Source organism: Gobius niger, assembly GCF_951799975.1.
Source record: "Gobius niger genome assembly, chromosome: 6".
In the NCBI taxonomy this organism is placed as follows: domain Eukaryota; kingdom Metazoa; phylum Chordata; class Actinopteri; order Gobiiformes; family Gobiidae; genus Gobius; species Gobius niger.
In genome coordinates, this window is record NC_136857.1 from 21,627,519 (window position 1) to 21,688,466 (window position 60,948).

Here is a 60,948-nt window from a genome sequence, read left to right on the forward strand (position 1 = left end):
CTTTGCAGGATATTGTGTTCGCAGACATGGAAAAAGAGCACTTGCAGAGCAAAAACCCGAAAGTACCAACAATGCTAAGAACAGTTCGCCTTGTGGATCATTATCGACCACCACTGGCATTTAAATCTTTTTTTTTTAATGGACAAAAAATAGGTAAAGAGACGTAGACAATGGAAAACGGCACCTTCAAAAAAGACTTCTGCTAACAGTATTCAAGCCTGGGCAGCTGTTTATTCGTCTCCTTTTACCCTTTTGAGATTAGCTAAGTGCGTTGGTTATGACAAAGGTGTGAAATAAAACACAACTTCCTTTGGCTAAAAACATATGCATAATATTAGAAAAATGGGGACGAAAAGTACAGAAGATAAATATTGAGCCCAAAAATTTCTGATTTACCTGTCAATTATTAAAACAATAAAAATAATGTCTGACTCGAGTTGAAAGCAATGATTCATTCCAGCCCCACTGCTCGGTGTCTGCGGCCACTGCCAAGATCAGGAGTTAATGAGGGGTTCAACAAGAGGGGTCTCTGGTCTGGAACTGGACCAGACTCAGGATCAATGTGGACCAGGAGCCAATCACAGATCAATACATCACACTGGAGTTTATTCTCAGCTTGTCCCATTGATTCAAAGGCATTCAACTTCACCTCTAACCAGGACAAAACCAGGACAAAACCAGGTCATAACCAGGACAAAACCAGGACAAAACCAGGACAGAACCAGGACAGAACCCGGACAAAACCAGGACAAAACCAGGTCATAACCAGGACAAAACCAGGTCATAACCAGGACAAAACCAAGACAAAACCAAGACAAAACCAAGACAAAACCAGGTCATAACCAGGTCATAACCAGGACAAAACCAAGACAAAACCAGGACAAAACCAGGACAAAACCAGGACAAAACCAGGTCATAACCAGGTCATAACCAGGACAAAACCAAGACAAAACCAGGACAAAACCAGGTCATAACCAGGTCATAACCAGGACAAAACCAAGACAAAACCAGGACAAAACCAGGACAAAACCAGGTCATAACCAGGTCATAACCAGGACAAAACCAAGACAAAACCAGGACAAAACCAGGTCATAACCAGGTCATAACCAGGTCATAACCAGGACAAAACCAAGACAAAACCAGGACAAAACCAGGTCATAACCAGGACAAAACCAGGACAAAACCAGGACAAAACCAGGACAAAACCAGGACAAAACCAGGAGAGAACCCGGACAAAACCAGGACACCAGGACAAAACCAGAACTATATCAACCTAAAATGTCTCATTGATTGAAAGACATTCAACTTCTCCTCTAACCAGGGCAAAACCAGAACAAAACCAGGACAAACCAAGGACAAAACCAGGTCAAAACCAGGACAAAACAGGACAAAACCAGGACAAAACCAGGACAAAGCCAGGACAAAACCAGAACAAAACCAGAACAAAACCAGAACAAAACCAGGACAAAACCAGAACAAAACCAGAACCAAACCAGGACAAAACCAGAACAAAACCAGGACAAAACCAGAACAAAACCAGAACCAAACCAGAACAAAACCAGAACAAAACCAGGACAAAACCAGGACAAAACCAGAACAAAACCAGAACCAAACCAGGACAAAACCAGAACAAAACCAGGACAAAACAGGACAAAACCAGGACAAAACCAGGACAAAACCAGAACAAAACCAGAACCAAACCAGGACCAAACCAGGACAAAACCAGGACAAAACCAGGACAAAACCAGAACAAAACCAGAACCAAACCAGGACCAAACCAGAACAAAACCAGGACAAAACAAGGACAAAACCAGAACAAAACCAGGACAAAACCAGGACAAAACCAGAACAAAACCAGAACCAAACCAGGACAAAACCAGGACAAAACCAGAACTATATCAACCTAAAATGGCCCATTGATTGAAAGACGTTCAACTTCACCTCTAACCAGGACAAAACCAGAACCAAACCAGGACGAAACCAGGACAAAACCAGGACAAAACCAGGACAAAACCAGAACAAAACCAGAACAAAACCAGGACAAAACAAGGACAAAACCAGAACAAAACAAGGACAAAACCAGGACAAAACCAGAACAAAACCAGGACAAAACCAGAACAAAACCAGAACAAAACCAGGACAAAACCAGAACAAAACCAGAACAAAACAAGGACAAAACCAGGACAAAACCAGAACAAAACCAGGACAAAACCAGGACAAAACCAGAACAAAACCAGAACAAAACCAGAACAAAACCAGGACAAAACCAGAACCAAACCAGAACAAAACCAGGACAAAACCAGGACAAAACCAGAACAAAACCAGAACCAAACCAGAACAAAACCAGAACAAAACCAGGACAAAACCAGAACAAAACCAGAACCAAACCAGGACAAAACCAGAACAAAACCAGGACAAAACCAGGACAAAACCAGAACCAAACCAGAACCAAACCAGGACAAAACCAGAACCAAACCAGGACGAAACCAGGACAAAACCAGGACAAAACCAGGACAAAACCAGAACAAAACCAGAACAAAACCAGGACAAAACAAGGACAAAACCAGAACAAAACAAGGACAAAACCAGGACAAAACAAGGACAAAACCAGGATAAAACCAGGACAAAACCAGGACAAAACCAGGACAAAACCAGAACAAAACCAGGACAAAACCAGGACAAAACCAGAACTATATCAACCTAAAATGGCCCATTGATTGAAAGACATTCAACTTCACCTCTAACCTGGGCAAAACCAGAACAAAACCAGGACGAAACCAGGACAAAACCAGAACCAAACCAGGACAAAACCAGGACAAAACCAGAACAAAACCAGGACAAAACCAGAACCAAACCAGGACGAAACCAGGACAAAACCAGGACAAAAGCAGGACCAAACCAGGACAAAAGCAGGACAAAAGCAGGACAAAACCAGGACAAAACCAGGACAAAACCAGGACAAAACCAGAACTATATCAACCTAAAATGTCCCATTGATTGAAAGACATTCAACTTCACCTCTAACCAGGACAAAACCAGGACAAAACCAGAACTATATCAACCTAAAATGTCCCATTGATTGAAAGACATTCAACTTCACCTCTAACCAGGACAAACCAGAACTAAACCAGGACAGAACCAGGACAAAACCAGGACAAAGCCAGGACTATGTCAACCTAAACTGCAGGACTAAACAAAGACCAGGCAGGACTATGACTAAACGGGGAGCAAGCCTAAAAAATACGATTGCCACACCAGATCTCAACAACCCTAAGCCCTGCCCTGGCTAAACGTGGACTAAACCACCAGTTAATCAGTTGTAAGCCAGGACCAGGTCATATGTATCGTGTTGACTCAGGGAAGTTCATTATAAAATCATGAAGACTTTCGTTCTGCTTTTGTGGGACCAATCCACACACAGCTCTCAGATCACATGACCAGATTGCATAAGAAGAGCACATCCTCTGACTGGGACCCAGAAGTCCCTGACTTCAGACTTCAGACTCTTAAATATTTTCACAACACAGTCTAATTTTAGGTGCACGTTTCTGTTACAAACACCAGGACTAAATCAGGGCTAAGTTGAGTCGTGTCACTGGCTCAGGCACATAATTGGTTCAGTGCGGACCCGATATAGGGACAGGTCTCAGGTCTGGGTCAGATCAGGTGTAGTCTCGGTTTGGTCACGGTGGAGTTTCATCTAAAGTCAGAAATTGACGGAAGCCACACTGCATTACATCACACCCAGTAAAAACGTTGGTAAAAAAGTTAAGTATTTGACATAGACTTTGGAAACTACTGAAAGAGTTAAATGTGCATGACTTTGTTTTGTTTTTTTTATAAAGAATTGTGCTTGTGTTCTATCTATTCGTTTTTATAATGATGTTCCTGTTTAGAACGACTGCAGTTTCAGATCCACCTGCAGTGTGTTTCAAACCACAAATGAAAATACTGTTAACCCAGCTCAAAAATGTTGGAGTAGAAAGTACAGAAACAAGCTCAAAGAAATGTAGTGCAGGAAAAAGTATTCATCATACAATGTACTTTAGTGTGAGTCTGCTTTGAGCTGGCTCCTTGTCCTGGATTGGTCTTGTCTCATATGTACTAGAATCTAATAAACGTTTTCCTTCAGAAGTTGTGCTGTCAGAGCTACATATTTTTGGAAAAAAAACTTTTCTGACAGGTATAGCGGTTAGATTTGCTATTTATGAATTGAATAAAGATGAATAACAGTCCTTAAGGACATTTTAAACATGTCCGGGGGCAATAACAGAAATCTGATAAATGGACCGATACAAGATTTAATGTTTGCAGAGGTCTATCCATCCATCCATCTACCTCCTCACTTCAGTCGAGGCAAAGAAATAGCAGCAGCAGCAGCAGCAGAAGAGAGGAGTGTGGAAGCATTACAGACTGAGGAGCACTATCTTTACACGCACTTTACTCACACATGCACGCAATCTGTACACACTATACAGGCCCAGGAACTGGCATTAGATACATAATACATTCATCAATATACGAGCGGAGACTCTATACATCCGTTCACTACAGCACTTTCTTACAGCTCATTCGCACTCTAGTTCTTGTAAGGGTTGAAAACTTTTTTGGGGAAAACATTGAATGGCTATTTTTGTGATGAAATGATTGTGAACTACAAAAAGTAAATATCAAGCATTGGCTTAAATGACTTGAATTGAGGAAATGTATCTTGTTTTGAGCGGTTTTCACTCATTTAGACACTTTTCCTGATCGGACCAAGTTTACTTTGCTTGTTTGAGGACATTTCAGACCAGTTCTAGGGTAAATCTCCCTTGAAATAAGAAAGTAAAATTGCCAATGAGATAAGACCAATTTTCTTACCCCAGAAAATTACCTGAAATAAGGACAAAATGTATCGAAACGAGTCAGAAACATCTCAGAACAAGTGAAATAATCTAGGACAAATGCCCAAGAACTTCTTAACTAGTCAAAACAACTAAAATTTGGATTATTATGCTCAAATTGAGATGTTTATACTGATCTAGTTAAATACTTTTTGCAGTGTGCGATTGATGATTGTCAGATTCCCATCTTTAAACCATGATTCTGCTCCCCCTGGACATATCTAGATGTGTCCAGGAGCAGTAACATTTGAGAGAACTGTGTACAGGACCGTCCTACAGCCTCCCCAACACTGCAGAATGTGACGTGTCCTGCCCGAACACTAGCCTGGCCGGTCAGAGTGGATACAGACCAAAGCGTCTAGTCTGCGACAAACTGGGTGATTGACACGCGAAAAACCCACGCACTACATCAACATGGCAGTGTATGGGAAAAGAAAAAAGCGAAAATGAACTAATAAAAATCATAAAGACAGACAAGACTTTGCCAGAATCAACAGGTGAAGCGCTAAAGTCTGTTAATCAGATGTGAGAGAAATGATAAAGTTCACTCAGAAGGATTCCAGATTTCTGAGAGTCTCCCACATTTGAGCGACACGTTACGAATACGTTTCTCTGACTGGATTGCCAACACTCTGATGTGCTGTTTCTGAACAGAAAGTAATGGCTACAGTGGGGAAGTTACACTGCCCGACCAATAAAAAAGTCCCCACCTGGATGTAACTAACTGTTCTGCTCTAGTGATGCTGGGTCAGGTCTCGGTTCAGCAACACTATGAGCCCAAAGAACGAGATCAGCTGACGACCTGAACATCCTGAATGACCAGGTTATTCCATCAAGGGATTCTTTCTTCTCTGACGGCACCGGCTTATTCCAAGATGACAATGCCAGGATTCATCGGGCTCACATTGTGAAAGGGTGGTTCAGGAGCATGAGACATCACTTTCACACATGGATCGGCCTCCATAGAGTCCAGATCTAAACCCCACTGAGACTCTATGAGATGTGCTGGAGAAGGCTTTGTGCAGTGATCACACTCTCCCATCATCAGTACAAGATCTTAGTGAAAAGTTAGTTAACATGAGATCATTTTACTTTGCAGAAGCGCATTGAAACTATGCCACAGCAGTAATCAAAGCTCAAAGCGTCCCGACAAAATATCACAGCGTGTAGAATGTGAAAGGGAATAGGAAGAAAAGGCGTTTGAGCCCCATTACATCTTCCCGGTGTGAACGTGTAACTCTGACAGGGGTTGCAAAGGCTGTAGGAGCAGAATAATAGCCACTCTCATCAAGTATACCAAAATAAACCAGATGTGAGAGTGGCCATTCGACGGTTCCCCTGAATGATGACGGGGACGGCAATTTTTTTTCCTCAAACGCCTCGTCACATTATCCCTCCGTCCTCCTTCCCATCCCGCCATGGCTTTTCTACAAAGTTTTACATTTAAAGCAGACTTGGACTTTTTCATGAACTGTCATCGCCAGCTCTACGTTTGTCCTTCTTTTAAACACAAACAACAAAATCTCCGTCCGCGCTCCCGTTTGTTAACCTTCTTCTTTTGTTGCCGACTCTGAAGTTCATGTTTATTTCATCTTCAGATCTGAGTTACGTCACGCGCTGCAACGATGAATTCTTTAAGACGCTCACGACAGACGAAATCCAAAAATTCTCAGTTGAAAATGTAGCAATTTCATTTTCCTCAGGCCTATGATTTCCTGTCAACATTTGTACTATCAGAAACAAACAAAAAACAAAAAAACAATGTGATCAACATTTGTGGAATTCAAATCATTTCCTCCTGAGAATTTCAAACGTTTAATGAAAAGTTAGTCTTTATTTTATACCCGGTGTGTCCGACTCTTTCCTGTGTTGTCTAATCCCTTTTTATAATTTCTTTAATGATGAAACTTCCATATTAATAAACATCAAAACACTTCCTTCTGTCACTAAATATTTAATCCTCGCTTCCTTTCCTCGTCTCCTTGCTCTGTCTCCTTCTCTCTTACATAATGTCCTACAAACATTCCTGAAATCTTTTGAAATCCTGATCATTTCAAACCAAAGCTTTGATTTTAGGCTTTGTTGACTCCTGACTCCGGCTCTTTCTAAGACATTTAGGCCTACATTTCAAAGCACAATAGTAAAGTTCAATGTTTTGTTGTTGTTTGTTGTTGTTTGTTGTTTGAATTATTTTCCAAATGAGATGTGACTTTCCTGTTGCCATTTTGAACATCTGAAGGTCTTAAAAATCCTTATTTCACAGACAATATTTGACATTTCTTGGTCCATAATTGAAATGTATAGTGACTCGCTGTGCAATGCAGTGTTTTACGAAAAATACAGGAGCAGTTTTTGTGACATCCCACATTTTAACAGTTCTGTTAAGTTGCTCCACTTTTCCGTCTGCAGTTTTTTTTACCTGAAAAACTTGCTCCCTTGTTTTCTCTGTCCGCATATCTTTCCGTGTTGCAGCACCTCCCCCCTCCCCTTTCATTCATTTCCATTTAAAGGTCGGATGTTTAATTTTAACTTTAGTACTTACATATTTTTTTCATTCCGAACTACTTTTCCTCCGCTACTTTTTGTTGTTTTGATAAAGTCTCTCCTTCCGAAACTCCACCCTGCTGCTCGCCTCCATCCTCACGGTCCCCGCCGCGCGCATCCTCGCTTCCTCCCTCGTCTCCCGGCTGTTCTATTCTCGGATAAAAGTAGAGCACACTTTGCACTTACCTTCACTCCTTCAGTCATTCTTTAATCTCTCCGCGCTTTTTTTTTTCTTCCTCGCTTCTTTTCATCCCAAATTGAACGCTGTAAACTCCGCGCGGACGCCCTCCCCCTTCGCCCTCGGACCCCGGGGAGTGTGCGCGCTGCTGTCCCCGGCCCTTTCGGTGATGGCTCGCCAGCTCCCGTGGGTTCGGACTTCGGAGCGGCAGGACCCCCGCGGTACCGGAGCGAACACGGCGGGCTGGAGGAGCGAGTTACAGCCGGAGGAGAGTGGCTCTGGGGCGGGCAGGAGCCGGAGTGCGCCGCGGAGAGAGCCCCGGAGCTGCGCGCTGATTGGTTTGATTCACCGCTTCGCTCGCTGCGGCCTCTCTCACTGTCATTACCGTCCATCCGCACTTTAATGGGATTTTTAATACGGGCACTACAGCTCCCATCATGCAACGGAGAGGACTTGGAAGTGGCACTAATGGGACTGGCTCAAATTTTGGGCAAAATCTAAGCTACACAAATGATGAATGAATGGACTAATCGTTGTGAAATTAGCCTATAGATACAGACGGCATCTCATCATAGAAGGGGGCGTGGCTTCGCCGAGGGGGAAAATAGAATCTTTAGAGACACAATTTTCCACTCTTTTTTGCCATTTTCTGGTGAAATATCAACTTATTTATCACATACAAATACAGTCAAGTGTAAATCGGGCCCATATGGATATTTTCTCACAGCAGATTGTGCAGTAGAAGTGGAAAAAACGGCAGTTGTAGCAAGCGCTAGCTAACCGTTAGCATTAGCTCGATGCTAACATGTAGCATCAAGTTAGCATTCTCCGTTATTCATGTATTTATGGGCTGTAGAACCACTTTGCTCCTCCCCATGTCTTTGTATCTTTATTTAGTAGAAACTATATTCATAATTCTGCATTTGTTACAGTAGTTTTTGAATAATTAGAGAACATTTTCATTTAAAAAAAAAATGTTTTCCCCTTAAAGCAGTACTAAGTAACGTGTTTACCTTAATAAATCCTTTTCGTAGTCCCTCTGGGGGTAATACAAGTGTTAATGGGATGATTGGAGGGTCTTTCATCTCTCCCTGGTGTCTCTGACCAGAAAACCATGTTTGCAACTTGACTGCCCCCGGTCCGGAGAAAGCAATACACACTAAAAGAACTGCGAAGAAGAAGCTAACAGGCTAACGGGCAAAGCTAACTGCGGGCTAACGTCACTTTAAACAGTATTTACAGCCAGGTTTGAGTGAAAAAAATATTTCCATTGTATAATTGGATGCACAGTAACCCTCTCTCCCTTCGCCTTTCCTGTCAGCGTAGTATTTACTCTCCAAGACAATTAATAAGTTAAAAAATTGTAACTTGCTACTACACCTGCAGTTGCGCTTATGGCCTCTAGGGGGAAGAGTTACTTAGTACTGCTTTCACTGTTTTCAAAAATGACCATATATGGGCGATTCCAGAGACGCCATCTGTATTACTCTGCTCGTGAGGGGTCTGTTATCGAGTTCTAAACCAATTGGCAAAGTTATTTTAAAATGGTATTCTATATTAGTAGTTACAGCTTTAAAAGTGTAGCTGCGTTAAATTACTTTGAGTTACTTTTGAGTTACTTTTGAGAAAATCAAACAGAAAATAATCATAATACCACAGAGCAAAGGTGCAGTCAATGATTTCCTTTTCTTTTGTAATCCCCATTCTCTCGTGTTTTGTTTTAACGACGCCACACACAACTGCAGATCTTATCTTGACTTGATTTGGTGCTGCATTTTATTTGGGGGGAGTTTGGCATTTTTTCGTTTGTACATCAATACAAACCATTTAAATGTAACTTTAGTTAGGCTACTTGAATTGTAATGACTCATATATTACCGTATTATGTTTAAAGTAGTACTAAGTAATAACACTTACCCCTAGAGGCCATAAGCGCAACTGCAGGTGTCGTAGCAAGTGTCGTAGCATTTTTCTTAACTTATTAGCTGTCCGTGAGAGTAAATACTTTGCTGACAGAAAAGGCAAAGGGAGAGAGGGATATTGTACATCCAATGACACAATGGAATTTGTTTTTTTCACTCAATGTTGGCTGTAAATACTGTTTAAAGTGGCGCTAGCCAGTAATTAGCTTTCTTAGCTTCTTCTGCGTGTTTTCATTAGTGTGTATTGGTGGCTCCGGTCCGGTGGCAGTCAAGTTGCAATTGTGGTTTTCTGGCCAGAGACACCAGGGAGAGATGAAAGACCCTCCAATCACCCCATTAACACTTGCATTACCCCAGGAGGGACTATGAAAAGGATTTATTAAGGTAAACAAGTTACTTAGTACTGCTTTAAGTAAGATGTTCTATTCCTCAGTTACTGGGAAAAGTAATGTGTTTCTGTAAATTCTGAATGTGATGTCGCTAAGCATTATGGGATTAGCAGAAATTGTAAACTAATGGAGATTAAAAGTTAAAATACTGGATTTATTGTTCTAATTAAAACACGTGGACACCACAGTGTGTTAGATGTATTTACCAGCAGTAACACGGGTTTTTCTCCACTTTTTATACTGTTTTTAGCTAATGTTAGTCAATGGAAATGTATGCTAACAGCTGCAAAGATGGGTTCAGCCCTATGTTCCCCGGTACCTATGTTCCCCCACTACTATTGATTAAGATTAGGCACCAGCCCACCATCCTTAAGGCTAGTGGCTAGGGCAGGGTCAGGGTTAAACTGATTGATATATTTATGACGTTTTACTCATGACTTGTGATCGGTTGATGTACCAACTCACCCACAAATAAAGAATCGCACCCGGGGAACATAGGTACGCACCCGTAAAGATGGTCGATCTCCATTGTAACTGTGGAATTTCCCGAACTCTATACGTTACCCCAAACACTGATGCCAACAGCGTGGATGCAGGGACACTCACTATGGGTCTGTCATTGACTGCATTCTAATATCAGGTAATGTCAGCCTCATTTTAGAAGTCTGTTTTATGAAGCTTTAGTTTTCAAGTGTGTAGCAAAGTAGTATGTAAATGTAGTATGTGCATTTTGATTCATGTGAATTTACAGAGTTAGTAAGTAAGTATTAAGTATTATTTGCTTAATGCTAATAAGCAAATAAGCTCATGTAAAAATCAGCATTACAGAAGGTCTGATCACACTGCAAACAAGACGTAACTTTGCACTGTCATGTTTTGCATATAAAATGTTTCATGGACTTTCACCCAAAGCATTGGACCAATACCGTCCCACACAAAAGGTTCTACCATACAATGTACGCAGACCAAACTTTGTGTTGCCTGATGGGACGCTGCCTGTGGCGGGGGCAGTGCGGAGGTCGTGTTTTGTTCTGGCTGTACAAATGCTTAACATCCTGGACTATGGCTGTGTCACTCAGCATGGGTCTATGGGGGAATTTAAGGGGTACCTGACAAGCAATTTCAGAAACGAACAGTTTGGGAATTTTCCATTTTGCTAGGACCTCCCTTTTTAATTTTTTAACTCTTCCAACGATCTTATGGCCACGGAATCCAACTTTGTATTTTAACACTTGTTTCCTTTATTGTATTTTTTGTTGTAATTAATAAAGAAATGTATGTATGAAGAAAAAAAAATGAAGTCAGCTGCAGATTTTGTATCAGAATTCGGTGTCCTAACCTCTCTCTCTCTCTCAGGAGGAGCATGTCTAGGGGCCAGGTCAAGGTTGCCAGGTATCACCGACCAAACTCTCTGAAACTGTGAGTTTGTTTATTTTTCTTTTCTTTTTCTTATTGTAGGGCCTGTATCTGTCTGCTTGTTTACCAGAATGCTGAAATAGAAATGTGTCAAAGATTTAGGCTGCTGGCCTGGTGCCAAGTGCCCCCACTGTGCTTTCTCAGTGACTAAACTGTATGCACGCCTCTTCTCTGTCATGCAGACCAAGAACGTACATCACCTGAACACAGCCTCCTCTCTCTGAGTGTGTGTCAGCGGAAGCCGAGGTGAACCCTTCCAGAGCGCAACGCTTCTGTCGCGCAGCGGTTGGACGCCACTCAAAAGTTTGACTCAGCAAACGCCCTCCATCATCTTTTTTTCCCCATTATCTTGTTATACTCCATATACTCACAGAGAAACCTTTAAAATGCACCAGAATAACACTACTGCAGCAGAGTGGTTATCGTGCCATGAACTTCTGATCTCTGTGGAGTGTGCGCCGTGCCCTTGTTGGCAGAGTGGTTGGCCTTTCCACTGGAGGTTTCTCATGAGTCCAACCTGTTAGTTCTGCTCTGGATGGATTGTAATTGTTTTTTAGTTGCACACGAGGGGCCAGTTACAAAATGTTGATTTAATGGTCCCTGGAGTCCACTGAGATGAGGTTGAGGTTAAGATCTGATTTAAATCCAGCCTGTCTTCAGTTACCGATCCCAAACTGCCTTTGTAAATTCAGACGGACTGAACTCCTCTCTTGACCTGAGCCGGAATGGCGAGCACATTGTTTCGTGTTTGTGTGTGTGTGTGTGTGTGTGTGTGTGTGTGTGTGTAAAGGTCGTGGGTCAAACGTGCCACAGTGTAACGCTGAATATTTTATAACCCATCTGTGTTCCTGAACTGCACCGATGACCAGCGATTATCGGGCATCCATAATTCAACCAGCTCACCTCGCACTCTCACTCTCTCGCCTCAAACTTTCATCACGGCGCCCTAAAGATCCCTTTCCCTCGGAGCAGAGCATTAGGGCGGTCGGTGGCTCAGAGTGTGGTCTGAAGAGTGAAAGCACTTCATCAGAGACACCGAGAGCGCAGTGCTCTCTGTTGAAACTTGTAGAAACCGCTTCAAAATGCTGCCTCCCTGTGCTCTGCTCCTGTTCCTGGGCCGTTCTGTGTGAGGTTTGCAGGCTGTGTTTCCAACTAGGTACTCTCAACCAGGAAGCTGGCTTAGAACTGGAGAAGGATCTTTAGGGACATTTAGGACATTTATGTAGAGGGAGGTATCCTTTATTTCACGACTGGAGAGCAACAGTGTAATGCCTCATTTGAAAGCTAATGGTCTACAAAACTGATTGTGTGTTATTGTCTCTTTTTTGTCATGTTTTTGTTGTTTTTTTAGTCGCGTTTTTGTCCGTTCTTGTTGCTTTTTCATTGCCTTTTCGTTGTATTTTCACGTGTTCACTTCAGTCACTTTTTTATTATATTATTGCGGCTTTTCTGGCTTTTCTTTTCTGTTTTTGTTGCTTCTTTGTTGCTTTTTTTCCCAAGTAGCTTTTAGATTTAGGTGATGCCAAACTGGAGAGAATGTGCTTGGTTCAAGTGAGGAGGGTGAAGAGCACCTATAGGGCCCTTGCATAAAGGAAGACAACACTGGTGCTCTAAAGGCGTCGACAGAAGCTCAAGTCCTGCATTATCACACGAGACATCAAAGACTAAGCTCAAATTACAATTTACGCTGTACAGGTGATATCTTAAGAGCTTTGAATATAATGAAGAAAAAAAAACTGACAGAGAATAGTAAAAGGGAAGCAGAGAGAGACAAGTACAAGGTTAGGGAGACACACGCTCACACCAGGAGGGAGCAACATTTTGGGGGGTAGAATCAGGGGGAGACCTGGTTAAGCCTCCGTTTAGGCTCGGTTTGGACCCGGTTTGGTGTTTGTTTTATCTCAGGCCTGATCCTCTGAAGCTGGAGCTGAATTATTAATGCGTTGAGTCTGTGTCGATCGATTTTCCACAAAAAGCTTTGACCTCAGTCTCCTCTCTGTCCCACCATGACAGGACCGTACTAGGACTAAACCAGGACTAAACTATGGCAGGACTGGATAAAGGATGGGCTGACGCAGGACACACACACACACACACACACACACACACACACACACACACACACACACACACACAGAAAAAAACTCTCAGCAGTGAAACTTGACAAATCCATCGGGTTCAAACCAAGACTTAATAAAGAACCAGGTCTAAACCAGGACTAAGCCAGGTTCTCTAAAACCTCGTGGTGCATTCTGGGAAACTGAGTCTTCTCCGTTCAGTCAATTATCTCCAACACAAAAGCATTATCAGATCACATTAAAGAGAAACCTGACTCCGTGTCCGTGAGAGTGCATGTGTGTGTGTGATATTTATAGCGGCAGGGCGCGGGGCAGAGCTGAGTGGACATTAAACAGGGAAGTCCCAGCCGCTTCAGAGGGACGTCCACAATATTAATATCTCGTACTTACGGGCAGGACCAATAATAAGAGCGCTGTAAACAAAAGCTACAGCGCACCGGAGTAAACTAGTGCTTGTGTTTAGAGTTAGTGTCTCACATGGCAATAACTCTACACCGCCACCAAAACATACTGTTATTTCCCGTCATTACCACCATGCATCTATCGCCAAATTCAGGTAGACTTCTGTTTGGGTTGCTCACACTTTTTTCTCTCATTAGCAGGTTCTTCTAATGCCAAGTTGATGTGAGTCAGTGGTGGGAGAATTTTTTGACTTCTTTCTATTTTTTTTAAAGAAACACTGGGTACATTTTGGATTACACTGTTGCCAGCAATAACGACCATCCAGACAAAGAGAGTGCTGTTTGTGCTGTGGGTAACCAAAGAATGGACTTGGATGAGGACCTTAGACCTCGACATCACCATGACAACGAGCTGGAAACGTCCCTGTTTTCAGTAAAGGACCCTCTCTTTGTGGAGGTTGCATGTTCTCCCCGTGTTCCCCGTGTTTCCCCTACTACTTAAAACATGCACAATAGGTTAACACTCCAGCCAGGTGTTCCTGATCTGGCTCCACACCAGTGTTAGTTTTGACAACATATTTTATTTTAGTTTTAGTCTTTGTCTTTTGACTAAAATGTCATTTCATTTTAGTCGAGATTTAGTCAAAAAAAACTTTTCAATTTTAGTCTAGCTTTAGTCGACTAAAATTGCATGTCAATTTAGTTGACTAGATTTAAGACTAATTTAGTCGACTTTGCATTGATAATATTCATTTTAATCATGTTTAATCAAGGTCCTCGACTTAATGGAGCTGCTCCACATGAATAAAGCTCAGAGCTGATCCTTTGGCAGTGAATTTACATGATATGAGGCTCTTTCAGACGGTCAATAGAAGTTTGGATGATTTAAGTCTCTTCATTTCATTTTTATTTAGTCTTATTTTAGTCGACTAAAATATCTGGACATTTTAGTCATAGTTTTAGTCTCATGAGAAACTTTTAATTTAGTTTTAGTCCAATTTTAGGTATCACTTTGACTAAAATTAAGACTAAATATTTTAGTCGACGAAATTAACACTGCTCCACACCTGGAGATGGGTCCCCGGGCGCCGGCCGACTTCGGCTGCCCCACTGCTCATAGGTCGCCCCAGCAGCATTGAATGAATGGGTCAAATGCTGAGAACTATGTATTTCCCCACGGGGATCAATAGATAGATAGAAACTTTACTGATCCCGAAGGAAGTTGCAATATTGTCAGCTGCTCACATTTACACAGCACAATAAATAAATTACTAAAATAAAAATAAAAAATACAGTTAAAAAAAACAGTACAAATTTAAAAGGACTATATAGTGCATAGAAATATAGTACACCTTTAACCTGAAAGTTACAGCCAGGTCTAGAGCGGCTCACATGCTTGTTTGGGCTTTTATAAGGTATTTTTCAATGAGAAAAATATCTGTAATAAAATAAATGCTTGTATTTTATTCTGTTTACTGGGTGAAAAAATGTTACATGGTGTGGGTTTAACTAAAAGTACAGCTACTGGAGCAATATTTAGCATATTTATTTAAGTAAAAGTACAAAAGTTTCTCCTTGCAAATGCACTTTTTAAGTAGGAATAAAAGTATTTCTGACAGATTTTTTTAAACAGTTTACATTGTGCAGCATTTTTATGAACAATTGTCTTCCACAGGACTAAGCAGGTCTGAAGGTTTAAACAGGTCTAAACCAGAACTAGACCAGGTCAAACAGCAGAAACTGACTGGTGTGTATTAGACTGTATTAATGTGATCCTTCTGAGTAGAACGACTTTACTGCAGCTTAGATTCTGTGGCTGTTTGTCATAAAGAAGTCAGTGTGAATTTCATTTTGAATTAGACCCATTAAGAATGTGCAGACAAGTCTTTGAACTAAGACCTCCTAACCGAAACACTAATGAGTGGAGGCCCGGTTTATACAGTATTCATCCCTCACACACTACGGCTCGTGTTTCTTTATAATGTGATCTGAGAATGCTTCTGTCAGGGAGCAGCCGGTGCAGTGGACACTGAAGAGGGCAGCGCTCAGCAGAATGCTATAGGTTTGTGTTGCATCCAAACACAACACTATGGTTCAGTTTGGCTCGAGTTTGTCCTGGTTTATTTTATTTAACTTGTATGTATGATTATGGGTAAGACAGACGCCCCTGTAGAGAGGAACAGTTTTGACTAACCACTCTGCCATTGTGCTGTCCAGCCGGTCTCTGTGGTCAGATGCTGAATGATTGAAGAGAACAGTTACCAGAGGCTCGAGGTTTAGCTTTCTCTCTAAGGCCACGTCACCATCTGCACCTGCACTCGCTGTGGCATTGTTTCAATTAGCTTCTGCAATGTCAAAAGATTCAGTGTTTTTCACCAAGACCTTGCATTGATGATGAGAGAGTGTGACCACTGCGTAAAACCTTCTCCAGCACATCACAAAGATTCTCAATGGGGTTAAGATCTGGACTCTGTGGTGGACAATCCATCTCATGCTCCCTGAACCACTTTTTAAGATAAGATAAGATAAGATAAGATAAGATAAACCTTTATTGATCTCACAAAGGAGAAATTCACTTGTTACAGTCGGCGTTACTTCACAGTCTTATTGTACAGTCTGACAGCAGTGGGGATGAAGGCTTTGCGGTAGCGCTCCGTCCTGCACTGAGGGTGTCACAATGTGAGCCCGATGAATTCTTGCATTGCCATCTTGGAATACGCCCTTGCCATCAGGAAAGAAGGAATACATTGATGGGATGATCGTCGGCTCATAAGGTTTCTGAACCATAGACTTTTAAACAGTTACTCCCAGGTGGCGACTCTTTTTTTGGTCAGTCACTATTTTAGGGACCAGATTTGGACTATGGTAAAATAACCAACTATCACGTTTTGTTTGTATAATAAACTACCGGGAGTGTGGTTGGAGTGGTCCTCAGGGCGCAGTGTTCGAGTGGTCGCAGGGGCCAGGGTCGGATGATGTTTAGGTGCAGATGAGGAAGAGGAGGTGGTGACAGCAGAGAGAGAGAGAGCAGAGGAAGCACAGCTTTGACCCAGCCTTTATTATTTAAGACTGATTAAATATTTACTCTGCACTCACACACAAACACTGACTCTGCTGAAGCTGCGGCACAGAGGAACGACCGGGCCAAAAATCATCGACAGGAGCAGAGAGAGTCGGAGATTATATGAAATTAAAACGACAAAAACAGCTCTCCTCACAAATTGATTGGATGTTGATGATCTTTAACAGACTTATTCTTTTTTTCTTTTTGACTTTATTGGCATGGTCCAACATCAGCAAAAAGCCTGTTGTTGCATAAATAAAAATACCATTATGATGCTTGTGAAAACGTGCTTGATTAACAGCATGAGTAGATCAGCATTTCTGCTTTGGCGCCGTGACCCACCATCACCACATAATGACCCACAACCCACAACAGAATTGTATTTGTTACATTGGATATAATGTAAAATATGAATATAATTGTTGAATATGCAGTTAACAAGCTTAAAAAGCTAATAATCATAATCCAATAACACTTGTTTCAACTCTCAGGTTCTGTTTCATTACAGTTTCAGTAGTAGCATCATTGAGAGAAATGTGTCTTGGGAATGGCTTCTGACCCAGTGAAAACGTTTTCAGGTCCCGAGCCACCAGTTGAGAACCACTGCTTTAGGTGACAGTGAATTATTGACAGAATTTGACTCATTTTTGCTAACCTCTGTCCAGTAATAAAGTTCCCTAACGACAGCCAGACACTGGCCTTTAGCCGGTTGGAGAGAGTTGAGGTCACGGCCGGAGAGCTGAGCAGCTTGTATCGATTCTGCGCCGTTCGGAGATAAGCAGCAAGAGCTTATGGGAAACAGAAAACCACATCCACTCTCACAGGGGTGAATCCTCTTTCTTCAAACTCGCCCCTGACTGCCAGATTATTTTGGTTCTAAATCAATCCTGAAAATAGTCAACCAACCACCGGCTTCGGTATCAGGCACATTTTTGCACAGGAACGTCTCTCAGTCAAACATGGTTCCTCATGGTTCACCTTTTTAAAAGAATCTTTCTTTCAGACCTTTAAAACAGCCTTTAACTCTGAACTCTCATGCTCTCCTGCCCGGGCTGTATATCTCCAGTTCCTGCTTTAGTCAATCCACCTCCCACATGTTGATCTGTCACCACGGGAACAATCGATCGCCTGTGACTGGTCCTCAGATACACAGGTAGATACAGGTGAGCGCTGACAGGTGCACAATAGAAAAACGTGCAACGCGAGGAGCGCCTGAACGCCTCATGACACAAGGAAACAGGCACAGGCAAAACAAACATTCACCAGTGTATAGTCAGACATGGGAAACAGGAGTTGAGGACGTATCCAAACTAAAGTTATATATTTAAAAGAAAACAGCAACACAGTGGAGCATTTCACCTACATTAATATCACCAGCTAGTTGATTATTGTTATCATGGTTGGTATCGCTGCCTGACCACCAATAACATCTGAACTCATCTCAAACTGAACAAAAAAAAATGTCGGTGACTCGGATTAAACGCGTGGACTTTTAGTGACTCGGTCTCCTCTAACCTCTCTCAAACGTGACTAAAGCTTGGAGTTCAGAGCGGATGAATTAGTGATGATGAGGCTTTTACAGACACAGGTTAGGTTTCTCCGACCGACAGGTGAGCAACAGGTGAGGCGCAGGTGAGGGTCGGGTGATGTGAGCGCGGGACATGGGAGCGCACCGGTACCAAGACCAAAGTACCACGAGTGCACGGGGAGAGGAAAGAAGACCCACCGGGGGCAGACAAGCGGAACCAAAGCGAAAAGAGAGTTTCCATCCACAGTGTGTCACCAAGGGCTTAGATTCTGCAGGGTTAACCTCTTAACTCCCACCTGAACGGATCCCATTTGCTCCAGTTTGGCTTTAACCCAATCAAAAAGCTTCTTGGGAAAAAACACCAAAATAGCCACAAAAAAATAAGAAAGCAAGGATGTAAATTCCACAAAAATGTGACAAAAATTCCACAAAAATGTGACAAAAATTCCACAAAAATGTGACAAAAATGTGCCAAAAAAAATGACAAAAATTAAACAAAATGTGACAAAAATGTGACAAAAATTCCACAAAAATGTGACAAAAACTCAACAAAAATGTGACAAAAACTCAACAAAAATATGACAAAAATTCAACAAAAATATGACAAAAATTCAACAAAAATGTGACAAAAATGTGACAAAAAAATGACAAAAATTCAACAAAAACTCAACAAAAATGTGACAAAAACTCAACAAAAATGTGACAAAAAAATGACAAAAATTCAACAAAAATGTGACAAAAACTCAACAAAAATGTGACAAAAACTCAACAAAAATGTGACAAAAATTCAACAAAAATGTGACAAAAAAATGACAAAAAATCAACAAAAATATGACAAAAATGTGACAAAAATGTGATAAAAATTCAACAGAAATGTGACAAAAATTAAACAAAATGTGACAAAAATGTGACAAAAATGTGACAAAAAAATGACAAAAATTCAACAAAATGTGACAAAAATGTGACAAAAATGTGACAAAAATTCAACAAAAATTCAACAAAAATGTGACAAAAACTCAACAAAAATGTGACAAAAACTCAACAAAAATATGACAAAAATTCAACAAAAATGTGACAAAAATGTGACAAAAATGTGCCAAAAACTCAACAAAAATGTGACCAAAATTCAACAAAAATGTGACGAAAATGAAAAGAAAGAAAGAAAAAAATACATACAAAAGGTGACACAACACAGCAACAACGCGAGGAAAAAGATCAGTTTTGTGGGTCTTAGCTTTCAAATGTGGTGGTAAGAGGTTAACACACTACTTTATTGTACAACACTACTCTGGTGTATTCCTATTCAAGTACTTTATTGTTTATTTTGAAATTAAGGTAATATATTTTTGGTGGTTCTTTGTCCAGTTGCACACACACGCCCTGCTCTCCAAATAGCTTCTTTTGTGAATCCTTTGATGGAAATATTTACATTTTAAACAATGTCTTTGCTGCTCGCAGGGTGCCAGCATTAGTGGAGGCAGGGCACTGTACTTAACAGTGTGTGCTGTATTGGTAACAGAATAATGTGTTATGTAAGATATCGTGACAGCCGGAGCCCGTTGTGTGGTTTTAAATAAGCGTCAGAAATTAGCCCTTATCAATAAGAAATGAGCGTATAGAAGGTGCAGCATATAAGGGGACATTAAATATTGAGTGTGCTGCCTCGCTGACCTGTTTACCCGTGGTCGAGTCGAGTGAGGTGACAGAGCAGGAGCCGTGTTGGCTTTAGCTTCACAAAAAGCAGGAAGATAAAAACTGCTACTATGAGCTTGAGGCGGGTACGGGGCACTGCCTGGATCAGTTGGAGTTGCACTTTAGGAGTTTGAGGGGAGAGTTTATCCCCCTCACCTCACAAAAGGAATTTCTCATGTTCAGCTCTCATGTCAGGCCGTTCTGTTCGGCATCTGCAGGTTCCCATGTGGCAGGCCACCGTTTTTCCATACTGATATATGTTCTTACCTGAGCTTAGACGAGTTGATGCGTAACTGTCTGGCCCTCAGCCATGCAAAACGACCATGGAAGTTGTTAGCATTTAGCCTCTCCCAGTATATTCCTATAGCTCCAAACGGGGTGAAGTTACAAGTGACCAAGCTCTTCCACGGGCACAAAGACCAGACAGGTGCATATCAACCCGTTTAAGCTCAGGTAAGAACATATCTCAGTATGGACAAGCGGTGGCCTATTCCTTTAAAAACATGCATAAGAGCCATGGGCATCAGGCTTATGCTTATGGATTAATCCCAATCAGACAAAATGAAACAAATATATAAATCTGAAGAACACCTCGGCTTTTAAATGTTTGTATGGTATATTTTCCTTTGTCTGGTGTCCAATTGTCGAGTCCCTTCATAGTTGAGCCGTAACATTCATGAGCCTTTACACAATCCAAGTATAGCTACACAAAATTAAACATGTCAATTTTGTAATTTTCTAAGGCGTAATACACCTTAGGAGCTCTTCGACGTCCGTGCAGTAATGTGTTCGATGTTTTTGCGTGAGCGCACGCATAAAGACCAGACAGGTACGCATCAACTCGTCTAAGCTCAGGTAAGAACATATCTCAGTTTGGAAGAATGGTGGTCTATTCCTTTAAAAAACAACTGTTTTTTGCTCCGTGGTATCTCAGGTGGAAGTCAGCGCTGCTCTTGGATCAAACCAGTTTTTATTTTAATTCTCACTTCTGTCACTGTCGCTGGGAAATAACTCTAGTTTTTAAGTGCTTCCTTGGATAATTCTTGTCCCTGTGCTAGAAAAAAGTCCAAAAAAAGCCATGCATTACTAAAGTTTATAGTTACCATATTTGGCATTCGCTCATGTAAACAGGTAGTGTCCAAAGTGAAGCAGGGAAGACCATCCCCAAAATAAAAGGCACTAATTTCGATTCTACCTCTATTTTCCATCGCTCACTAAAAGTTTAGGTGAAGATTTGTTTTTTTTGTTGTGTATACAAGATACTCTGTGGTGGCAAAAATAAATGTACTCTACAACAACAAAAGGTCAGGTACTCTCAGCTTTAAGACATCCCACTCATCACCAATGGAGGCTTATTTTGGATGTGATTGAAGAAAGGCGCTCCGAGTTTGGGTATTTAGATCAGATTCAGTCCTTTTTGGATGATTGCAATTGTTATAGCCATAGTAGAACAACTCAAAGTCTAGATCAGTGGTTCTCAACCTGGGGGTCGGGAGACAAATTTGGGGGGTCACCAGATCATTTGGATAAAACATACATATTTTCATTTGCATATAATGTAATGTTTAATTGTAGCATGTGTTTGCTATTTTACCAGAGTGCAATTATTTGTTCGTAGTTTTATGAATTTTATTTCAGCTGTTTGTTTTTTAAGAATTATGTAGGCTTATGTTCCTATTTCTCACGATGTGACCTGGGCCCCCCGCCCGTCACAAACCCCTTTACCTGTTATAATGGGGGTCGCGGCTCCAAGAGGTTGAGAACCACTGGTCTAGATCATATGTTTTTCTGACCAGTAAGAAAATAATTCACATTAACAGCTATTTCATCCATCCATCCATTTTCTTCCACTTGTCCGTTGCCGGGTCGTGGAGGCAGCTGTTGCACCAGCCCCTATGGCTCCTCCTGCAGGTGGTGGGTCCACAGAAGGACGGCCTCATGGTTCTAACTGGGCCTGTTGGGTCTCTCATACAGCTATTTCATATCTTTTAAAATGATGATGATCTAACATTAAGTTTTAAAGAAACTTTTTCACAGTCTCACGTGGGAGAGGGGGGCGGTAAGGTCTACCTCCTGAAGATCCTCAGAGGGTTCAGACTAACTCCAGGTCTGGAGCAGGTTTAACGAGGTGGACCTGATTAAAACAGGGTTAATGAGAGAAACGACGCAGAGCCAAAGATTAATTAAAGCCAGAAAGATTAAGAACACAATAGAAAATTATAATTCAAAACTGAGGCAGTGGCTTTGATTTGTTTTATCAAGCTTGTAGTAATGTCCAGTGACAAACCACGATCCAGCATCATAAATGTAACTTCTCGAGCAGAAGGATGTGGCCTGGCGGAGCGCCTCGAGATAAACCAACACAGACAACAGATGAAGGTTGTGACAGATTTATTCAGTTACAATAATTAGCGTCATAATCATCTTCATAAATAATATTCAGCTGATTCTTCACACAGATACAGTCATGTGACCCGTCATGTGACAGCGTTATATACAAATCAACAGTCCTCAAATAAAACACTTTTAAAACAGAGGCAAACAGCAGAAAGAGCCGCCTGCAGCAATGAGACCAAGCCCAGTCAATACAGTTTCATACAGTCCCCAGCCATTAGACCGACAGCCAGACTTTATCAACAGAACAGTGCACGATAAGTTCATATTTAATCTCATATCAGTTTAGTTAAAACTAGTCCAGATGTCTCCACCGCAGAAACACAAGGGCACTTTAGGTTCACTTCTCGTTGATAAAGCCCAATTTCATTCCTATTCCTATTCTTTTTTTTTTTTTTTTTGCTGCAGGTTAAAACCGTTTGAGAAGCAGTTTAAGACAAAAAAAAAACAGCAGCAGAAAAATACAGACTTTGACAAAAACAAACAAACAAACAATCCTCTTCAAGCAGTTCACGCCAAACAAGATGACGGGGAATCAGAGGATGATAGAAAAATGCAAGTAGCAGGTTGAGTTACAGCGGATATGTATTTTTTTGAACAAATCTTGCCCGACGATCCGCACGACTTTCTTGTTGTACGCTTTTAAGAGAAAGTCACTCTGGTACTCTTGATTTACTCCATAGACCGAGAACAGTGTGGGGGCGGGCTTTTGCGATGAAACGTTCAAAATGATGCCTGCTTTTGGATACATTTCCTGCAACTGTACAGCTGTTCTTGAATGATATAAAACACAACAACTACAGTATATTTTCTTGATATATTAATGTATATTTGCTCCTTTATGTGGATGTAAACTACAGCTGTCTCCTCCTCTCATATTGCAGAAAATGAGCAGGCGCATACTCCCATTTCTGAGCCTGTTGGACGCACAATACCAGACTGACTTTCTCTTTTCTCCGTATACTTTACAATGGAACGGTTCTTCTGACTTGCAAGACAATAAAAAAAACAATTACAGTAAGAGAGTTGGGTTATCGGCATCGATTAACTGGAAATCCTATGTCACATTTGAGAAATAATGGACAAATCTTGTTTTTTTTTCTCCCTTTCAATCAATTACACCACTGTTAACAATTTGCTAGCACTTCGCTGCTCATGACAGGACAGGATATTTGCAGTTAAAGCCACCGCTAGCCCATTGGAGATGTTGTTGTAGAGGTGTCAGTTGTGTTCAGATTGTGATGTTAGATGGACCATAAAGAATACCAAAGAGTCTGGTGTGAACGGTTTTGAAGCGATACATTCAGTTGCAGGCTCCGTTCGCACTTTTACTTTAACTGACTGACACTTTGAACCTCAGGTGATGCTCAAGCCGCTTCTACAAGGACAGACATTTTCCCTAAGGGGCCCTCCAGCTCACCGTCTTTGGATTGTGGGAGGAAGAGGAGAAGAACCCCACAGTGACTCTGGCAAGACATGCACACTCCACTCAAAGAGATCAAGAGTCCACCCGACACATCCTCATCGAGACACGAGACCGGTTAACCTCTCCGCTAAAGTGCACCGCCTCATCATGTTAGTGTAGACATATATTCAAATGATACTTTCCTATTTACACGTCTCCCTCTCTCTCAAAGTGTGTGGACGGAGCCTGAGTTTAGTCCAAGTGAAATCCAGTTCATTACAGTTTATAAAATATGACGACAAAGACTCATCCTGAGGTCGAACTAGTGCCGTCTTTGCTGACAAGCATCAGCTCCTGAGACAGAACCTCCAGGTCCTAAAGAAGAAGAGAAGATAAACTTCAGAGTCAGATTTTTCCAAAACACCCCCCCCTACCCGGAGTCTGTTTCATTAATTTCTCCAAAGACCTGAGTAAACTTCTCCACGTGCTGACTGTACCTTCTGCAGGTGCATGTTCTTGGTCAGCTGCTCCTCCAACATGTTCTGGAGCTTCTTGTTCATCTCTCGGAGGTTGTCGTCTCCCGGCTTGACCAGGTCTCTCAGCACAGCGCCCAGTTTACCCCTGTCCGCGTGGGCCGCGACGTGAGGCACTCCGGAGCCCGAACTCGACACGTCTGGGGGAAAGGGATGGAGAGAAAAACGGGGAGCTGGGTTAGTTTGTTTTGTTAAAGATGAAACTAACCTTAAATACTGAACTGGATAGTTTTCCAAAATCATTCAAACATACCTTGAAGCTACAGTGCGAGGAAAATGTGAGTACACCCTTTGGAATTCTTACATTTCTGCTTAAATTGGTCATAAAATGTGGTCTGATCTTTACTAAAACAGTACAAGTAGTTAACGGTGTGTGCTTAAACTAATACCACCCAAACATTTACATTTTTATCATATTTTTACTGGCCATAACATGTAAACATTCACAGGACAAGGAAGAATAAGTGAGTACACCCTTGACTCAATAGCGGTTGACCCTCGGATAACTTCATACAGACGTTTCCTTGGCTCACACCTGAACATCTTTAGCCAAGGGGTGTACTCACTTATTCCACGCTGTCCTGTGAATGTTTTGATTTTATGGCCAATTAAAATATGATAAAATGTAAATGTTTGGGTGTTATTAGTTCAAGCAGATACAGTATACTAATTCTTGTGATTTAAATAAAGATCAGACCACATTTTAAGACCAATTTAGGCAAATGTAAGAAATTCCAAAGGGTGTACGCACTTTTTCCTCCTACTGTACAGCAAGTGTTAGAGCTGTACCGCAACCTTTCTTTGAGAGACGGTCCTCAACCCAGAGAATAGGGATGAGAAAGGCTCAGGGAAGTTATAATGAGAGGTTATTATAGAAATCAAAGGTTTTTCCTGTGAGGATGTGAAGGCATTACACTGGAGTAATACAGGGAATGTGAAAGAAATGTAAGGATTTAATATAGAGCTGGGTCTGAGAGGCAGAGGAGGGAGGGTTTCTGAGAGAAAACCATCTAAGCGTGAAATTAACAGACTAAAGGAGACACATACATGCAGTGGACACATGTAAAGAGGTTGCGGCAAAACTGCAGATACCGTAGTTTGAGGCTACAAGTCGAAGTCATATTTTTAAGGTTTGAATTACCCCAACAATTTGAATATACCAGCTGCACCCACAGGTAGTAGCTCGCGTTAGTCTGTAATCATTATAGAACACATTTTGGAGTAAAAAACGTCAGCCACTGTCTCCAATCCGTGAGCATTAACTCTTTCCTTTTGTACATTTTCTGAGTTCCACGACTTCTGGTTGTGACGGCGTGAGGTGTATGAGGCGTAGACAGCAGCAGCCGGGCACAGCTCAGAATATTCTGTTTGTCTGATGTTATATTTATCTCTGGCGTTGAGTCCTGTTTTTAATAATAGCCGTGGATTATTACCTCCCACTCGGCGTCTTCATCGCCTCGGTTTGAAATGAGAAGTCTTCTGACACAGCCTAATCACGGCGTGGAACAGAGAGTGACGCGCGGAGGAGACTGTCAAATGTGCTCACGCGAGTTACAGTTTCTAGTGAACTCATCGAGATGTTATAGTCAGTTGTGTAAAAAAAAAAACAATAACAGTGACACACAGGAATATTAAGGCAGCATGAGTGGGTTAAGTGTCTTGGCCAAAGACACAGTGTCGGCGCACAATGCTAGTGGCAGTGATCAAAAGATGTCTCTACCAAGTGCGCTACTGCAGTCAGAGACAACTAACAACTGTACGACCAAAGAAAAACACACAGAGTTTACAGACCAAATTTCACCTTTTGTGAGTATCCGACAAAAAAGGCCTTCTAGTCTACCTTTTAAAATAATAAACATAAATGCAGTGCAGAGTGATGTCTCACCTCTGCGACTGTCCATGACGTACGTCTCGATAATCGCACTCTTTTTACAGATGTCTTCAGCCATCGATGAGCAGCTCACCTCCAGATGTTTCACCTGAAAAACAGAATTCAGACATCAGCACAAACTCACACCTCTGGACAGTTCAGCTTTCAATCAAAACTTATGTTTTTCTCACTAGTCACATGGTCATATGGATCTACAGCAGAATTTTTACACCGGATGACCTTCCTGTTGTAACAAGCTACACAGAGAGTGAGAAATGGGGGTTAAGTATCTCACCCAGGGACATGACAGCTCGGGATGGGTTCAAACCCTCCCTGACAAATGCCATTTAAAATGTAAAGACTAGTGTAATCCTATTCTAATCACCAAGAGGTAAAATTCTAATGTATCCAAATGTGATCATATAAATGGATAGATTCAAATTAGAATTACAACTCCAACACAGTCTGACTGCAGCTCGGAGTATTTTTTTTCCCACCTTTTGGAGGAAAGAAAAGGTAAAAACTTCACACGTTTTTGCTTGTAAAATCCTTTCCAATAGTACCTTCTCCTCCAGCATCCACTTCTCCTGCTGCACCTCGGCCAGCCTCTGGAACAGCTCTCCCACCTCGTCATCAGAGAGATCGGCCGGGCGCTGGGACTGAGGGCTGCCTCCTCCAGACTGCGACACATTCACAATTTACATAAACATTTACATGTGATATTCCATATTACACCTTCAGACACGTGTAGAGCGTTTATAACACACAAAAGGACACATTGAAACTACAGCACATTCAAGCGAACAACCAGCTACAGTCGAGTGTCGAGTCTGTAAAGCTAGTGAATTACTTATTTATGACTTGGTTATAAAAATGCCCTGTTTAGTGTTTTCTGTGACGTAGTTCTTGGGGAAACGGCAGAACTCGTGCCCCGTCTTGTTCACGTGGCGCTAAATAAAGCCAAAAAACATCCAATTTGACAAAAGCAGTTCAGATCTATTCACAGACTCTCTATCAATAGAACCACAAAGAGACGGGAGTAAATATAGACGCCGTTCTAAAAATAAAGCTCACACGTCCAGAACCGAGGCGAGGTGTGAGACCCAAACACGTGTACGCAAACGGCCGCACGTTTACATTACAACCAGGATATAGAACACTCGACTCTCAGTACAGCAAGAGCACTACTGCATGTTATTTCCAGCTATTCCGTCATCTGTCTCAGTGATCCAGAAGGTCTGTGGTAATTCAGTGGTAGATTGTAATGCCTTCTGTCTGGTTATTTGTATGTTAGCTTGCATTTAGCTTTGACTGTTCCGTGTCTTCTCGATTGGTCGGTTGAAGCCCGACCTTGCTCTGATTGCTCGGTTGCTCCTTCATCATGTCTTTGAAGGAGAAGGAGGACACGGAAGAGGAGTCTCCGGTCTGTTGGGTTCGACTGGGACTGTGGATCTCCGAGAGGTTCAGCTCCTCCAGACCTGGAAAATGACACACAAATGACACACTATAAGTCGCTCCGGAGTACAAGTCGCACCAGCCTTGGCAACTACCTGGGCATGGAGGCGTAACTGCACCGTTTACATGCCTCTCCCAGCAGCCCTTTGTTCAAGTTCTTATTTGTGAACTCGGTCCTCTCACTGTGGCCATCGCGCTTTTAACCCGCGATTAGCTTTTTTTCTTTTTTTCTTCATTGCAGTAAAAGTAACATCTGCTTTTCGTCAGTCCCTCACAAGGTTCTCACTCACTCCAAACTTTCTTTCTGCTCCTCCATTACTGTTTTCTTTTTTTTTTAGCTTTCAACGGCACAGGAGTAGCAGATACTGGAGCCTAGAGCGCCCTCTAGCCTCTGTCAGTATGAAAATAACAAACGGGAAATTATATTGTTTGATATATAAATCGCAACCCCAGCCAAACTATGAAAAAAAGTGTGAGCGTATTGGCAGATAGTTGCAGGGTCAGATTAGGATTTGATTTTATTTCGTCGCTAACGCCCAGCCCTGTAATGGCTGCCGTTACCTGCAGTTCTTGTTTTGGTGAGGATGTCCTGCAGTCTCTCCTGGAGTTTGTCTGCTCTTTTCCTCTCGAGCTGCAGCTGTCGCTTCAGGTCTTTCAACTGCAGACAAGAAATGTATTATTACTATTCCAATAACACAACAATAACAATACCCTGACATTTGCAAATATTCAGTCTTGGTCTAAATGGAGTCTAACTCAGGATAGAACTGTCTGGATTGAAATAGGTTTACGCAAACAAATCAAAACATCACTTTGAGTAACTTTCCTATACTAAGTGCTAGTTTAAACTCACCGCAGCACTTCCCTTCTTCTCCAGAATCCTCTGTCCATCCACAACGTCTTTGATCTCCTAAAAGTTATATACATCAATAAAAAACTTCTATATTTGTCTACTTGTGTCTGTATTCAGGTGTTAACTCTCATAGTGTCATTTTGTTTTGCATCATCCTGTCACCTGTCGGAGTTTGACAATCGTCTGGTTGAGTTCATCCCTTTGTTTCTCCATCTCCAGGAGCTGCTGCTGCACCTGCTCCAGGTCGGACTCTTTCGACTAAAAACACATGCAAAGATGGATAAATAATCAATACTTCCTGCAAGACATTAGAGTGCGGTCTTAACTGAAGGGGAAGATGATGTTTAAGCAAAATCTTTCATTCTCATTAGCCGCATTACAGGAATACGAAGCGAAGCATGATTTTTGCTTTTGACGACTGCAGCAATCGCACCCCTTTCCCCTTCTGCAGTTTGTAAGTCTCTCTGTCCCTCTGTGTGCCCCCTAATCTGGTCGTGTTAAATGATTATTAAATTAGAGTTGGTCTGTATTAATCCTGGAGCTGATTAATTATAGACAGTGGAGTTCCCTTTAGACTCAGATAAGGGCAGAACAGACGCCACCGCAGCTCATCTCTGGCTGTGGTTCAAAACTGGAAGGCAATGCACCGAGATGTTTGAGAAACTACTTCGCATTATCTTTATTACCGTATTTTCTATAAACTATAAGTCGCTCCGGAGAATAAGCCGCACCAGCAACTCCCTGGGCATGGAGGCGTAACTGCACCGTTGACAAGCCTCTTCCAGCATCACGTTGTTCCAGCACCCATTGACAAACTCGTTCCTCTAGCTGTGGCCATTTCGCTTTTAGCCTGCGATTAGCTTTTTTTGATTTCTTCATTGCAGTAAGAGTAACCTCCGCTTTTCGCCAGTCCCTCACAAGTTTCTCGCTCACTCCACATTTTCTTTCTGCTGCTCAAGTACCAGTTTTATATCTGCAGTGGTACAAGGAGTAGCAAATACTGGCACACAAGCCTAGAGTACCCTCTAGCGGCTGTCAGTGTGAAATCAACAAACATTGTGGGATATATTTTATATATAAGTCGCACCTGAGTATAAGTCGCACTATGAAAAAAGTGCACTTATAGTCCGGAAAATATGGTACTGTTATTTATTTGCTTGGGACGCATATCCACGTGCAGCATCCCGGATAATAGCAATCGTCATGCGATGCAAAAGAAAAGAAAACAGCTGCTAACTTCACCCATCTGCGCAGATACAATGTGCACTTCACAATCCGCAAAGATATTTTTGTGTTCTTTATCAGATTGCAGACAACAATTACCCATTTTAGGCAACAGTGGTTTAATTTGGGACTCTTTTCTTTGCTAAATGAATCATTGGTATTAAGCGGCTGTGGTCTTTATCTCCGCCCTGTGTTTATTGAATGGACATTATCTCTTTGAGGGGGAAGTGAGTGTGAAAAGTTAATTACACTCCGACTCTCATTAACAGCAGGTCACCAGTTTAACAGGGGTCTCGCTCCGCTGTCTGCAGACACACTCAAGGCACGTTGCACAAAGCGGACTGAGGAAGAAGGTTTAAGATTGCTTTAGTCCTAGTTCGGGGTATTGTTGAGACCATGTTGTGATTAAGTCTGTCGTTTCCATAGAGATAGAGTCTGTTTTTTTGATCAGAAGGTGTCTGATAAAAGCTGGCCGTGGTTCAAACTCACTCCCACATGGAACAACAGTCAACTCTTCATAAAACAGCATTCATCTGATCAACAAACGGCTTACATATATCAAATGGCTTTTCTGATGGCTGCATTTTGGGTCTTAATATGTAATAGAAAAGACTTGCCAATACAGGGTTTACACAGGCAGAAGCGAGTCGAATTGAATGCCCGAATACTACATTTTAATGCTACAAATGCAGAAAGAATCGGTGCATGTTTCATTTCTTAAGATTTGCAAACATTACATCAAACAGAGGAAAGAGAATTGGACACATTGGGAAACTCTTTTGAGCAAAGAAAATGTGGTAAATTGAATCTGTTTTAGACCATAATTTTTGTATTTTTATTAAACCTCTACAGTACAAAATGTTCTGCAATATCATAAATTTCCAATAAATTCAGATTTAATGCCAGTTTGAATCCAGTTTAATGCTTTTTAATGACATTTAAGGCTTTGATTTTGGCACAAATCATTTAATGCTTTGTGCCTTAAATGAAAACCCTGTAATATAGCATGTTGTTATTTATAATTTGCAGAGATTGTGGGGTGTTTGGAGTTACCTGCATCTGCTCAGAGTGGCCTTTCTGCAGTTTGTCGGTCTGTTCCTGATGTTCAAGAATCTTCTGCTCCAAGTTTTCCTATGAAACATATCAGTGGTTAAAAACAATAAAATATGAAGCACAACAGGTCTAAAGAGGACCAAACTATTTCTCTTCTTATTGTATCCCTATAGTCAACTGTTTCAGTGGCATCTGAAACTAATCTGCATGGAAAAACACCCAACTTTAAAATGGGGACACAGCCCGACTTTTAGTTCTGTTGACTGTGTGTTTGTTGGTATGATAATAGTGCGTTTGAACCTCAGCCTCTTTGAGTCTCCTCTCGAACCAGCCTTTGGTGCCCTCCATGGACAGGACTTGGTTCTGCAGCTCCTCCACCTTCAGCACCAGCCCCTCCAGCTCTTTGGTTTTAGCCTGGAAAAACAAGGAAGAGTCAATCCCAGGGAAGTACACAATAGACCAAGGTTCAATGCACGATATCAGGACTAATCAGAATGTTAAATGCCACAATAATAATATGGTAAGAACACATTTAAATCTAATATTGTGAAAAAGCAGTGTTTCCTCTGACATTTTGACTGCGTGACAATTAGGCCAGAGTACACAAACCAAAGTGAGGTTCTTAAAATGTCCAGTCATTATTCGGGGTGGTAGTGCAGTAGTACCTTCTCCTCTCTGAGCTGCTGCCGTATCTCCTCCTCAGACCTGTTCTTGTCTTCATGCAGTCCTCGGAGTTCTTTCTCATAGCGAGCTCTCACCGCTAAAACCTAAACAAGATCACATTGAACTACATTGTTTACAAATTTTAAAACAACCAGCAAAACAAGCCTCTTACTTTAAAGAAATAACCATCACTTTAATTCTACAGTATTTAAGTGTCCCACCTCCTTCTCATGCTGTAGTTTGAGGTCCGACAGCGCCTCCTTGTGGTCAGATTTCTCCTGGTTCAGCTGAATGGCCATTTCGTCCAACATGGATTTCCTTTTCTCAGCAGTCTGTAAATCAAATAAATATTAGCTCCACGTGGATTAGACCTATTATAGCACTATGTACCTTTTTGGCCTCATCGAGTTCCCGTAGGAGTTTGTCCTTCTCATGTCCCTCTTCTGTGAGCTGCTCGAGAAGCTTCCTGCTCGCAAAACTAGATTCCTAAAATACATGTAAAAAATAAGTAATGATTTACAGTATTAAACAAAAGATAAACAGTAAGGACTATTCTGTTCAATAAATTAAAAAAAATACTTATCTTGAGTCATTTACTTCCGAGATTTGCTTTTTGTACCTGTAACTGTGACTGTAGGTCGTCTTTCTGGGCCAGTAAACGCTCGCTCTCCACTCTTTTCTGCTGCAGCTCGCTCGACAGCACGTCCTGCTGTTCACGCAGCAGGTTCATCTCCTGGGTCTTTGCCGTCTGGATCTGATTATGAAGAGAAATGTCTTATCAATGTATCCACTGTGTCATTTCAACATAGACGTTAAGACTGACGCAGACTAGGAAACTGAAAAAAGCAGAACAGACGAGGGTCAGGAGAAGCTGTGACGGTCTTTTCCCTGTGCAGGGAAACTAAATGGTTTAAGTTAACTCTATGACTAGATGCTACCACATTTGATTAATAAAGTACGGGTTCTCTCAAATATCCATTTACCTGCTCTAGAGCACACAGGTGAGTCCTCAGACCACAGTATTCCTGAAACAGTCACTGCAGCTTAGTATTATTTATACTAGTATGTACATTTTAGAGGCCCCAAAAGTCTCCATCATGTCTTGTGATCAAGTCTCTAAAACTACAACACTAAGCTAATCAGATCACCATATTGTATCCTGAGTTTCATTACTAATCTAGGGCACTGTATTCATGTTGCTACCACTTCTAGAACTAGGCATTTTTTGTGTGACGCTTGTACAATGCGCTGTATTCATGGCGTTACCTGTTCCAGCGCAGCCAGGCTGGTTCTCAAAGCATCATTCTCTTGAAGCATGTGATCCACCTGCTCCTGACTCACCGCGCTCTGATTGGCCACCTGAGCCACAGGTGAGGGGCAGGTGAGGGGCAGGTATCGCACGCAGAGGCAAGAGGAGAGAGAGGAGCGGAAGCGGAGGCAGAGAGAGGAAGGAGAGGGGAAAAGCAGGTTTACAAAACATAGAGAACACCAAATGCACAAGTCTGAAGCAAGAATGAGTTGGCTGAAGGGATGCTCGGATGGCTTATTTTTTGGATCGGTAAAGTGCATTCCTCTGAGCCAAGACGTTCTGGCATTCACCACAGAAGCATACAATATGGTTTGGCATAGAGCAGGAAAAAAAGAAAATGTTTCACTATTGAACCTTTAGCAAAAGCCACGCCCCCTTAAGAAATGTATGGCTCAAGAAGCTCAAGAAGTGGAGTATAACCAATGGCCCCTGGCTGCCCTGCTTTTTGACCACAAACGTGGGGGCCGCCATTGCTCCGCCGTTGCTGTAGTACCTCCATATCGCCGCTAGGCCCCCATTGAAAAGCATTGGACTTTAGACACGTTAAAAACTACTTTAAAGCCTGGTTTCAATTGTTTCAACACTAGACTAGGCTAGATATTCCTCCTGAGATAACGCTGGGTTAATCACAATATATGAAACCAGGCTGGTTTTCGTAATATGATTTTTTGAAATCTCGTACTTAATGAGGCTCGGACTGTTAGCATTGGAGCAGCACGAGCTACACGTCACGCAAGGGCCGAGTCTACGGTGAAGATCCCGCCCGTATGTCCTTTTTAGGAACATGCTTCGTCAGAGCTGGGGAGGGGGAGTCTGTAAATCCTCCATCAATTCCCCCACAGCCGTGGTCATTCTGGTAAACGGGGAGGAGTGAGCATAAGACGTCCATTTTTTCTACAGTCTATGAGTATAACCCGTCTTTAAGGGGGGAAAGGGTATGTTAGTGACTCTTTTTGGTGCATTACCAGCATGATATCCTTCAGATCGAGGTAAGTGGGTTGCAATGTGCAGTGCAGGAATATATTAAAAAATATGCAATGAAAGGTGCACTACAACTATTGAGGCTAAAGCACCAGTGTGATAGGAAATCAGAAAATATCCCTAGAGCTTCCTTAAATTTGACCAGCACCGTCATGTAAACAAGCTATGCTCTTACACTACCGGGTAAGTTCTCTTCTTTTATTAGTCTAGAAAACATGACTGTTATTGTTAAGTTGCCTCGCTTGCACAACCTACAGAAACAGAGAGTGTACTTTTTAAATATGAAAGTTACGACTTCCTCATTCTCACAGCCTGTGACCACTCAGGCTTAAGCCCACAGTGTCCAACACCAAACCTTTCCGGTTAGTCTGGGGTAGGCGTAAGTCTCAGATTTAACATGAGACGTGTGAGCAGTGGCTGACAAACTGGAGACGACCTCTTACCACGGGGGTTGTGCTTAAAAAGTAAGACGAACGGTAAATAACTATTAGCTTGGCTCAAAGGTTAGCAGCCTGTTTTTTTCAGTTCGGCTTTGAAAGCCCCGCTCAATTCTTTCTTTGGGAGGATATCCGGAGGATGTCTTGTAGCAACGGTTGCTATGAGGTGTGATTGGACAGTGAGCGCTTTGGGGCGGGGTTTTGCGAAAGGTCAATTCTCAAGCTACAAGTTTTTAACCAATTTCAGCACCTGCTTTACCTGGATTCTACACTGTGATAGATCAGTTTATAATAAACACTTGAAGCGTTAAATCCTGTAACATTAACTTTTACCTAATCGCAGCTGTGATAATGTGATTGGTTTAGAGTTTGATTGGTAATTCAGTACCTGATCTCTGAGCGCATGCAGGGCCACCTCATGTTCCTTGTCTTTGCTCTGGAGCTGCTCTCTCAGCTCTGACACCAACTGGAACACGCACAACACATGTCAGTTATGAGATAAAGACACAATGAACCATGAACAAGTGCCGTCATGCTAATTATTGTTGCAGTTCTGTGCAGATCTCACCTGATTGGCTGAGAGGAAGTCTGTTTGTATCTTATGTATCCTGGAATTTAGAGCCTTCATTTCTTCTTCTTTCCTCTGGTTGATCTCATCTATCTTTGTCCTGAAAACATAATACATTTTACAATATAATCAACTTGAACTGAACTTGAACAAACAATACATTTTCCTAAAATTGCCATTTCTAACCTGCTGTCGTTGTACAGAGTCTCCTTCTCTCCCTGTAACCGCTGGAAACTGCACAAAAAATAATGGATGCAATGGATGTTTTAGAAATTCTGCATGACACAACGTTACATTAGCTGCCACTGCTTTTAGTGTTAGTTTTTTCATAAGAGAGTACTCTCAATTCATTGTGTTATAGCTCATACATACATTGGGCCTTCACTTTACACAAAAAATATCAAATAAATACCTCTCCTGTTTCTTCTTTAGTTTATCTGTGAGCTAAACGAAAAGAAAACAGAAAAAAAAGGTTTAGATTTAAAAGATAACACAATTCAAGCCAGAAAAAGTCATTTACCTTTGCAACTTCCTCCTGTAGTTTAGACGTTTCTGTGTGTTTGGACGACTGGATGAAAGGAAACAACATGGGATATATAAACACATATATTGTGCATGAAAAGGGTGTAAAGCAATGAATGTTAATAATCTTACTTCCACAGATTTGAGTTGTTCCCTGAGCAGCCTCTGAGCCTCTTTCTCTGTGTTTAGGGACAGCTCCAGCTCTGGAAAAAAGAGAGCAGCTTAAATAAACTACCACCAACATCACATAAGGCAGATTACTCTTGTTCGCATGTGGCCCAAATGGAAAATAAACTCACCACGAAGCCGTTTGTCTGTCTGTTCAAACTGGTCTGAAGTCTGGAAAATAAAAACACAGAGATAGTAGTTTGACGAGCTCTGCACTAGCTGTTTTTGTGATTGGCCAGCTCTCACCTGTTCTGGTCTGTGATTGGCTGTTGGCTCCTCCTCTTTAGTGGCATGACCGACTCCGTTTGTGTTTGATGCTTCTCCGTCGGCTGCTGTTCGGTTCTGTTCTCTGTCAAGTTGGTCTTGTAGAGCTGTATGTCAAAGAAAGAATGGCAGGTTCATAACAGATTATAAATGTCCTGTTTCTGAAACTGTCATTTCTTTAAAAAAGCTTCCAATATTGAGCTCACCTGTTATTTTCTTGTGCAGGGAGGCGTTCTCAGCTTGTAGTTGCAGCAGGTCATCGCTGCCTGTAGGTAGCGCCGTGGAAGATGCGGGGCTTGTGTCTGAGGGTCCGCTTCCTTCTTTCAGAGCCTTGTTCTCCTGTTCCAGCTGTTCGATCTGTGTGCACAGCTGGAATGACAAAAAAGACAACTCACTTTTTCTCACCCAGCATGATCACGCTAAATACAGCACATGCCTCATCATCTCTGACAAAAGTCAACCTAGCTCAGAGAGAAAATAGCGATGAAGCTCAAGGGTTGAACTAAACCAGAGCACAGTTTAGAGACAGTTTACAGCACCTTGGACAGCTCTGTCATCAGAGTGGAGTTCTGGAGTCTGAAGTCTTCCTCCTGACTGTGGAGTTTGGACTGGAGCATCTCATTCTCCCCCAGTAGAGCTTCTACCTCCTGCAATACACATAATAATAAATCATTTTAAAAGGTCCTAAATCATGCTTTATTCTGGCTTTTTAAAAGCAGAATTAAGTAACTCATGCCCCTAGAGGCCATAAGCACCACTGCAGGTGTAGTAGCATGTTGCGTTGTTTTTATTTACTCATTTCTTGTCCATAAGAACGACTACACCGACAGAAAAGACAAAGGGAGAGTGGGATATTGTACATTGTACCACAACCCAATTACACAATGGAGATCATTTCTGTCACTCAAACTTGGCTGTAAATACTCCTAAGTGGCGCTAGGCCGCAGTTAGCTTTGCCTGTTAGCCTGTTAGCTTCTTCTTTGTGATTCCATTAGTGTGTATTGCGCCTCCGAGTCGGAGCAGGGAAAGTTGCAAGTGTGGTTTTCTGGCCAGAGACACCAGGGGGCGATGAAAGACCCCCCCAATCATCCCATCAATACTTGTATTACCCCCAGAGGGACTACGGAAAGGATTTATGAAGGTATACACGTTATTTAGTTCTGCTTTAATCACCCTTGATATCGGCCTTGATATTTTTGTAGTGCAACTTAAAATAACAGGTGTCCAAATAATATGCCTATGTTTAAGCACCATGATGAATGCAGTTATACTTTATGTCAGCAGAGTCCCCACTATCTGTGTCACTAACTGAAAATACTTAAATAAAATAAACGTCCTTCAATTGCTGCTTCACTGAAATAAATCCTGATTATTACTTACAACAAATGATATCCATCTAACTAACTAATAATTACAAAAGGATTAAAATGGCTTAAAGTGATCGAAAATACATCTGGTAATGGTTTGCTTGTTGCTGTATGTGTCATTATACATGAACTGTGCTAATTTAGTGATTACTCAGGTGATCGGTTTCTCTGATCTTATAAACATAGACAAAGGAGGGATTGTATTAAATATGTAAAATTTGGGATTCAACAAAATATTTCATTCGTGGTATTCAAATAGTAGAATGTGCATTTTCATAAGAAATACCCCAGATATGCCCTGATCACAGTTAAAGACTACAGGGCAATAGGATCATGTGGTATTCATTAGTTATGATGTCATTCACTTTCCATGTATAAAGCCTGACATCGTGCACTATAGGTGACATTTCAGGTGACATTCAGATGCGTCAAACTCACCTGAGCCTTTTTGCTTTTGGTCACTGCCTGAAATCGAAAACAATAAAGCAGACATCAATATATGCATCATCAGAAAGAAAGAAAATCAGGACTTTTGTCCTACCTTCTGAGCTTTCACAAAGTCTTTCTCCAGAGCCGTACTTTTCTGTCGGAGACCGTTCAGCTCTGAAACACGAAATAAATTCAATTCAGTTTCTCTCAAATTACTGACAAGCGTCAAAACTAAAACTTACATGAACATAATCTATCTAATTCACATTAAAAATCAACTCCCAAAGTGTTTTCTGTCGTAGCATGCAGTAATGGTGTAACAGAGGCGTTGGTGGTCATATTTATGTGTTGCTTATATTTAACTCCCCATGGGTTCAGAGTCGAGCCCACAGACAGAACAGCAGCAGGCATTGGCATAAGCAAGGATCACACAGCGTCTCTGTGGGTGAGCAGCAAACTCCTCACATGCTGGAAGAGGGGTGTTACTGTACCTGCGGAGTTCTTCCTCAGATCATCTGAGAGCTGGTAATTCTGTGTCCTCAGCTCCAGCAGCTGTGCCTTAAAGACACAAAAAGCATAATCACAACTGAGAGTCTGAAACATTCAGAAAACCAACTGCAGACAGAGGTGGTGGATAGATGTAAAGCATGCAGTACTAGTGATGAGCGAAAAGAGCCGTGGTACCAACACATGCATCAAGCACAGAAAGCAACACCTCAGCCGAGTGTGTGTCATTAAAGAAAGTAAAGGGAGCGCCTATAATCGGGGCAAATGTGCTCGATTACTGCAAAAAGCAAAAGTTGGGTTTGTTTTTTACTCTTTTAAATCTTGTTCAGTAACTTCATTTTGGAATTGCTGCATCACTGATACTTTATTGTAGTCTCTCAATTATGTGTTTATTCTCATAATGTGAGTGCAGTTTCATGAATCTTCCAGATTTATCCCCCTCAGCTGGTTAAACAAGCTCATTCATGACAATCTGGTTCACATTTCTGAATGAGAATAAATGAGCCATATTTTTCAGGCTTAATTTTTCACCCCCAGATGCCGTTTATACCAACGCTGTGTGATGCAGCGTGACACAAACTCCTTTTGTTTAGTCAGCGTGCAAATTATAGTTTGTGAAAAGTGTAGGAGATTTATACACTTTTAACATCCAGTGCCACCCAAGAAAATATGCATCCAAGAATCCCAGAGAAACAAAAGTAACAGAATGTTGCCAATACTGAAGTAAATATAGACCAGGACCACATATGAATCGGACTCCAGCTCTTCAAATCAATTCCACATGTAGACCTTATCAATCAATTTTCAGGTAATGGTGTGGGGGAATTTGCACAACATTCTTTACAATTACTGAATTCCTCTACCCTGGCACTCACTTGCACTTCAGTCATCAGATACAAAATCACATATTTCAGATACCTAAAGTCCAGAGACATTACAGCTGAAATCCTTATCAACCTGCAAGCTTATGGGTCTAGGATATGAGTGCACAAACAGAGGATATAGAAGGAAGGACATGGAAATTGTTATTCTTGGGTAGCAACAACAGTCTTTAAATTGTTGTTGTTTTTTTCCTCACAGTAAAACATCTGAATCAAATCAAAATAAAACCATTCAGCTGTCCAATAATGCAAACTTAATTGGTGAAAATAGAGTTATAATAGGGTCAAAGGGCAAGTTTACTGCACTGTTATAAAGAAATTATGCAGTAAAACATGTCTCAGAAGAAAAAAAATATCTGCAACACCACACTTTAACATCAGAAATGTGGGTTTGTTCCATATGAGCAAGGCCCAGGCGGACTAACGTTGTAATGAGCTGGAGTCAAGGGGAAAATATTATATTTGAGAGACAGGACATAAACAGCAGTTAGCACATTAGCATTTTTTTAACGCGCATATGTAAACATAAGATATGAATTAGCAGTGTATTTTATTCACACAGCCCCCAAATGATGCGGTGGATGCTGTAATGGAGCAGTGCAGCAAACCCCGTGACTATCATCTGGGCAGAAGCTGGTGCGGACTGTTAGCCTCAGGACATACAAAATAAATAACGGCTAGCATAGGGGAGCTAACGAGGAAGAACGCGATGGTTATAATGATTTATTACACTAAAACAGCAAAGGGAACACCACGCAATGAATAAGACGCACATTTATAGATGTTGTCTATTTAATAAGACCACCAGTATAATGATCAAGCATGAATTTTAGTAATAAATCAGGTTTAAAATAAGCTAACCACAGAAATGGTTACCCTTCGCTTCATTTCACTACTGAAGGGGTTAGCACGGAGCTAACAGGCGTCTCACCTGACTTTCCGCTCTGACAACAGTTTCTAGAAAAGCGACAGTGACATGAAAGGTGATGTCAGATAAAGGGATTTCAGTGGAGATTGTTACCTGCATCCGGTGGAACTCCTCCTCGGATAAAGCCTGCGACAGAGCCATGTTTATGCGCGGAGCTAGCTCGCAGGCTAAAGCTAGCAGCGGAGAGCAGAGAGCGCAGAGAGCAGCAGCGGACAGACGTCTCACTCTGAGCGAGACTCAGAAACCCAGAGAGGAACAGTGATTAAACATTGAAGAAGGGCGGTGTAAGGTGTCGGTCCAAGTAGCCTGTGACGCAAACATGTTCAAGTCTTAATGTTGTTAATGTTGCCTAAATCTGGTTGTGAATAGAAAACTTACTATAGGTTTACAACTCAGCCTTAAAGATATTTTGTTTGGTATTCATCAAAAAAATCTCCCCCCAAATAAACTTTTTATTATGAATTTAATGTAATGGCCAAGCATCATATCCATCATATCATCGCAGATAGAACCATCTACGGAAACCTAAAAAAGAAAAATAATATGAAAAGTTACATAATGCACCTTTAAAGAGCTCAGTTTCAACTTATATAGTCAATGGTCAGGTGTACTCACTGGAGATGATTATGAGGGTGGTGACTAAACCAGGTCTACACCAACATTTATCCTGGACTAAGTCTATGGATGCTTTGAACAATCAATTTGTACAGATTTCAGAGTTGTCTCCAGTTGTCTTTGCTTCCTGATAAGAGTGAAATGTCACAGAACTGACGCATTGTGTCTGACGACTACTTTACCAGATTAGAGAAGTCACTTCCACCATCATTTCAACTCCATAAAGTACTTCTTTTTTTTTTAACACCGCAAGGCAAACACCTACTAAATGTAAACTGTACCTATGACTGGCAAAGGTTGTACTACGAAAGCCTGAAAATACTATGTCTGGACTCTAATTTTATTTAGACTATTCGGGTGTGACTGTATAATTTATAATATAACGAGTGATATGAGGATTATCATAATGCCTCTATGATGCTATGGAATGAGATGTGCTGAATTGTGACTGAATCATTATAAATTGCACTGTATATATTGCAGTGCAATATATATATATTGCATATTGCACTATGTCCCCCGACACTTTCTCCTTAATAATGCAGATGGAATTAACGTGAAATCAAACATCTTTTGTGGTAACAAAAATGTACAATGAGTTGCTTGAAACAAAGCTGTTCCAGGCAACAAAGACGCGTCACAGGAAGAAGCAGGAAGAAAAATACTTGCCTCATTGCAAGAACAAGAAATAAGAGAGTACAGATACAGTACAGGTTACTATCTGGTTACTATAATGTTTGACCACAAGAATGAAACTTAAGAGACCTTTACCACCAAAAACAAATACAAATACAAAATGCAAATATACTTTTTCATAAACATGTGTACATTTTTATTACTTCGTTACTTCAACTGATGAATAAATGAACTCATAAAAGATTACAGAAGCTGTATGTGAATATTTCTCATAGATAATACAGATATCTGAAAGGGAAGGTGGCTTGATCACCACTATATCAGCCACATACATGATTACAAATCACACCACTGAATCTGGATTCATATTTGGGTTTGTGTCCAGAGCAATCTGAACATGTGAATGTTTTGTTCCAGGTCGGTGGTTGCTCTCGTCTCGCTTAGATCAGGCAGGTTACTACACCAGTGATGTCTTGCCTGAGCCCATATGGAGCGAGGTGTTACCAATATACCTGCATTATTTATGTTTTACCAGTTTATGATGTGGACAGGTGAGTAGTTGTAGGCGAGGATGTGACAGACGTGTTGCTAAGCGACAGAAGTCTTCACACATTGGTCCAGTTTGGTGTTGTAATTCTGAGACTCCTCCGACTTTTCACAAGACTCGCGTCTTGAACATCTGCCACGAAAATGTAACACAAAACCATCATAATAATTTAATCCAGATGAGAGTCAGTCAGATTCCTCCAAATGGTTGTAACTCGTCAAAGAACATTTTTTTTCTTTTATTTTTTTTTCTTTGTCTTTATTAACACGGGTGACCAAATCAGGATGTTAAATAATGAAGACATCAGATTTGTGGACGGAAAAAAAGTTTCTGAAGTTGTTTCAAATTATGTGCGGCATTATAAAAGGGAGGACTTTTTAACACAAATTAAATGTATTTTTTATATTCCAGTGCATTTTAGAGGTTTATTTATATGGTTTATTTTACAAACAGTAACCTGACCAGAGTGAGGTCAGAGGTCACAGTGGTGGATGCAAACATTCTTTACAATCAGACGTACATTTTGTTCAACGGAATGAAACAAAACGTTCATCAAGGTAAAGATTGATTTGTTGAGGAGGACGCTCTCTTAGGGCATATTTCTTAGTGAATAAAGTGTTGCCCCTGCAGACCAGCCACTCAGTGATATGGGGTATTTTCTCACACAGAGATGGCATTCATCATGTGCCGCACTGCAGGCATCCTTGTAATTAGAATAAGGGTAGTAAATGGTACTCACTTGTTGAAGAGGACACACCATCCGCAATGTGGGTCTCCGGAGCCCAGACACTCAGAGCAGGACCCGTACTGCTCACAGGATTCCACAGGTAAACGGGTCACCTACAGAAATATGACAGCGTATGTAAAACAATCATCAGTGCTGTCATTTAGTATAGTGGTTCACAACGTTTTGTACTTGAAGCCCCCCGTGTGATGCTGTTGTCAGCATGTGCAACACATAAAGATAATCAACACATAAAATAATTGCCAATAAGCATTTACTTCAACAATTAAACTGAAATTAAACTTTTTTCAAAAAAATAACCCCGACCCCCAACCCCCCGTGAGAGTTTAACTTTCAACAACTTTTACACTGGAGACTGTCTGATACCTGCAGCTGTAAAGCTGTAACTTGGTTCTACACCTCATTCAGTATCTCACTGATGTCTGTATAAGTATGGACAAAGCAGGTGTCTATTTCCTCTACACAACATAATGTCTTATTTAAACTTGTCCCAACACATTTCTGTGATTTGTATCATCACATGCTGCTAATTTACAATTTACACCGAATTTATGGTGCCAAACCTTATTGTCGTTCCAGTTTTTATTTCCCCTGATAAAAATCCTCAATTTGAGGGAAACAAACTCTCCCAGAATTCTTTTCAGCGGATCAGACCCTGGGATAAATCTTGTTAATTTTTCATACATAGGTAAATTTGATATAGTATTATGTTATATTACATTATATTATACACATTATATATATTACATTACATTACATTATATCACCTGTGTGTCACTGAGCAGGTAAATGAAGTGATGGTCCGGGCTAAACCCCATGTCCTTCAGGATGGGCTTCCCTGCAACCACATTCACTGTCTCATACAGCTGTGCATTCTGGGAGTTTGACACTCCATCCACACGGATCTAAAATCAGGCAGGAAAATCAGTCAGTTCAATTAAGGCCTGTGCCGTATTAGACACACTCCTCTTTCTAGACGTGCAAATAGTTTCATTTTACAACCTGTTCCTTGCACTTTATTATTTGTTTTTGCTGCATCTCTTATTGCTTCTTTTATACACAGTTTCTTAATGTTTCTTTGTGTTTCCAAGGTTTTTAAGATGTGTTTTATAGCCCTGTGTTTTAATGTTTAGACTGCGCTTTGAACATTTGCACAAGTTTTCTCATGTGTTTTGGCAAATGCACTGAACTGTTTTTTCATCTGGAACAAATCAACTACATAGGTGTTACAAAACAAACAAAGCAAACGAGTACGATACAAAAAATATATACCAGCATTCTTATTAATACGGATAATATGGATTTTCATGATGCCAAGTCAATGTTTTTGGCAAAGCTGTGCTGGTTTGTCCAGTAAGTTAATGTATACGTATATCTTACTGACAGTGAGATAGCGCAGACCTCACTGGAATTTACTGTAAGTGTTTGCAAAACACCATATGATTGAAGCCACATTTGAGGACAACCAAGAACCAGTGCCTTGCCTTTTTTAACTGTCCCGTCCTTGTCCCCACAAAGACCACAGTGTCCTCCCCAACAGTGTACCCTGCCACAGCCCCCATGCCCTGGGTCCTGTCCTCATACAGGGGGTGTCCCTCGATCATTTTCACCCCCCCTAGAGGTTGATTCAGGACTAGCCCGCAGCAGTCGTCTCCAATCTGCAGGGGCTGAAAACAGTCAAGAAAAAGGTCAAAGTTTAGTTTAGAGGCTACAACTCGAACAATTCTGTGAAAGCAAGAACAAAACTTACAGATAAAATGTGTTGTGTGTCTGAAGGTTATGAGCAGCAGCACTTAAGTGAGTATCCTGTAAAGTATAATGGCACTTACTACATGTATACATGGTAACTCCTTGTTGAGCAGCCAGGGCAGAGACAGCTGCCCCTCCCCTCGGTAACAGGAGCGGATCCTCTCTCTCATGGCCAGGTTTATGTCATGGAGCGTGAAGAGGCACAGGACGGTCTCGTTGGAGGGGTTGAAAATGTTCCTCTGACCCTAAAACCAGACCAAGACCTGGGTTAGACGAACCAGATCGAATAATATCAACTCATTATTTCTACTTACCTGTGAAAACACCACAAACAGCACGTCATCGTCCTCTCTGAGCCCCAGCGCCTGTGCCAGTTTTCTCCCCGGCTTCTGTTTGAACGCGGCCTGCACCAGACGATACTCCACCCCGTCTTTGGTGCACCCCAGGGGGAACTCCATGTAGGAATTGAACTCTGTGTCATCGGAGCACATTCGGACAATTTTTGAGGTATAAAACTCCTCTCCCTCTGTGTTTTTTGGGGTGAGCTGCGTGTCGAGCTGGAGCGTGAGGAAGTAGACGTACGAGCGGCTGGAGAAGCCGTAGACATAGTAGATGTCGAAGGCGGGGTACAGGGAGAGGGTATCGGAGGGGATTCTGATCTCAGAGGAGACAAACTCGTCCTCATAGACCAGAGAGAACATGTCGACGCTCGTCACGTTGGACACAAGGTTGCGGCTTGAAAGCGAGGGGAATCTTCTGGTCTTCCCATTAACGGCCGCTCCGATGAACAGACGACTCCCGCTTTTAACCAGATCAGGCGTCGGGACCTCAACACCCACTATCACAGCTGGGAGAGAAATGGAAAGACTCAAAGTTTACTACGTCTAGAGAGGTGGAAGAGATTACAGTCATTCAACACGCTGTTGGGTTTCATAATGATGTAAAACAAGGAAGTATTTAAAACAAGACTAAAATCTTTTATATGGGTAAGAATTTCCAACTAGAACAGGCAAAAGTCATGTGATTAAAAACCATTCATATTTGCTGTCCCATCAGACAATGTTTCCTCCAAATCTTGACACTTTTTCTTAACAAAAAAAAAAAAGTGGTTTCCAATTCTTCCAAACAGCTTTATACATAACTCTAAAGCAATTATTTCCAGTTGCCCTCTATGGCATTTTGGAGTAGACGGTTCAATGACACTGACACAGAAGTTCTAAAAAAAACAAAATGGCTAAATTTCCCGTAAGCGAGTAAATCATTGCTAAATATTGATGCAAACAGCACAGGGTCATGTAAAAAAGAGAAACATGAACCTGCTGAGAAAACATTGTTGGCCCTAGTGACATTGTTAATGGATTTGGTTTAGATCCTCACAATGTACAACACACAGTTCAGCCACAACTATACAAAATACAATGTCATGTAAAGATCTCATCCAACGTGACTCTTTAAACTCTTTGAAAAATATGGATCCAACACAACATAGTTACAATACAGGTTTGCAGCTGATGCGATGCCCCAGGTACAAAAGAAGCAGTTTGTACCTGCCATCCCGTCTGCCTCGCGGGCTCCAGAGAGATAGTGCTCTTTGCGATGATGAGGTTCTCCGAGTTTAAAAAGATCGTCCAAACGAAGGAACTGGCACACGCCCTGCCAGATGGACCCACAGGCCACCAGCCTGTCTCCACTGTAGTCCACGAGAAGGAGTTTGTTCACGTTATCAGACCAGTCCAGCCTGAGAACGAGACAACTTGATCAAGAACAAAACTGATACAGGTCTACCAGAAGAGACAGGAGCTGGAAATTCTTCTGTCCATGAAAAGGATGGATTAGTTAAGATAAAGGATTAGATAAAGTCAGTGTCGAGCAGAGATGTTTGCAAGTCCTCATTGTTCAAATCCAAGTCCTGAATGTGTAAGTCTGAGTCATTAAAATGAAGTTTGAGTCGAAGTCAAGGCACTGTCCTCGTTACTGAGTCCAAGTCACAAGTTCATCCCATTTAAGAAGAGTTTCTCTCCAATGTTTGAGCCAAACCACAACTCCCCGAAAACAAGTACCAGGTCCAGAACTCGTGTGCTACATCTCTATTGTCTGGTTTATTTTGCCACTGAAGCCGCATGTATTTGCTGTGAGGAAAGAATGCACAGAGGAAATACAGGACACATCAAAATGCGTTACTTGAGGTCACACGCTCTGACGCTGGGAGGCGGGTAGCACTTGTTGTTGTCCTCCACGGGACCGGTCATGTGACTTCTCTGCAGCGTCAGGTTGGTGGAGAGTTTGAGGACCCGGTTGACCGCGCCGACATAAACCTCGCCGGTCCTGGAGTGGACCGTGAGGTGAGTGAAGGAGGTTTCCGAAGTGCTATACACAGTTCTGCCACCCTCCAAAGCGGAGGAGGAGAGAGGGACTGAAGAGGCACAGGGCAGGAGCAGCAGCAGGAGGAGGAGGATGGGGGCTGGGCTCAGGGCAGGCTTGAGGTGCATGGTGGAGCAGAGGAGGTGCAGCTAGGAGGAGATCAGTCAGTCAAGTCTGCAATGAACAAAAGAGAGTAAGAGACGGATGTGGTCGACAGATCAGACTGAAAACTAAATGTAAAAATACACATGCATGTGCTTGATGAGTCACATTTTAATGTATTTTTCTTTTTCCTGAGCATGTTAATAACAAACATCTTGCCTGCAGTGATAAAGTTGGATACTCCTGCACTGCAAGACAATCAAACTGTCATTGTCCCCAAATGGGCAAATGGCAATGCCTCTTCACAAACAAGCAAATCTTATGAACGAAAAAAAAAAACCAAGGCACTCTTCCGGCTATATAATAGTCTATACAGGCCTACATTAAAAACTAATTAATTCAAAATCATTTTAATTAGACTACTTTTTGATGGCTGATAATCGCACGCACATCAGCCATCAAAAAACACATTTCAGGGAGGCAAATCTCACATAACAGACTTGTCAGAAATGTTGCTAAGCCTTAATAATTAGACACAAAAAAATGTAGGTTATTCAGATTACGCATTGTTACGCATGCACTTTTACACACGTAGCCTAAAGATTGCTTAAACAATGATACGAACACGTCGTAATCGCAGATCACCTGAAGCCTGTAGAGGAACAGCTTTGAGTCGTATTTCGGCCTAAATCGGATCCGTGTCGGACCGGGAGAGGAGCAGTCCTGCAGCGGCCCACAGCCGACTCTCGCTTTCACCCGCTCACTGATGGGGCGCTATTGGACCATCTGATCGATTCTTTTGAGTTATTTGGAAGAGCCGATCGTACCACACAGGTGAGAGCCGTATTAAAAATGGCCTAAAAAAAATCAAAACATCATCAAAGTAAATGATGAGTAACTTACAAAAAAAAAATCAACTGGGGTTTTCCGTGATTCTAAAGATAATGTTTTTCTGCTTCATTTTCACCTCCGTTCATGACGTATCGTCTCTCTCATCGTATTGTTGTCCCTTTGGCAAAGAGTGAGCACATTAGGCCTTCACAACAAAAGGAAAAGTAGCTCATATCTTATGAATATCTTTAGAAACTGTGTCAGGGGATATTGCAAAGACACGGTATTATGTCTAAAAGACCAAAAACTAGAAAAGCTAAAACATATCTATTCTATCTATTCTTTGAATTAGAATCTCCTAATGCATTTCTAATATTAGCCTATGCAGAATGGGTAAACACAGCCCTAATGTTTCAGAGTGGACTAAACCAGCTCTGATGTTTTTAATAAGACCTACTGATTTGAGTTTATTTGTGTACTTCTTGTTTATTGTTGCACAAAATATCAATTATAGGTCATCATAGATAATGGTATATAAAACAAATAGTTTGAATACAGGAGTGTGAAAACCGCAGTCTCCTGTTTCCCTCTCAGCTCTGATGTCAGTGGGCAGTTAGTCTTTACTTCCTGATGAGAGTGAATTATTAACAGAACTGAAGCTGGGTCTGACTGTCAACAGACTAGAGGTCGAACTCACTTCCACTAGCACTTCTGCACGAACGGCTGCACCTATACTGCTACTATATATATACTACTGCTTTAAATAACAATATTATTCACTGCTTAAAGTCGGAGACAGCTCTGTGGGGTTTGTTTGATGACAGGTTAACCAGACATTTTACTGCTGCTGCATCCCTACTGCCTGGACTCATCTGGTCACTGCAAATGGAGACAGTTCAGTCTTAGGATTCGGAAAGTGAAGACTCAGGTATTTGTGTATATCTTTCTATCAAATACAAATATTGTCCTCGGTGTGGCCATGGATTCATTAAGACATTGTGAGAGGAAGTCGAAAACTGTTTGTCACTTGCTTCATTGTTGCAAGATAAGTGATTGTTGTGTTAATAGTGGTAAACAGGGAAAAGATAAAGGCTGAATTTAAATCTAGATTGTAACAACTTTTATTCCAACGATATCAGAAGGGTATAGGCCAAAACTAGTACCTATCATGGGGTTTTGTTGATTCAAGTTCTTAAAGAGGGGGTATTATGCTTTTTTCAATCACATAGCCCCAGTCTATAGCACACTACAATGATGACCAAACCTTCTGTTGGTTTGTAAATGCAGTAAATTAGAATAACTGCCTTGTATAAAATTGCTCTCTCAAAATGGCTGTAGTGAATGTCTTGAAATAGGCCTCTGTCTCTTTAAGAACCTCTGACCCTTTCTGACACGCCCCCTCCACACGCTGTCTGTGGCATCAGTGGGGAGGGGGTTCTGCTGAGGAGCAGTGGTTGGTTACTCGGCTGGTGACGAAAGCTCGGAGGCGTCTCCAGGAGGTGGGGGCGTTCCTAGGAGGACTCAGGCAAACCTATCCCTAAAATGGCTGCCATCAGAGTTTTTACAGATTACTCAAAAATACGTGAATGTGCCAAGGCAACACTTCAGGCATGTTTTTAATGAGGGAGTGACATAATAACATGATGTAAAGCTTGAAAAAGTCGATTTTGCATAATACCCCCCCCCCTTAATTAGTGCAAGTAACAAAAACAAACACATGGTGAGGCTAAACTGTCAAACATTTTTGAATCTGAAATGAAAGTTTATTGCCACACATGTCTCCTATAACAGTACGTAGCCATAATGATCTGAATGCCGTGTCTTGCTACAGGTGGATGCTGGAAACATGTCAAACTCCGAGTTGCTCTCGTCTCTGCTGCTCGCTGTGGACAGTGCGGACCAAAGCACAACAGAACAAGAGTTTACTGTGAGTTATGCAAATACTTCTACTGCACTGCCAGTGATCTGTGTTTTGCTTCCCTACATCCCAGTGGTGTGGCGGGCAGTACGTGGTTTGTCTGCTTTATGTGGATGCTTTTGACGCATTAGAGTCATGTTCAAAGTGAGTGGGTGAAAACCGATCAAAGAATTCACATGAGTCTAACTAAAAGTGAGGCTGGCTTACAGATAACTGGGTTTAATGCTATTCTCAAAACTAAACCACGGCCGAGTTCAGCTATGGTCTATTTATAGGGTTGTGAGTGTATGACGGCCACGCTTATGGTATTTCTAAGTATGTATAAAGTGGAAAGTGGTTACAGTTACCGCTGTTTCTTACCAAAGCTGCTGCTTTGGTAAGAACATTTTTGCAAATAAGTTCTGAAGCTTCTATAAACCACAGCAGGAAACTCTTCATACAATTCAGTTCAATCGACACGTGAGAAGCATAAGTGAGTGTGAGGAGATTCGAGAGAGTGTGCTGCTAATTTCAATTTTTCTTTTAAACACCGCCCATGTTGGAGAGTTCATCCAAGCACGTAGTGATTTGAAGGTGTTTTCTACAGCACTATCACCTCAGAAACAGGAGTGCCGAGACTTGGCTCATGACACAGTTTACTTGCACACACACACACACACACACACACACACACACACACACACCCTGTTGCTGGGAGCGGTCAACTCCCGGCTATGATAACTGCAGACTGGTGTGGTGTCCTTGGGCAATACACTTCACACACCTCGCCCATGAATGAATGGAGTGAGTGATGTAAAGGTTTTCAGAAGGGCCAATGAAAAGGGGCTGGGAAATATGACGATATTGAGAGATCGCCATGTTGTGAGTCTGTGTTTTTTTATGTTTACTGCAGCACTATGCACAAAAACAGACACTTCTCCACTCACTGCTTCTACTGGCTGGTCATGAAGCAATCATGAAGTGAAGTGTGAGCTTTCAGAATAAGTAGGCGGCTTTCGTTATGTCTAAAAGGCAATATATACCTGAATTGTGCTCAAACTGAAATCAGGATCTAGGCCAAAGACAATCATAATATCTTCGTTTCCATCAGACTATCCCAGGGCAGCTATGGTTCAAATCAGTACAGGCAGAATGTCATGTGATCAGTTGGTCCATTTCACTTCCTGTTTCTTCACCTGAGACCATTATCGTAAACCACTGTACTGCTTTCCTGAAACAACCATCACGATCCACAAAACTAACCAGTGAGAGTGGGGAAAGGTTTCACTGGAGGTTTCATAGAGAATCAAAAGAATAAATATGTTAATAATAGCCTTACATTTGCTATAGTTTAAAATGTGTTGTACTTATGTTTAATGGCTCAGTATGAATAACATTGTATAGAAAAGCTTAAAGGCTATTGTGAAAGGAAATGTGATATTTGTTTTGATTTTAACACAAATTTTAATCTAATATTTTGTTATTCCCAGATGCTGCGCTCTCAATCGGTGAGGTTGAAAAAATGTCAGAGCTCAGAAATTGGAGCTTTGAAAGAAAACATGAAGAAGAACAGATACAAGGACATACTGCCCTGTAAGTACAGCACAGCAAACTCCTTCCAAATGTGCTGTGTGGTGCAGTAAACTACTGTCTGTGAGTCATTTAGACCTGGTTAAGGTGATCATTTAAGATATTCTGTTTTTTAGACGATGATTCCAGAGTAGTCCTTACTCTCAGGACCTCAGAGTCTGATGAAGACTACATCAACGCCAGCAAAATTCAGGTTTACGCTTATGAAAATCACACACAAAAGACACCAATGACACTTTAATCCATGTTTGGTTAAAGACATGATTTTTGTTTGCTCGTTGTGGAATAAAACTATTCTAGTCCCTCCTGCTCTCACACAATTATACAATATATCACATTACCAGTTAATTCCCATCTCTCACCAGCAGAGGCCCCTCTTGTCAGTGTTATTGGCTGCTCTTGTAATGTCTGTGTCGGTCCTGTAGGGGCCGCTCTCTGATGTCTGTATCGCAGCTCAGGCTCCTCTTAAATCCACTCTGCGGGACTTCTGGAGGATGATCTGGGAATACCGGGTCAAGGTATGAATTTGTAATATTATAATAAGCGCAAATAAATCAAAAGAAGATTTGTGCTATGTTTAAACATCTGTTCTTGTCACATGTCGTGCTGCAGGTGATCGTGATGGCCTGCAGAGAGTTTGAAATGGCCAAGGTAAATACTTACATATATTTTCTCATGCACACATACTGCTTTAAAATGATATTACTTAAGTAGAAGTCAGAAGCACTCATCCAAATTTTTATTGAAATTCCTTGTAGATTCAGATTTTTTATTTAATGTAATTGTTAAAGAAAACATTGAATATAAACATAGGCACAATTTAGTTGTACATTTTGTAATTAAATATTTTAAAGCATAATGTATCATCCTATCATATGATGGTCAACTGTTTATTACGTGTTGTTTTGCTTTGCAGAAAAAGTGTGAGATCTACTGGGCGCCTCAGAACCAAACCAGTACATTTGGGCCCTTTACTGTTCACTGTGTGAGAACACTTAACTCTATTAGATTAACACGACTGCTAATCATCAAAAAAAAAAAATCTTCATTTAAAAAAAGTATTACGTCCTGTTCAAGTTTGTTCATGTGTGTCCAGCAGAGGGAGTCCAGCCCCACTGATGATATCATAGTCAGAGAACTAGAGGTCTCATACCAACAGGTAAATTACAGTGACAATTCACAACAAGCTGCTCATGAAGTGAATTTGAACCCGTTTAGTATCAGGGATCTACACAAGATCAATGAGGGGCTGCACCTATTTTATTACCCTAGCCAAAGAATGAAATGAAATCTTTGCTCCCTTGCAGTACATTGTGGTTGCAGATTGTCGTGGAAAAAAGAGACTGCCGTGTGCGGCGACTGCAGCTTATCATGAGTGATCATAAACCCAGAAGTAGCACTGATGTTAAAAATATTTAACATGTTGGAGGACGTAACAGGGCAGTCGGCACCCAGAAAGCTGTAAAACGTGCTTTTGTAGATATTACAGAATGCTTTAGAGACTTTAGGAGAAAGCTGCAGCCACAACTGATAATGTAGAATTATTAAAAAGCTTAATTTCTTCAGTTTGTAAATGGGAAAAGTATTTATAGCTATATGAAGTAGCTATAGGGCATATACCAGTGCAGACTTAGCACCCTTTTGCCTCTCCAGTCTCATATGTCACATGCAGTCTGTACGTGTCTAAATCCTGTGAGTGGGCACATGTCACATATAAGTGTTAAAGTGCACAGATCAGAGCACATGTGAGGCAAATATGAAATGTGTGGGCCGCCTGTACAGCCTGCTGTTGTGTGACATACTGTACATGTTGAGGCGGTCGCAGAATGTAGTCATATGTGGAGGGAGACTGTGGGCTCTGGCCATGATGAGACTGTGTAGGATGTCCGTGTTGTGACCCAGCTGTCTTTATGTTATTTGGATCGTATTTTTATGTTTCTTGTGTCAAAATTTGGATAAATATTTATGGCTTTCAAATGAAAAAATAGATAAAGTTCAAAAGGTGCAAGAAAACACAAACTTGTCTGTGGGTGGAGTTGAAGAATTGAATATGCTTTGCTTCACATCCCAGAAGCTTCCTCAGGATGCTTTGCCTCTCATCTCATACCAATCAACTCAGTCCAGATGACTACTGTATGAAACCCTCCACTTCTGATTGTTTTTTCTTAGGATGTGCGTGTGGTGACTCAGCTGCAGTTCATCTCGTGGCCGGATCATGACGTTCCATACAAGGCCTCAGGAGTCATAGACCTCCTCCACAGAGTCCAGGACCTTGACAAGTCCAGTCCAGACCTCGTCCGAAATCCACAGAACCGTCCTCCCAGACTTGTGCACTGCAGGTGAGACTGTCTTAGGCTTGGTCCTGGTTTGGGCCTGTAGAGTCAGTTGTATTTCGGTCTGATCCTGGGTCAGATCTTGTGCCTGTCTGTGGTGCGACTGTGGAGACAGATGGCTCGCTGACAGAAGGAGGTGAATATGGATCAGTTTCTCGCTGTTTGTAGAACAGTCACATCTGCCCTGTCTCAGACATTTACATACTCACATGCATTTAGATAGGACTAGAACATATTACAGACCTATTCACCTTATTCCTCCACTTCGGTTGTCTTGACACTTCCGGCAGAGCGTGAAGTCCGTTCAATACTGTGCCTCGCTTAAATCTGATGCACAGTGGATTGATTTGTGTAACTTGCACCAACATGTCAACACTGCACTGTTTCTCTGAGCCACCTGAAAACGGCTTTGTGTCCGTGTAGTAACTCATTTTCTCTTGATGTCTGCAGTCCTATGTAAACTAGGTTCCTATGTAAGCACCCATGTGAGCTTCCGGAATAGAGGGAATGTGAGTGATGTCATGTCAAGTCTGCATTGTTATTGTTAGATTTGATGCTCAGTGTGGACCGTTTAGAGCAGGGATGTCGAACTCGTTTGGGTTGAGGGCCGAAATTCAGTTCCCACGGCGGGTCACGGGACTGTGGCCTCATAAATAACAACATCTTACACTTATCGTGCTTCCTCAGCCTGTGTCACATGTTTCTCAAAGTGCTACATGAAGTCATTATTCATTCACTCCACACTCGATGGCAGTAAGTTACTATTGTAGCCACAGCCGCCCTGGGACAGACTGAGCATTTACCACATGGCTATATTATGCTGTTTATATCCTGATCTCTTATTATGTCAGTGCCCTCTGCTGGACACGTGTGGAATTCTTTCCCTTTTTTAATTTAATCTGCCCCCTAGTGGCTGGAGTGAGCAAACTAGTTATTCCGTTAAAAATCCATAACTCTTGCTTTATTTTTACATGCTCAGGAATTCATGCTCCTCAAAGGGCCACATTAAATCATTTGGGGCCTTGACCTTGACACATGTGGTTTAGAATGATCACAATCACAGGACACCAGAGACTCATGACTTATTTTTCACCTCAAATCATTCGTGCACAGACCTTATAACGTTTTTTGTCTTTTTGTGTGCATTGGGCCGCCCAGTCATTACAGAAATGTTCCATGAACCATAACAAGATATCCGCAATGTGACTCTTAAAAGGTTACAGATTTGTTGCCCTCCTACCTTTATGTTTAACTTTAAAGTTCAAAACCCCTTTCAACTATAAACTGAATCTAAGTCCAATGCCATTCAAATGAATGCAAACATAAACATGCTCGGGTGATAATGTATGCAAAGTATGCAAACGTATGAACAGTGATAGCAGGTCATGTGTTTTGTGCCAGTAGTTTTTTGCGGGTGTATGAGTGGTTAGAATGGCAGCTTTACTTTCCATTGATGCTTCATAATCAATTGTTTTTGGAGTTTCTGGTAGGTCTTCACTGTTGACGGACCCTCTCACCAGCAAACCTACAAAACAATTGATCCTGGAGCACCATGCTAACCTCCCATACAGCCGCTGGGTCACAAAAAAATCAAATGCACCTTTAAGTGGCAGTAGTAGTAATAGTAGTAACCTAGTTGCTATAAACCTAGTTACTATTTATTGATAATCAGTCATATTTACATTTGTGTCTCAGTGCTGGCTGTGGTCGAACCGGAGTCATCTGTGCTCTTGACCATGTCTACCAACTACTGACACACCAGGTAGGACAGTGGTTATCCTGCCTCCGGTCTCTCCATGTATAGGTTTTGGTATGGGCCTTTTGTCTTTTCTAATAATTTTTTTGTGTGTTTTTGGCAGAGGTTAACACCAGACTTCAGCATCTTGAGAATTGTTACGGAGCTGAGGCGGCAGAGACCCAGCGCAGTGCAAACCAAAGTAGGTTATACAAATTCAAACACTGTGTTCGAAATGGTCTATAAGTTTTAAATGTCACAGAAAAACAGAAGTCTGACTATTTCTGGCACTTTCACCTCCCCACACTTCTTCAATTTGGAGGCTCATCAAACACAAGATTTATTTGACGCTTTCGCCTGTGTTCTATTATATATAACAAACACCAATTTCAGGAATTAAAAACTGTCTACAAACCTTTGAATAGACCTCTACCAAGGCACTGTATCTCGCAATGGAACAGATTAAATTAGATTAGATTAAATATATCAAATGAAATTCACACTCAGTTAAAGTCATAAACTCATATATTTTATTTTGACAGGATCAGTACCGCTTCATCTACACGGCCACTTCCTGTTTGTTCAGATGGTTCCTCCAGAAGCACAGCTCTACTCATCTTTACTCCAACCCGTCACAGGTACTGCTAAACATACTGTACAACTACTACTGCTGCCTCTACTACTATTACTACTACTACTGCTGCTGCACCAACAAATACTACTGCAGTACTACTGACTGTTATAGACAAGTAAGGGCAGAACTAAAAAATATAGGTGTGCTAAAAATATAAACAATTATTTATCTTGACATGAATTTTGGCATTTCTAAATTGATAGAATGTTTTCTTATTAGAAATGATGATAAACTTGAATAACCTTGTGAAGTCCCTTGTTTCATCACACAGTAGTAGTGATGTGACAAACACCACAGGATCCTCTTATAGCTGTGCTGCACATAGAGGTTTATAGAGAGATAAAGAGTGAGAGGAAGGGAAGCTCGGAGAGAAGTTGCACTTCCTGTTTCAGAAACAGTACTGTTAAACACCAGAACCAAGGTTCACCAAGACAGGGCTTCAAACTAGACCAAATCAAGGATAGTTAAACCAGGGCTAATCCAGGACTAAGCCTGGACTAATCCAACATTCATCCAGAGACTTTTCCGGGGGACAGTAGAAAAGGTGAGTGTTCATGAGTAAATTACGCTTGATGTTTGGTAACAACTGTATTTTGATGCTGTTGCTGCTGCTGCCTTTCCACACTACCTTTGTTTGCATTATCAGGACTGCTATTTAACTGAAAACTATGAGAAAACAACATAATTACCCACAATGTTTACAGTAGTCATAGCCATAGCGTTTTCTCGTCACGTTTTAGTCCACACCCAGCAGTTTCGAGTGCCCGACTCAGGATCAGTGTGATGACAGTTATTAATGTTCTCTTTCTGTCTATGACCGGCTGCACAGAGAATATTTCTTCATCTACTGCATGCTCTGCGTTTGCTGTGTTGTTTTTTATTTAGTCTATATATTTATCGTTTTGTAGCCCATATACTTTTTTAATGGATAGTTCAGTGTGAAAGGGAAGAGTGGAGAAAAACATACAACAAAACTCTCAACAACTCCTTTTTTGTATTTCATATTTTTTCAGCAGAGAAACAGAAGTGCGGAAGCTGTTGCAACAAACAGGTTAGTCTGACTTCTACTCCCATTTAGTCCTCATCTAATCCAGGTTTAGTCCTGGTTTTGTCGTGGTTTAGCTGTAGGAATGGAGTAGAGCAAACAGGAGCAGAGTCGCATGATGCTGGCTCAGTTTGATGAGAATGTGGTGAGAGATGGCCCATATGGAGGTGTGACCAGTTCAGAGTGAGATTCTCAGTCTCCTCAGTGTCACCCCCATCACCACACACGCACACACACAAGACTCAGTCACACCAACCCCCCGCAGCATCATGTTCTCGTCTCCTTGGTAACGCTCAAACCAGGAAGCAATGGGAAGGCTTTGTATTATCATGGATGAATGGAAAGAATTATATGTATTATTGGGCTGCGCACATACAGTATCAACCAGAGAGTGTGTGAGGGATGTTGTCCCCATTACACAATCTTAGAATTATACGTGTAAGTATATGCAACCAAACCAGGCGCTTCCAGCTCATAGACAAGTAATAATAATGATTTTAAAAAAAAGGTTGAAATAATCATAATTCTGACCCAAAGATCGGCCTAGAGAACAGAAGAGCTATGTAGACCTGGGATGAGGATAGCCTCATCCCAGGTCTAAAATAGGATTAGCCCATAGTTCTAAGCAGTGACTACTAAATTATATCATATTGTATTTGGAGCAGGCCCCAGCCGAAGGAGATGGAGGTGACGTATGCTGCGGTCAACAAGAAGGTGGCCACACCCCAGTCCACGACCCTCCCCAGGTATGCAACCAGAACAAAGAGGTGCAGGATGTGGGACAAAACAGACTGGGAAGATTCCTAGTGTCTCAATTCAACCCAAAGCATGCACAGAAGACAGAAGACTATCTGTTATTCATGCTGCTAATAGCCGTGGTATTCATCCTATATTGAGTCTATGTAATCTTCCACACATATCATTTATCACATGAAATCTAAATGTCTTTAGGGGGGGGGGGGGGGGGGGGGTCTTTCATCTCCCCCTGTTGTCTCTGGCCAGAAAACCACAATTACAACTTGCTGCCTACAGGTCGGAGGCCTCAATACACACTAATAGAATTATGAAGAAGATGCTAACAGGCAAACGGGTAAAGCAAACTGCGGGCTAGCACCACTTAAACAGTATTTACAGCCAAGTTTGAGTAAAAAAAATGCTCCATTGTGTAATTGGATGTACAATATCCCTCTCTCCCTTTGTCCTTTCTGTCAGCGTAGGCGCTTATGGCCTCTAGGGACATGAGTTACTTAGTACTGCTTTAAAGCAGAACTTTTTTGCCTGCTTCCAGAAAACCGGATGTGGCCCATCACTATGACAACTTCCCAGCGACCTCTAGCCCCGTCTACAGTGTGGTCCGACCCCGAGCCAAGCCCCACTCCACTGAGACTCACCTGTATGACCTGGCCTCACCCACAAGCTCTGACGTCACGCCGCACTATCACCTGCTCTCAGGTTGTTCACTCTTTGAGGATCACATTTTTGTTTTTTAAATTCTTCATTATATTGATGTATCTATCTTCAACAGCCCCAGAGCCAGTTTCAGAAGTAGACGATGATTACGAGGACGTCACTCCTTCAGCTTCTGACTCCAGCAGCTTACCCCCCTCTAATGGAATAGGTACGATCCATCAGTCTCCAAACAGCTCACACCAAACTCTTTCCTGATCATGGAGTTGATACAGTCTAATGTCTTCCTACAAAGCATCGAACTCATAATCAATAGGTTTTCAGATGTTATTGGTCTATTTTCTTTCTTTGTTTTTAACAAAAGCAAACAATAACCTCCAAGGAGATTGATATGTCCATCTAACCTCATGGTCACATATACTAACTATACGACATCAAGTCCTTCCCTGCTGGACACCCATTGCTATGGTCCAACTTACCTTTTGGTTAAGGGCGTGTTCACACTTCAATTGAAGTGAACTCTGGTGCACTTCCAGGGATATTCTGCTTCATATGTACAGCTTGTGAATGCTCCATGATCCATCACTTCACTTACAAAGTGTACAGTGTTTGAAAATACCGGTACTTACTGTATGTTCACTCGTATACTCCGGATATAGCACAATTTCCAGACAGTTTTTTGGGGGGATCAATGCTTCCATTTAGTCATTAGTTTGTTTTCCAAGCACTGGTGTGCACCAAGGTCAGGCGACACATTCATGTGCTACACATTAAGGGGGTAATTTAACAAGCATTTGCTTATGTGCAAAACAAGTAGCACATGCAAAAGTGAATTAGGAGCATTATATAAGATAAGATACAGTAAGCCTTTATTGATCTCACAATGGAGAAATTCCCTTGTTACATTCAGCTCTCAGAAACACTGAGGGTGCGCAGAATAGACAGGAAATGTGCTAACAATTAAATAGTAAATAGAGGTATCTTATATACAATGACTACAAAACTTAAGGGGGTAAAAAGTATAAACAAAAATAAAAGAAACATAGTAAGCATTGGCAGTGCAGGTTTACAGTCATAGTGTAAGTATCGCAAAGAGGATATTGCACATGTTACTTTACAGTAGTGTTGTACAGTCTGACAGCCGTGGGAATGAATGACCTGTGGAAGCTCCTTCTTGCACTGAGGGTATTTCTGTCTGCCACTGAAAGAGCTGCTCAGCTCACATAGCATATTCAGATATGGGGCCCCAATACAGTAACACATACAATTTCAAACTGTAAATTAGGTGCAACATGTCCACAAATAGCTTTCTGCAATTTTCCAGCTTGTACTTGCTATTTATCACCTGTCTTGATAAATAATGTACTATCCAAGAAATTGCACCACGGTTCAGTTAAAGCAGACCACGTTTAAACCATAAAGTTTTACAACCGAACCAAAACACACCACAACAAACTACTACAAAGAGTACTTTGTTTATAGTAGTAGTTTTAGTAGTAGTTTTGTATAGTTTGTTGGTAATGTCCTCAAATAGGATTGAGGACATTGAGGACATTCCACATTGTTCCATGTGGAATAATCATTGGTCCTATTCTGATTATACAACAGTATTTTTCAGGCCAGTCTAGCCTCTGAAAAACACTGATATAGTTCAGACTCCCTCCTCTGTGACTGATAAAATGTTCATCTATAAATTTGTAATGTGTAATGTTTCCCTTCCTTTAGGGTTTAATAAACGTGTTCCAAAGCCAAGAGGACCCAGGGACCCTCCAGCTGAGTGGAGCCGACTGGAGAGATGAGGCACAAGAGCGAGCTACTGTATTTAACATTTGTTTTTTGTTTTTTTTTCTTTCATAGTTTCCACTTATTATATATATCCAGTAGATTTGACTATTTTTATTAATAAAAATGAGACTTGTTAACTTGCTTTCTCCAGTTTCGCTTCTGCCCTAAAATCTTTTGGACCTTTTTGTTCTGGTTTTGTCCACAAGGAGGCAGCACTTTCACACATTCATCACATCTGGAGTCACTGCTAAACTCATTCCACTCTACCAGATTTGTATAAGATCATGATTGAACCTGGTTTAGGCCAGCTCAGTGCTGTTTTGTACAACTTATTGCTGCACTAGACTTTGTAAAACCATGTACATTATTTCTTACACGGTGCGTTTCAAATTAACACTACAGTTCACATACGAAAACAGTCTGACTCAGATCTGTCACTGTGAGATATAAAGCTGGTCAACCTGTGAACCTCCCCCTGGTGGTTTTTGGAGGTGCTTCTGGCATAAAGCTATCAGTCAAAAAATATAAATCAACTTGAGACTCATTGGGTTAAGGCAGGGGTGTCCAAACTATGGCCCATGGGCCAACTGCAGCCCGCGCCTAATTTTAATTGGCCCGCTGCCATTTCTATAAACATAGTTGAATTTTTTTTTTCTATCTTTTTTTTTGCCTTAATTGAATATCTATAATATCAAACGCAATCGCGAGTAGGGCGGGGCTTAGCTCCATATGGGCGCCGCCATGTTAATTTCCCAGAATTCCGCAGGCGGCCCCCACGTGACGGTCCCTCCGCTTAACGAGCACATGACCTGCACTGCGTTGCTTTTTATTTATTTTTTCCTTTTTTTTCCTTTGCTGCTGTACCATATGTTTTCACGTATTGTGAGCCCAGAGGTACATTTTATTATACAGCAGCTTTGAAAGCATTGCCAATTGTATTCCAAGGTCATAAATACTGTCTAATAACGATCATTAGGCTATTTCATTTCAAAACCAACTTATTATTTTTTAGATTGTACTTGCACCG

At 41.5% G+C, this 60,948-nt stretch overlaps 4 protein-coding genes and 1 long non-coding RNA gene across 6 annotated transcripts in view; 1 reads left to right on the forward strand and 4 right to left on the reverse strand.

The window, feature by feature from the left end:
* The window catches only part of kcnd1 (potassium voltage-gated channel, Shal-related subfamily, member 1), a 35,214-nt gene extending 27,312 nt beyond the window's left edge, over positions 1-7,902 (reverse strand). The window contains exon 1 of the mRNA XM_079557598.1: positions 7,617-7,902. The gene's annotated coding sequence lies outside the window, so the exon portion shown is untranslated. The remainder of the gene's footprint in view (positions 1-7,616) is intronic.
* A 15,721-nt stretch (positions 7,903-23,623) lies between these two features.
* Positions 23,624-40,128, reverse strand: gripap1 (GRIP1 associated protein 1). Of its 2 annotated transcripts, XM_079557589.1 has the most exons (29): positions 40,003-40,128; positions 38,085-38,151; positions 37,706-37,767; positions 37,603-37,629; positions 36,337-36,444; positions 36,004-36,166; positions 35,780-35,904; positions 35,665-35,704; positions 35,498-35,568; positions 35,364-35,411; positions 35,256-35,287; positions 35,030-35,077; positions 34,844-34,943; positions 34,664-34,741; positions 32,815-32,907; positions 32,168-32,302; positions 31,939-32,034; positions 31,770-31,880; positions 31,551-31,652; positions 31,186-31,299; positions 30,886-30,963; positions 28,771-28,866; positions 28,609-28,665; positions 28,317-28,413; positions 27,651-27,778; positions 26,864-26,980; positions 26,316-26,409; positions 24,395-24,570; positions 23,624-24,272 (listed from the first exon to the last, which is right to left on the reverse strand). In XM_079557589.1, the coding sequence occupies exons 1-29, from the start codon at positions 40,048-40,050 to the stop codon at positions 24,204-24,206; spliced, it is 2,580 nt and encodes an 859-aa protein (XP_079413715.1). In that variant the 5' UTR covers positions 40,051-40,128; the 3' UTR covers positions 23,624-24,203. The 2 variants fall into 2 exon arrangements, with proteins under 2 accessions (XP_079413715.1, XP_079413716.1); XM_079557590.1 differs by lacking the exon at positions 32,815-32,907.
* Positions 40,129-41,473: 1,345 nt separating this feature from the next.
* Positions 41,474-43,349, reverse strand: LOC306963914. Its single transcript, XR_013792935.1, has 3 exons — positions 43,220-43,349; positions 42,447-42,547; positions 41,474-41,839 (listed from the first exon to the last, which is right to left on the reverse strand). It is a non-coding gene; the product is annotated as an uncharacterized lncRNA (long non-coding RNA).
* Positions 43,350-43,406: 57 nt separating this feature from the next.
* On the reverse strand, positions 43,407-46,690 carry LOC306964432 (plexin A3-like; the record flags this gene model as incomplete). The annotated part of the gene is made up of 6 exons (XM_079558424.1): positions 43,407-43,424; positions 43,937-44,119; positions 44,282-44,446; positions 44,516-45,048; positions 45,749-45,939; positions 46,383-46,690. The coding sequence occupies 6 exons, from the start codon at positions 46,688-46,690 to the stop codon at positions 43,407-43,409; spliced, it is 1,398 nt and encodes a 465-aa protein (XP_079414550.1).
* Positions 46,691-48,262: 1,572 nt separating this feature from the next.
* Positions 48,263-59,984, forward strand: ptpn18 (protein tyrosine phosphatase non-receptor type 18). Its single transcript, XM_079557914.1, has 17 exons — positions 48,263-48,423; positions 49,327-49,422; positions 50,883-50,985; positions 51,099-51,175; positions 51,408-51,500; positions 51,595-51,633; positions 51,899-51,967; positions 52,079-52,141; positions 53,152-53,321; positions 55,011-55,077; positions 55,175-55,252; positions 55,593-55,688; positions 56,698-56,739; positions 57,402-57,475; positions 58,018-58,181; positions 58,255-58,347; positions 59,862-59,984. The coding sequence occupies exons 2-17, from the start codon at positions 49,342-49,344 to the stop codon at positions 59,933-59,935; spliced, it is 1,383 nt and encodes a 460-aa protein (XP_079414040.1). The 5' UTR covers positions 48,263-48,423; positions 49,327-49,341; the 3' UTR covers positions 59,936-59,984.
* Positions 59,985-60,948: the final 964 nt, after the last annotated feature.

Bases quoted from the DNA above. Each gene is read 5' to 3' on its own strand.
- gripap1 (XM_079557589.1), bottom strand. From the start codon at position 40,050: ATGGCTCTGTCGCAGGCTTTATCCGAGGAGGAGTTCCACCGGATGCAG. The intron at 32,908-34,663 runs GTACTGAATTAC...CCTGTGGCTCAG, and splicing joins TGCATGCGCTCAGAGATCAG to GTGGCCAATCAGAGCGCGGT. The intron at 32,303-32,814 runs GTAACGCCATGA...CTTCATAATCAG, and splicing joins GCCTGGCTGCGCTGGAACAG to ATCCAGACGGCAAAGACCCA.
- ptpn18 (XM_079557914.1), top strand. From the start codon at position 49,342: ATGTCAAACTCCGAGTTGCTCTCGTCTCTGCTGCTCGCTGTGGACAGT. The intron at 57,476-58,017 runs GTATGCAACCAG...GCCTGCTTCCAG, and splicing joins CAGTCCACGACCCTCCCCAG to AAAACCGGATGTGGCCCATC. The intron at 58,348-59,861 runs GTACGATCCATC...CCCTTCCTTTAG, and splicing joins ACCCCCCTCTAATGGAATAG to GGTTTAATAAACGTGTTCCA.